General features: G+C 30.9%; 4 protein-coding genes across 9 annotated transcripts; 2 read left to right on the plus strand and 2 right to left on the minus strand.

Annotated features, from left to right (window-relative positions):
* The first annotated feature begins 13948 nt into the window (after positions 1 to 13948).
* On the plus strand, positions 13949 to 19324 carry LOC137816470 (serine carboxypeptidase 1-like). Its single transcript, XM_068619612.1, has 8 exons — positions 13949 to 14461; positions 16026 to 16133; positions 16909 to 17183; positions 17294 to 17536; positions 18310 to 18416; positions 18636 to 18722; positions 18813 to 18918; positions 19009 to 19324. Exons 1-8 carry the CDS (start codon positions 14077 to 14079, stop codon positions 19156 to 19158), a joined length of 1461 nt encoding a protein of 486 aa, XP_068475713.1. The 5' UTR covers positions 13949 to 14076; the 3' UTR covers positions 19159 to 19324.
* A 331-nt stretch (positions 19325 to 19655) lies between these two features.
* On the minus strand, positions 19656 to 24061 carry LOC137816471 (polyadenylate-binding protein RBP47C-like). Its single transcript, XM_068619613.1, has 7 exons — positions 23893 to 24061; positions 23225 to 23561; positions 21664 to 22129; positions 20886 to 20941; positions 20664 to 20794; positions 20467 to 20563; positions 19656 to 20178 (listed from the first exon to the last, which is right to left on the minus strand). Exons 2-7 carry the CDS (start codon positions 23558 to 23560, stop codon positions 20017 to 20019), a joined length of 1248 nt encoding a protein of 415 aa, XP_068475714.1. The 5' UTR covers position 23561; positions 23893 to 24061; the 3' UTR covers positions 19656 to 20016.
* Positions 24062 to 39537: 15476 nt separating this feature from the next.
* LOC137816472 (uncharacterized) lies at positions 39538 to 49606 on the plus strand. 6 transcript variants are annotated; one of them, XM_068619618.1, is made up of 16 exons: positions 39538 to 39920; positions 40944 to 41351; positions 41451 to 41676; positions 41756 to 42001; positions 42124 to 42239; positions 43222 to 43320; positions 43440 to 43527; positions 43765 to 43994; positions 45610 to 45791; positions 45998 to 46197; positions 46966 to 47298; positions 47411 to 47512; positions 47662 to 47959; positions 48378 to 48526; positions 48602 to 48886; positions 49312 to 49606. In XM_068619618.1, exons 2-16 carry the CDS (start codon positions 41053 to 41055, stop codon positions 49489 to 49491), a joined length of 3033 nt encoding a protein of 1010 aa, XP_068475719.1. In that variant the 5' UTR covers positions 39538 to 39920; positions 40944 to 41052; the 3' UTR covers positions 49492 to 49606. The 6 variants fall into 6 exon arrangements, with proteins under 6 accessions (XP_068475719.1, XP_068475720.1, XP_068475717.1 ...); XM_068619619.1 differs by having other exon boundaries at positions 39565 to 39629; XM_068619616.1 differs by having other exon boundaries at positions 39571 to 40017.
* Positions 49607 to 65921: 16315 nt separating this feature from the next.
* Positions 65922 to 69682, minus strand: LOC137816474 (probable inactive heme oxygenase 2, chloroplastic). Its single transcript, XM_068619620.1, has 5 exons — positions 69219 to 69682; positions 68545 to 68768; positions 67538 to 67645; positions 67310 to 67449; positions 65922 to 66172 (listed from the first exon to the last, which is right to left on the minus strand). Exons 1-4 carry the CDS (start codon positions 69631 to 69633, stop codon positions 67357 to 67359), a joined length of 840 nt encoding a protein of 279 aa, XP_068475721.1. The 5' UTR covers positions 69634 to 69682; the 3' UTR covers positions 65922 to 66172; positions 67310 to 67356.
* Positions 69683 to 70556: the final 874 nt, after the last annotated feature.

Raw genomic sequence — 70556 nt, forward strand, 5'->3', positions numbered from 1 at the left:
ATTTTTCACCTTTTTTTTTGGATTTAGATCTAAAATGGTGTAGAATCATAGTATCAGAGATGAACACAATAAACCACCAGCCACTGCAAAATTATACAATTTAATCCAAACTTCGGAATAATCTAATTTATCAATTATCTCTTATATTTTTATATTAAAAAGTTTTTTTTTATTTTACTTCTATCACAATTTTGTTTTTAAAAGACATTTTAGTTATTTATGAATTAAAAGACTAAGATATATTTAAACTACTCTTAATCTCAAATCCTAATAAATGATATGAGACTATATATTGAATGAAATAATTTCGATCTTCTACTACTAAAATCTAGATACATAAAAAGAAGAAAAAAAACTAAATAAATTTAAAGTTCTCTTTTTTTATCCTTTATTTCAAATTTTATATTTTTCTCTTTTTCTGCCATCTAAATCAAATGAATAAATGATGGATTGTAGGAAATATAAAATAATTTTATTTAAGATTTTAATTGTATTTAAATTAAAGTTAATAAAAATTCACCATTTTTACCCAGGAATAAAACATGTAAGGTCTTCATCTTCAAAATTGAAAGCAACTTTTTTTTCCAACCTTTTCAGTACATTCAAAAGTGAGAGGATATATCATAAAGTTTAATGATTATTTGCAAATATAGTAGAGTGAGGACAAAGAACTATAAGCACAATTAGATTCTTAAATTAAATAGTTTCTATAAATATTAGGTGCCAATTGAATTTTTCTTCTCTAATTAAGCTAATTTAATAGGCAATAATCAAGATTTTGGAAACTTCAGTGTTGTTTATTCTTTGGATAGTTTTTAGTTTGCACTTTCAAATTAAGCTAATTGAGTTAACTTCTGAAAAAATTAATTAAAATAATCAAACTTAAGTGCAGTAAAAGTTTTGTTCTCATTGTATTAAATTTGATGTTTTGCTTTTTTTTCATCATAGAAAGTTACATGCATGTTATGGTTAGATGAAATATATTTTCTATACCCAAAAATAATTAGACACTATAATGAATTAGAATATTCCAACTAGTTGCTTCTCTATGTATAGTAATTACGTGGCCAAATGATAGCACTGGGGTTATATTCTCATACTAAAAAAAGTTTATTTTAAAAAATAAATATCAATGGTTAATAAGTACATTGAAATATAAAAAAAATTATTCTCTAATTTAACCAGTTTTATATTAGACCTAAAACATATAACATAAAAATGAAAATTTACATTAGTTTCTTAAATAATTTGAAATAAATCACTACAAGAAAATCATGAAATAAAAATCAATTTTTAGACACCAAAATAATTAGTTGCAATAATAACTAAATTAGAAACCATTTTAGAAACTAAAAAAAATTGATTTCTAAATTAGTTTCTATTATTATTAAATAGTTTCTAAATTGGTATCTAATTAGCAGTTTTAACTACCAATTATTTAATTTTTAAATTTGATAGCAAAAACTTTGGTTACTAATTAAATATCAATTTAAAAACTATTTAACAATAATAGGAACTAATTTAAAAACCAAATTTTCTTTTACTTTTTAAAATTGTCTCTAATTTAGTTATTATTGTAACTAATTATTTTGGTATCTAAAAATTGATTTCTATTTCATGATTTTCTTGTTGAATTCAAAATAATCTAACCTAAATAAGGTCAAAATATTTACAAATATGAATTATATTTATGTTAGTCTGACATTAATGGATCAAATTTACATTAGTATGAGTTGTTGAATGTCACCTTAATCTCAACTTCAGATTTTAATTATCTAATTAACTTTTAAATTGATTGATTTAACTTGAGTTTAATATGTATTTGACGTGAAAAGGAAAGATGTATCCATTAGGTTAGGTCACCATTCATTGCATTTGCATAACATTTTTTATATAATTTGCATGCATTTTGTTGTTGGTTTGAGTTTATAATAAATAAATATAGTTTATGGAGACAAATGATTTATTATCTAATACTAAAAAATATTTCTTTAAAATTTCACGCAAAAAGAAATAATTAATTACCTTTTTTAGTTTTATTATTTATTTATTTTACTTAATCTGATTTCACTGTTATACGAAAATCCAATTAAATATCTCAATTTCTTAGACACAATTGACCACTTTCTATTTAATTAGCAGTAAAAACTATTTTGATGTTTAAGTTAGTATTTAATATGTGGTAATTAAAAATAATAAATATTATTTAATAATATTTTTATTTTGATTAGAATGTATATTATAAGATAGTAATGAGTTTCTGATATACTGAATTTGAATTAGAATGAATTATCAAGTTAATCTACAATAATATTTGGTATTATAATTATACCAACAATATAAGAAAATCATGGAATATGAATTATTTTTTTGAAATAAAAAATAATTAGTTGCTATAGTGACTAAATTAAAGACCATTGTATAGACTAAAAAAATTTTGGTTTCTATATTGATGTCTAATTATCAACCAAGATTTTACAAATTATTTATATTCTAAATTTGGTAGCAAAAACTTTGGTTGCTAACTAGACATCAATTTAAAAATCATTTAACAATAATAAAAACTAATTTAGAAACTAATTTTTTTTTAATCTCTAAAATGATCTCTAATTTAGTCACTATAGCAACTAATTATTTTTTATCTCTAGAAATTGATTTCTATTTGATGATTTTAGTGTAATCATATTATAAAAAGTAATGTTTATTAATATTTGACCATGGTTAGTACTACATCGTACAACTTCCAATGGATATAATAGAAAATAAAAATAATAAAAGAGAGAGATAATTGTGTATAATGGTGAAAAAGAAAAGGGTCCTAATGGTGGAGCCTCCCCAACCAAATCTTTCTCCACACTTCTTGTGTCAGATCAATTTTCCATCTCAATTTTTTCATTTGAAAATGACACAAAATAATTAACAAAGAAAATTCGTTAAAAATTAAAAAGATTATTGAAAAATGTAAATTTATCTGTAATTTTGTATCGGTCAATTAATAATTTTTTAATATATATATATATATAATATGAATGCATACTATTCATATTTTTCCACCTTTCTTCCTTGTAATACAACTATCACTTTAATTTTTTTACACTTTTTTTCCATGTAATATAAATACACACGATTCATCATTTCAAAATATTTATTTTTTCTTTGCAACTTTATATTAGTAAAGGAGTATTTAAGTAAATGTATGTTAATGGATATTGCAAGGTTATTACTTCATTTACAAATTCATAAAAGAACATTTAAATTACTTGTAAGTATTCATTTAAGATATCAATTTTTATGTGTGACATACCCACAAGTACATCAAGAATAAATTTTGTAGGCATGTGTAAATATGGATCACCAATCATTATGCTCTAAATCCAAGTGTTCATAATTATATTCGCTACATTAGGGTTGAACTCATTTTTAGAAACTGAAAAAAGAAAAAACGATTGACACCAAATTATAAAAATGGTTGAGTTCTAACAAATTTTGTTCGATTTTTCCTTTTCATTATTCAATTTGTTTTTTTTTTCACCTATATCCTTGGTATTCCTTTAAAACAAGCTCAATTTAATAAAAAAATGGTTAAATATATTTTTCATCCTGTCACTACAAGAAAATCATGAAATAGAAACCAATTTTTAGAGACTAAAATAATTAGTTGCAATAGTAACTAAATTAGAGACCATTCTAGAAACTAAAAAAAATAGTTTCTAAATTAGTTTATATCATCGTTAAATACTTTCTAAATTGGTATCTAATTAGCAACCAAAATTTTAGAAACTAAATAATTGGTAGTTAAAACCTTGGTTGCTAATTAGATACCAATTTAGAAATTATTTGACAATAATAAAAACTAATTTAGAAACCAATTTTTTATTTAGTTTCTAAAATGGTCTCTAATTTAGTTACCATTGTAACTAATTATTTTGGTCTCTAAAAATTGGTTTCTATTTCATGATGTTCTTGTAGTGTGTACTGTAATATAAAATTAGTTAGTTTTTGTCTCTGCTTCAAATTTTAGACCATCTATTGTAGTATAAAAATACAAAAATGATTGAAATAGATCTTTCTGTATGTGAAATTTGATTCAATTTGAGATTTTACTTCATCAAATCAACAAGGAATCTTAAACAAACTATCAATATATCTTTGAAAAAAAAAACTAACAATCATTTCAAAGAAAGATTCATTCTAATCATTATCGAAAGATTAAACTGGAAACGAAAACTAATTTTGTATTATAATACAAGGACGAAAAACATATTTAACCTATAAAAATATACTATATGTTTGAAATAAACTTGTTTTAAAAAAAATTGTTTAATTTTTACTGTTTACTTTTGTTTTGGAATGTTTCAATCCCTGTCCTATAATGAAACATATCATGTTAAGAATTAAAGTACAACTAGGAGTCTCAAAATGAACAGGAAGGATAATAAAATAAAACTCCTAAACTTATCATAGCTGCTTATTGATATTAAATCTCAGTAATGTATAATCTAAAGTTATGCACATTCTTGTATTGAAACATCACTGCATGTGATATCAAAATTTCTATATATTAGTTTTTCTTTCTCAAAAATTTACTTATTTGGTCCAGTTCTAGAATAAAATTTTATCCTAAAGTTTATTTAGTTCCGTATAAAAATTCCAGTAGAATGTAGCCTATGTTTCCCCTACTGAGCAGTGCTATTAACCTAGTGATATAGCTATACGTTACTATATAACAACTGTTTATCATTATTAATAAAAAATCATATTTAAATTATTTCTAAATTTTATAAATTTCATTACAAGATGAAATAAAAATCAATTTTTAGACATCAAAATAATTAATTGTAATAGTAACTAAATTAAAAACCATTTTAAAAACTATTTTTTTTTAAAATTAGTTTATATTATTGTTAAATAGTTTTTAAATTAATATCTAATTAACAATCAAGATTTTAGAGATTAAATTTAAAAATTAAATAATTGGTATTTAAAACCTTAATGACTAATTAGATATCAATTTAAAAATTATTTAATAATAATAGAAACTAATTTAATTTTTTTATTTATTTTTAAAATAGTCTTTAATTTAGTTTCTATTTTATGATTTTTTTATTTTGTTTGGATACACAAAATTAAAAAAAAAATTATTTTAACGTTATGGGAAGTAAAACAGGGACGTATGAAGGTGCAGGAAGAAGTCTGAATTTTCTTGTGTCCCGTGATCTGTGTCGGTGTCTGAAAAATTGTAAATGAATACAAAAATTAAACCGGAGCTTAGTTTCCGTACAACTTAAAACGTAAGATGTTTCCAAAATAAAACGTGAGGAGTAGTGTTTCAGTACCATTTTCATTGCCCCAACATTCGTATCTACATTCATATTATATGTTCAATGCCACTGAATAGATAAAGGAACAATTTATGTGTGTTGTAAAAAGTGAACAATTTTACCTTTTCTTTTTCTTCCAAAACTTTTTCTAGCTAGGTGGGGACTGATTTGATGACAAAGATATGAATTTAAATGGTTGAGCATTCAAAATCATTGTCCTCATCACTCACTTTCAACCATGATTTGCACCTTCTCTCTCTCTCTCTCTTTTCAATTCTATATCAGAACAGTTGAGAAACATGGAAGTAAAAACAAAGAAAAAAGATTATATAATACAAAAACTTCTAATATATGATTTGCATGTTCACTCACTGATTACATGTGCAATATGCAACTTTTTAGGTGAATATGCTAATTAACTAACAAAAGTGCTTGTTAAATAAACATCACTTCTCCATTGCATTGTACCAGTTTCAGTGAGGAATATATAGCTTCATCATCTACCTAACCCTTAACCATATGTCTCCCCTTCATGAACTCACATGGTAGGGATATATATAAATATATATATATATATATATATATATTAGCATTTGAAATGTTGTTGGTGGGATGAAGTGGTAAAGCTGAGTGAAATGATTCAAAAAAGTAAAATTTGGTTTGGAATTTGGCACCATTGAGATAAAAAGGTGAAAAGTTTGAAGAGGGGGTCCATGTGTGTTGAGAATGTGGTGAGTAGTGTTGTGCATGTTCATAGGCATGGGTTTCTGGATTCACAATTTAGATGGTTGTCTAGGTGAAATGGGGAATTCGAAGAAGAGAAGGACTCTTCTGCAACCATTCGTCCTTTTCTGTTATTAAACCTGAAAGGTAAAATGAATTTTCATTATATATATACAATGTGTTTGATTTTTTCATTTTAAAGACATCAATCATTCTTTTACATATTTTATAACTAAAACCAAAAGCATTAAATATGATGATACATGGAAAAGACATAAAATTTTCCAAAACACACCCAATAATATATAAAAGAAAAAAAAATTTAGAATTTCGGAGTAGTTACCTATTCCTAACTCATTGGGTGTATAGTTAGAGAGTGAACAACCAGCAAGCCACCCAGATAGGACATCTGCATCTTTTTTTTTACAACACATCATATAGTTGGAAGAATTGACTCTTTTGGAGATCCCACATCGATTAGAGGGTAGAGCCATTCATAGTATATAAGTAGGTGTAAACCTCATTCCGTGAGTCGGTTTTATGGGGTTGAGTTAGACTTAAAGTACACTTCATAATATGATATCAGAGTCATTTAGAGTATTACAAATCTTGATAACAAAAGTTGAATAAATTTTTAAACATTATTTAATATTCATTGGCCTTACACATGGAATGGAAAACGTACCAATTGAGATAGTTTCAAGAAAAATACTTTTGTGATTCAGTCCATCCATCCATCTTATTGACTCTTGCCTAGATATCACTTATGTGGTTCATCAAATATGGTGTTTTTCTAAGTAACAACAACATTCTTCAACTTAAATCCTTCAGCGATTTCGATTGGTCATTTGTTATCAGACTCGCAAATCTATCACATGCTACTTAATTTATCTAGGTGATTCTATTATATCATGGAAATCAAAGAACCAAGTCATTTTATCCAAAAATTCTTCCGAAGCATAATACCATGCACTTGCTACAACTACTTGTAAAATTTAGTTGATCACTTATCTTCTTGAAGGCCTTATGTTCTTTTTTTCCAAACTGATTATTCTTTATTGCGACAACCAATCAATATACAAATTTCTTCATATTCCACAAGCAAACAAAGGATATCAAAATAAATTGTCACATCGTTTGCGAGAAAATAAACATATTAGATTACTAAAACTTATTTCCATTACCTATTCTCTTCAAGTTGCATCCACTTTTACTAAAGTCCTTTATATTCAAAATTTAGTTTTCCAAACTGAAAATGAAAAATATATATTCTTAGCTTGAGGGAGCTAATAAAATTGATGTAGACGATCTTACTCTAGACTCTTTAATCAGTTTGTATAGAATACTAGACTATCTTGTTTATTTGTTTACACTAGACCGTCTAATCTGCTGACAGATTGTCTAGATCATCTTGTGTTTTAGTTTTTTTTATATATATTTTTTTGCTTATTCTTCTCTACTTTTCCTCTCTCTCTTTTCTCTTTGTGTTATTTTTTTACTCTCACAAAGAATCAACAAACCAACTCTTGAAAGGATATATTGCCTACCATATTGTTAAATATGCTGGTATTAAACCGTTTAAAGAGACTTCTGTAGTCTCAATAAACATTGCTTATAATTAAATGGGAGAAACTAACACATCATACTACACTACAAGACAGCAAAATGATACTATAGGACAGGTTACCTTTCTATTGGTGCATAAAAAAATTAAAAAGATAGAATGTGATGAGAAGAGAAAAGGGAAAAGAAAAATTATAAAAATTTTAGGTAAGAAGTTGCATCTACCTTTATGTGATGAATGGTAGTAAAGCTGTTAAGTAACAATGATAACTGTTACATGGGGGCATGCACACACACACAGAGACTGTTAAATGCGACAAAGTCACATAAAATAAAACACAAGTTTTGATAATTTTGTGGTGTGAGGTTGTATATGGGTCTACCTTGGACTTTGCCAGCTTTTGTTTTGGGACAACCAAAAAGAGGGTCCCCTTTCTCTTATGTCCCTAAAAGGTCAATACCTCAACACACACATCAAAATATTAAAATATGCAACAATCATAATCAACAAAACACATCCTTCAACACACTATTTTATTCCTCGATTCAGCCATTTGAGTTTTTCATTCACTTGTTTATTCATGTTACAAAACCTTATGCATTTGTCTTTCTGTGTGTGGATCTTGAAACAACTTTAGTTTGAAGATTTAAATTCTCACCATAGTTATTATGAAATGGACTTTAAGTCTAACTCAATCCTATAAAACCGGCTCATAAGGTTGAGGTTTGCACCCACTTATATACAATGAAAAACTCTAATCTCGAGTCGATATGGGATCTCCTACAATAGTTCCATCTCATGTGTTTATTCATTCCTAGGTAAAGAGTCCGGATATTTTGATAGCATGACACATGTTTGATATTAAAAATAAGTTGCTAGTAATTAACCAAAAAGTTTTGTTTTCATCAAATTTTAGAAATGAGTTATTAAAAACTTTGCTGAATATAAAATAATGGAACACGATTTTGTGTAGTTTTTTTTATTTGATGAGAAAAAGTACATTTTAAAATTATTTTGTAATTTAATCTTTTTAATTATTTTATTAATTAAAGGTATTGATAAAATACTAAAAATTATTAAATAAAAACCAATTTTAAAGACAGAAAATAATTCATTTTTATATTAATTAAATTAAATACTATTTTAAAGTCTAAAAAATTATTAATATATAAATTAATTTTTATTATTGATAAATAATTTTTTAAATTTTTATCTAATTAAATGTTAATTTAAAAAATATTTATCAATAATAATAAAAATTAATTTAGTTATTAATAATTTTTTTAGTCTCTAAAATAGTATAATTTAGTTAATATAACAATTAATTATTTTGTATTTTTAAAATTATTTTTTTAGGGAAGTTAAATAATATTTTGGACAAAATTTATGACTACAAGAGTTCAATTTTTTTAAATAATAAATAAAATGTTTTGTAAAGCTAGGCAGGCAATATTGACTTTGCTAATAAGTGTAAAATAATATAAAATGACAGTAATAATTACTTGTATATAACTTAAAATTTGTGAACTACATATATTTTTCAAATAATTATCGGCTTTCATCTTTTAGTTTAAATAATTTATCGTCTAAAGAATTATGATAATGATTTTTTTGAATTTTAATTTCACTTTTTAATTTTTGTATTAATGAAATGAAAAAATATATATGAATTTATATCATAATTTTGATTTTTTATATTATAAATAAATTATATTTAGTTAATGAGTGAGAGTGAAATAAAAGTTTTTATATACAATGTTAAGAGATGATTTAGTGGTTCATTTTGTCAATAAAAGGAATTCGTTAAACTCAAACAAATAAAAACCTATTTTTGGGCTAAAGAAACTGTATGATGGGCCTTACAAAGTGGAAGTAATAAAAAAAAATTATACCATCTTCCAAAGTGTTAATTCTTTCTGCACCTCCATATTCTTTTCTTGCACCCATACTTTCAAAAATATTAAAATTATTTTCATATTCAATTGACATTTTTCTATAATTCAAAAAAGTTAATATTTATGATTTTTTTTTATTGTACAATCCAAAATATAAAATTTGTATTACAATTTAAAATACAATTTTTTTTTAATACAAATATATTTTTTTAATACAAATTTTGTATTTTAGATTGTGAAATAGGAAATGCAAATTTTCTGAAAAACTAACCGAGAAGGTATAGAGACGTAGAACTTGACACTTTTAACTACAATGAAATAACTCATGGTATCTTATCACACTTAAAAATATTAATTTGTATGTTTATGGACTTAGGTTAGAAGTTTTAGGGTATTATCTCAATCAATATATAACTAATTCATTTATTATGCAATGAATTATATATATATATATTATTTAAAAATGATTTTAGAATTACAAATGAATCTAGTTATGAATATAATCGATAAATTAATTTTAAAAAATGATAAATTATTTTTTCGCAACACCACTTACAAATACAAAAGAATACGGACTTTAGTTTTGAGTTTTATCTTTTTAAATTAGAAAAAAAGAGAGAAAAACTTGAAGTAAAACATGATACCGAATTTTTCTTTTTTAGGATTAAACGTGTTTTCAAATCAAGTTTTAATTTTAGTTAGATGAAATTTTTCTGTTTTTTATTTTTGTAAATTTGAAATGGATTTTTTTATTATAAAATGTGTGAATTTTTGTTTTAATTCGTGTAAAATATTTTTTATCCCTCCTAAATTTTAAATCATGATTTTTAGTTCATGCTATTCATTTTAAAATGATTGAGAAAGTATTTATTTTATGATTCTTAAGAGATTTTAGGTGATACATGTAAATATTAGATTATAATCACCTAAAATAATCAAAAGTATTTTGTAGAAACAATATTAATTCTGAAATAAAAAAAATATAAATAGGTATTAAAAATACAAAAGTGTCATTCGGCCCAAAAGAAAGAAAGAAAAAAGTGTTTTTACAGTCCAAACTAGCTTATTTGGCAAGTTATCGTTTCAAAACTTTAAAATATGAAATTTTTAAGATTTTTGAATTTTAAATAAGACTTTAAATGATAAGATAAAAATTTATTTTAAATTCTAAAAAGTTAAAAAATACAAGTAAAAAGTTGTTAAGATATGAATAAATCTTTTACACTTAAAACAAAAGTTACAAAACCTTAAAGATGATACACGTAACATGTCATTAATAATTGAATCTTTCTTTTAAAAGACTTTGTGCTGCATCATCATCATACCCATCTCAAAAGCTCTTTCAAATATTCCACTAACAATTGCTTACCACAAATTAGCCCTTGAAAAAGACTAAAGAAATTAGTTATTCAAAAAGTTAAAATGGTTGAACATTCAACATCAATTAAAAATAAAGTTATTTTAATATTAATATATTTATAAAGTTAAATTAAATTTAAAATTTATTTTTTAATATTATAGACCTTGTTAAACCTATCATGACATTTATTATTAGATTGTTAAGTTAAATAGATAGACTCCGGCACTAGATACAAAATCATTTTATAATATATAGACAAGCGCAAACATTACCTTACAAATTAGTTTTATAAAATTAAATTAAATTTAAAGTCTCTTTCTCAATAAAAAAACTATCATAAATAATAAAATGAATTAATATAATAATTAAATATTTTTCAATCTCATTCTAAAAATAATTCATGTAATACAATTTTTTTACCACTGTTATATAAGAAAACTTAATGAAGAACCTCATCATATTTATCTTGCAGTTTATTTTGCATAAAGCACCCTCGTAAGTTAATTCAATTTTGGGTATTATATGGACTATGGGATTTTGAGCCACAAGAATAAACATATATGTAAAGGTAAAATGATTGATCATTCTAAAATTTTTTTCTTGATTCAACTGAAGGCTTGGTCTTGGATAATTTCAAAAGTCTCTTAAGCTTGTTTCTTTCTCATATTGGTGCCTTGATCCCCTCATTTGTATGTATTCAATTAGATTTGTTTTTCTTAGGTTGGTTAGTTGTTTATTATGCAGATTGTGAGGATGATCTGTCTCTGATGGTAGAATTGAGTGACAGATAATAATGATATATAAGAGTTAGATCACCCTCGAAGTGATCCATAATTATTTTTTATTTTTTTCTTATGATAAAAAATTAAAAACGAAAAATTATTTCCAATCTCATATTCTAAAAATGATTCATGTAATACAAATTTTTACCATTGTTATATAAGAAAACTTAATGAAAGATACTATCATAAATATTATTTTGTATTTGATATATTAGAACTAGAATGAAAAACTATAGAAGATAAAAAAAAATCACTAATAATAAGTCATAATCTTTTTTTGATGGGACAGAGAGTGTCCATGTACATGCATAGATGCATGAATTACTTACTCCACCACCATTTTCTATTTCAATCTTATTAGAACAAAAACAACACACAAAAATAAACACAATGGTTTCGTTAGAAACTAAACTTATGTATATATGCCTAATGTTTATGTTTTGCAAGTTTCATTTTTCATTTTGTTTGGTTTTATTTTTTGACACCAATGCACCATATGTTAGGGTAATGGCACACGGCACCTTCATCTGAATATTTAATATTAAGAACCCTAAAGTGAAAACCTAAATTTATGAGATCAGCTTCATGTCAATGTTACACTTACTTGTAGTAAATGAGTTGCTGAACTAACCCTCTTTCAAATTAATTCAACACCACATCATATCTTTCAAAATATTTACTCATCTTCGCATCATTTAAATTTTATAAATCTAATTTTATATATTTTTATCAGTAATAAAAAATAAAATAAATGGGAATGCTAATAATCCAACCCATATAAAAAAAATCTATATTTAGATATAATATATATATATATATATATATATATATATATATATTTACACTACAACAAAATCATTAAATAATAATTAAATTTAAAAATAAAAAAAAGTAGTCATTATATTAACTAAAATAATATTATCTAAGAGACTACAAAATTATTGATATCTAATGTGATTTCTATTATTAATAAAATATTATAAAATGATTTCTAAATTGGTACCTAATTTATCTATCAAAGTTTTAGCTACTAATATTTTAGATTCTAAATTAGTCTTTTAGATATTAATTTAGAACATAAATAGTTAGTAGCTAAAACCTTGGATAGCTAATAGTTAAATATCAATTTAGAAACTCCTTTATAAATTTTTATTAATAATAGAAACAATTTTAAATACCAATAAATTTTTATTTTATAAAATGGTGTCTAGTTTAATTAATATAGTAATTATTTTGAACTCTAAAATTAAATTATATTTAATAATTTTCTTGTAGTAGTGTTATCTTAATCTATTCAAAATATTCACATATCATTCTCATTTAAAATAACATAGAAAATACAATATATTTCTTGCAATTTAATATATCATTCTTATTTAAAATAACATAGAAAATACAATATATTTCTTCCAATTTAATATATATGACATACTTAATATGAATTCTCATCAATGAAACTAATCATTTGATGTTTACATACACCACTTTCATAATTTCTACATTCACAACTAACTGAAACAATTTGACATGCTTGCATTTAAATTCAATAGTGGTTATATACGCCTTCATCTTACCAAATAATAAAATATAATAACATTGTGTTCACAAAGTCAGAGCTTGAACTGCCTTCCATTAAATACTGTTCATTGTTTATTCAAGGGTTTTGTATAAGTTAAGAAAAAAAAAGTGTGAATGTTGAATATACTAGAGTTAATGCATGTAACATCACTTTATTCAATATAACTTTCTCATAACCACCTTCTTTATATGGACAACACATGCAAAAAGAGAAACAAACAAGACCCATGAATAATATACATTGATTTTTTTTTTTATACACTATAAGAAAATCATGAAATAGAAATCAATTTTTAGTGACCAAAATAATTAGTTTCAATAGTAACTAAATTAGAGACCATTTTGAAAACTAAAACAAAAATTGGTTTCTAAATTAGTTTATATTATTTTCTATTATTGTTAAATAGTTTCTAAATTGTTTCTAATTAGCAACCAAGATTTTAAAGACTAAATTTAGAAACTAAATAATTGGTAGATAAAACATTGGTTGCTAATTAGATACCAATTTAGAAACTATTTAACAATAATAGAAAATAATAGAAACTAATTTAGAAACCAATTTTTGTTTTAGTTTCTAAAATGGTCTCCAATTTAGTTACTATTGCAACTAATTATTTTAGTTTCTAAAAATTAGTTTCTATTTGATGATTTTCTTGTAATGATATAACTATATTTTCTTAATGTGGAGTATTTATCAAATGATTATTGGAATGTTATATTTTTCTATTCAAAATACTATTTATGGGTTTGCACCAAGGATTCAAAATATCATTTAAATTCATGGATTTGAGATCTTGAAAAGGTATATGTACATATATATATATAACACAACACTACTCAGAACAACACAAGGATGAGTCGAATGTTGTCCATGAAAGTTGTTGTGTGGTTCATGTTTTTGTCTTGGTGGCAGTTTGCGATGCCATGTGAGGGGAACCAACAAGGGGAATATCTGTACAAGTTAATTCGATCAAAGAGGGGTGAGAAAGTGAGGTCAGAAGAAGCTTCAATGGCGACAAAGATTGGTGATGGAGAAATTTGGAAGGTTGAGGAAGAAAGGGTGTTGATGGAAGATGACAAGGTGAAGGGTTTGCCGGGAGAACCAGAAGGGGTGGATTTTGATCAGTATGGTGGCTATGTAACTGTGGATGCCAAAGCAGGAAGAAGATTGTTCTACTACTTTGTTGAGTCACCTCACAATGCTTCCAACAAGCCCCTTGTTCTATGGCTCAATGGAGGTAACTCTTTCATACATTTTCTACCCTTACCCTTCTTTCTTTAAATATGTTAGGTATAGTTTTTTTTATCAGTAAAAAAAAAAATAGAAATATTTTAGGAATATCTCGTCATACAAGAAATTAAAATTCAATTTTCACATTAAAAGGCAACATGAGCGAATTAAATAACACTTTTTTTATCAACAAAAATTAATGATTCATTTCAGGAGTGATCTAACTCTTATACAAATAATGAAATTAAAGTTGACCTTACCTCTAGCAATCCATCCACCAAAAAAAAAGAAAAGTCAGCACCTAACAAAAGCAAACTAAACAACACACATTCTACACACAAAAATTATTAAATAGAAACTAATTTTAGAGATAAAAAATAATTAGTTGTTATATTGACTAAATTAGAGACTATTTAAAGACTAAAAAAAAATTTAATTTCTAAATTTGTTTCTATTATTTATAAATAGTTTCTAAATTGATATCTAATTAGTTACTAAGGTTTTTGCTACCAAATTTAGAATCTAAATATTTGGTAGTTAGAACATTGGTTGCTAATTAGATACTAATTTAGAAACCATTTAACAATAATAGAAACTAATTTAGAAACCAATTTTTTTTTTAAGTTTCTAAAATAAATAGTCTCTAATTTAATTATTATAGCAACTAATTATTTTTTGTCTCTAAAATTGGTTTATATTTTATGGTTTTTTAGTGAGGTTAATTATTTAATTATGAACAGACATTTATATTTGCATAATCATCAAAACATATTTATTATTTAAAATATTTGGGCCAGTGCTGAATATATTTAATTATTCGTTATATCTATATTTCTATTTCTCTTAAGGGTAAATTACATTTTCTGAAATTGGAGGATTTTGCAATAACTAAAAATTATATATAAATAGTAACTTTGTAATAATGAATAGATGTTAAATGAATATTTAAACAAAATGTGATGAACAAATAAAAATAATATAAAATGCCTTTTTCAAAGTATTCCTTTTGCCCCCAATAATCATAAAGAGACTCAATTATGTTTGGATAATATGACACCATGACCCCACCCTTTATATATTCTGTGGCAATAAATGGTAAAGGTAGCAATTAGTTTCTTTTATGTTAATATTTCTTATTCATGATTAATTGATATATAGTATGAGATAATATATTCCCAATCAATAATGACAACACAACTTATATTACTCCAATACAATTCTAACACGGAAGCCATTATTCATGTCTGCCAAAAATAAATTATTAAAAATTCTTTAACAATTTAATTATCAATAAATTATTGAGTTTAGATAGGGATGATAAATAAAACTTTCGAGGTGTGTATTATTTGAACCTGTTTTAATTTGATAAAAAAAGAATATCTTTATATTAAGAGTATGAGTATATATCTAATCATATTTCAATTAGTAAAATATTTTCAATTTATTAAGTAACTGAAAAACATATATTAATATTTTTTGTCTTTAATTTGTAACTAACTTTTAGATTATATATTAACTAATTTTTTGCCTCAATGGAAAAAAAGTATGATGACTAAATGTGTGATTTTCAGGACCTGGGTGCTCTTCCCTTGGATATGGAGCCATGCAAGAATTAGGACCTTTTAGAGTGAACAGTGATGGAAGAACACTTCGCAAAAATGAATATGCATGGAACAATGGTAAGCATTCCTTTCTACACATACTAGATACAAAAATGTCATGAAATCTTAAATATCACTACACGGTCAGAAAAAATAAATAAAACTCAATTAAAGAATGATGTACATAGAAACATACACACCCCTTACGTCGAGGCTACCAACTCGTGCGTGGAGATATATGTTATAGATGGTCCGATAACGATCCGATAGCGGGTGACCTGATAAACCCAACAAACACTCGTTAGGATAAACGATCGAAATGACTCTGATACCATGTTAAGAAGTGGGTTTTAAATCTAACTCAACCCCATAAAACTGGCTCATGGGGTAAGGGTTGCACTCACTTATATACGATGAAATGTTATAATCTCTAATCGATGTGAGATCTCTAACAATTCAGCCAACCTAAAATCATTATAAGTTTTTAATGGAGAACATACATATCAGAAGTTCTAAACACCGATTTCAGAAGGAAAACAAACTCACAGAAGGTAACTCTGATGACATACAAGATCAAACATTTAATTGTGTTAAGAAAAAAAGTTTGGAGTGGTCAATCATTCTACCCTTAAACATATAATTATTTTTATGTCTACAAATCTCATTTATCACCGAAATTCAAATATTACTCATAGTACGATTAACGGTCCATAAAAAAAATAACAGCATAAAATGTGACTCAGACGTCAATGAAGTGAAACTCCAATTGAACAATAGCATGAAAACACGAATTTGAGAAATTAGAGCAAAGTTTTGTATTAATTTCTAATGAACTTTTTTATGAGCTTTGCAGTGGCAAATGTTATTTTCCTAGAGTCTCCAGCAGGAGTTGGATTCTCATATTCAAACACTTCTTCTGACTACTCTGACAGTGGAGACAAGAGCACAGCCATGGACTCTTACACTTTTCTCATAAACTGGCTCAACAGATTTCCACACTACAAATCTCGAGACTTGTTCATCACTGGAGAAAGCTATGCTGGACATTATGTCCCTCAGCTAGCTCACACTATTCTCACTCATAATAACCTCACAAATCACACACTTCTTAACCTCAAAGGGGTTGCGGTGAGTCATCAAATTTTCTCTATACTTTCTCACAGACCAAGTTCATATTCCATAACTCATTTATCATGATGAACTTGATAACATTTTTCTTACATTTGTTGATGATGCAGATTGGAAATGGTTGGATAGATGATAATATGTGTGGAAAAGGAATGTATGAGTATTTCTGGACACATGCTATGAACTCTGATGAAACTCATGAAGGAATTGAAAGGCATTGTGACTTTGAGAGTGGGAACTTAACAAGTGAATGCAACAAATATCAAAGAAGAGGGGATGATGAGATTGGAGTGATTGACATTTATGACATATATGCTCCCCTCTGTGATCCAGCTGCTCAAACTCCACCTTCTGTAAGTTCCATGCCTCTTCCTCCTCTCTCTATTGTTCTTATTAATATATTTAATTATAGTCAAATCCAGATTTATCCTCATAACTATTTTATCACATTCTTACTTTTCATTATAAGGATGAAGTAAATTAGTTCTAAAAGATTAGTGTTTCATGTGTATTAGGGGGTTAACTTCACTTTAAAGTAACGTGTTCTCTTTTAAAGTTCATGTGTATTAAGGTTTTTTTAATTTGTTTTTGCTAAAAAAATATTATTTATAGGATTAAGAGACGTTGTTCTGTTTATCAAAATTAGTCTTGGTCTTATTCACGTTAATTTTATTTATTTTAATATTTATATTTAACTAATGCTAATTTAATCTATTTTAATATATTGTGATAAAATAATCACACTATTTTTTCTACTTTCTTTTTCTCTCGCACTTTCTAACCAACTATAAAAAACATTGACTAGGTGTTACATAAAGATTGTCAAAGATTATAATTGCATGATAGTTTGAAGAGAAATTCTTGCATAATTAAATACTATCATGCTCTGGGTATATTTTCACTAACTCAACTAAAGAGACATTATATATAATAATTAGTTAGAACCATAAATACAGAGATTGAGACTATTTAATAATTCTCATTATCTAGACTTTCTTTCCTTTTATTTAAAAAAAAAAATACTAAGAACAATGAAATTCTTTTCTGATAAAAAAAAACGATGAATGGAGTAATATAATTATGGTGAAATCTAAGCCAGAAAAGTGTTGAACATGGAATATTGTAGGACAGCAATTTCGACCCTTGTTCTGACGAATATACCAAATCCTACTTAAATCTGGCCCAAGTACAAGAGGCTCTTCATGCTAAAGTCTCAGAATGGTCTTCTTGCAGGTACTCAAAATTCTCTGATTATGTTTTCCTCCCTTTATTTTCAAAATGCATGAATTGTAATTACTCTATTTATTAAAAAGTGATATTTAAACTTAAACCTAATTTCTCATAAAACCAACTTATAAAATCAACTTCAGATCAGATTTGGATCTATATATATACTATTAAATTTCATAACTCTAACACTGTTTCCTGAATACATGTGATGCTTGTTTTCAGTCCGGTGGGATGGACAGATAGCCCAGCAACAATTCTACCCACTATAAGTGGGTTAATATCAAGTGGCATAAGAACATGGATATATAGGTGATAATTCATACACTATACAAATTGCTTTGTTACATCCAAGACAGTACTGTAATGGCTTTTATGTAACATTGTTGTTCTATAATACAGTGGTGATACAGATGGGCGTGTTCCCATAACATCGTCTAGGTATTCAGTAAATGCCTTGAAACTTCCAGTGGAGACAACATGGCGTCCATGGTATTCTGGAAATGAGGTAATCACTTAATAAGCATTTTCATTTACCTTATATAATCAATGTTCAAGCAGCATCTATGTAAGGTAATCTTCTGCATACAAAATGCAGGTCGGAGGATACTTGATTGGGTACAAAGGGCTAACCCTCATCACTGTAAGAGGAGCTGGCCACATGGTTCCAAGTTACCAACCAAAGCGAGCGTTAACCATGATCTCTTTTTTTCTTCAGGGAGAACTTCCTCCCGAATCAAACTCTTAGGTCTACTTGGTCTCAGTACCCATAAAATTGATGCCAAATTTGATTAGTTTCATAGAAATTCATCAATAAGATTTTCGCCTCTAATTAGGAAAAGAATATAGCAACATGTGATTATAAAGGTAACAAAATTCAAGGACAAGTTTATACAAGTAATAATTTACACAAATACTTATCTCTATTTGAATATTAATATTCTAGCAGCAAAATATGAAACTTTTGTCTCCTTTGAAACCTTTTCACGCCAGAGTTCAACTGTTTAAGCTCAAGCAACTCGATTGCAAAGTTTTCACTGCCTTCTTCCTTCCGCTCTCATTCCAAATATGAGACGGAAATAAAGATTTCAAACTAAACCAAAGAATACATACGCACATTCAGAAACTCGAGCAAAGTAAGCTCATATTTCCGATCCATCGATTACAATAAAATGGACAGGATCTCTTACATAAGATGAACTCGAATTCTATAATCGCTTCTGAATAGCAGACATGCAAGTAAAATTTGGCAAAGAAGAAACAAAATGACCCTTAAAAGCTAACAAAGCAAAGCTTTAATGTCAAAAACAAATAAAATGAAAGCAAGCACACACGCTGTCATACATAAGACAATTATTCCTATAATAAGTTTAAGCTCCTCTTTAGTCATTACTCCTACAAGGCCTAAACAAATGACTAATTGAATCCCTACAGCGCTACCTCAGGCTATCAAAATTCATTTCCGCTCCACAATTAGGAGGGATTCTTAAAAATTCAATTCAACAGATCAGGCAAGTTACAAAGGGAGAGAAGTTAATTTGCACATTCAAGGGTGATTCTGTGTAACTTGTTGTGAAAGCTACTTCTCCATTGCACTGCACTGCATTTAGCTTACTTGTTGTTGGTGGGCACCATAAAGAGGGTAAGCTCCATAAGCAGCAGCATATATGCTGGGATCATGACGAGGAGGCAATGCGTAACCATAACCATCATAAATAGGGGCCCCATAATATGCCCCAGTCCAGGGGTTGCCGAAATCCATTCTAAACTGCAATCCAAAGAAATATCAATTGAGAATGAATCATCACAAATGTAATTTAATGATGGGCAGCATGAAGTCAATACAGTACTCTAGCACTACCAACATATTTTATTGAAAAATAGAATTCACAAAACTGAGTTTTAATCCGTTGATCTTAAAATAAAATATAATATAGTTCGTTTACATTTTAAATGATTATAAGAGGCCGAATAGAAGCCAAATTCTTTGAACAGTACTTGTTTTGGGTTAATAGACAAATGACAATGTGGGATTCTATCTGATTGAGGGTTTTACCTGCTTATTTGCTGGATTACGGCCCCAAGAAAGTCGGACTGTCTGCTTTCCAATTGTTGTCCCGTTTAGCTTCTGCAATGCCTCTTCAGCATTATTTCTGAAAAAGTTTATCAGAATATGTTGTTGCGAGTACACCAAAAAGAGATTAAAATTATGTTATCTGTCAATATGAAAAGTTAAAATATCAGAACATGTACCTGTTTGCGAACTGGACAAAACCACACCCTTTTCCAACAGGTATCTTAACAGAGACTATCTCACCGTACTGGGAGAATGGCTGTCTGAGGTCCTCATCTGAAACATTAGGGTCCAGTCCTCCAACAAAAATCTATAACGAGTAATTGGTTACATATATGAAAGTAGTAGTAGTAGTAAATCACTAGATTGCAACTCTTTATCCAAAAAACTGGAAAACTCACTGTTGTGTTGGTAGAATCTGCTTCAGATTGGCTGGATGTGCCATTTGACTGACCTCCTAAACAAGGAAACTTATAGATTCAATACAAAGCTGTCAAAATAGCAAGAAATGGAAAAAACAAAGCAAACAACCAAGATTTTTCTCACTGGTGGGATAACCAATAACCTAACTTTACTCACTTAGGTGAGGATCTAAACACAATCAAAGACAAATTTGGAGGAAAATAGAGTGAGATGTATTAAAAAAAAGAAATGAAGGGGTCTAAATCAATAAAAGGGGGAAATTAACGGCCAAGCATATGTTTAGAATAGTTTATTTTGAAGCTTAAAAAATCAATTAATATCATGCCACTCCATAGTCGACCAAATTGACAGTTCACATAATCAGAACCTATGAATGGGATCATTTTTTAACTACCCCAACTCCTATTAATGAAACCACCATCAAACATATACATTAGTAAACAAACGTAGTAATTGTCTTTTTTCTTTCTTTTAAAGTGAAAACTAAAAAGGCATATCTTACATGTATTTCAAGGAATTTACACCAATTTAGAAAGACATTGAAATCGTCATCTAAAGCACAAAACTTTGATTTCTGTTTATATTAGTAAGAAATGTAGTTCTCAAATTGAAGAACAGCTGAAAATTGAGAATGAAATATGTGGCTGGAAGCATTTTATTGGTACGAAATGCATTATGTACTTATCTTTTCCTTTACCCTCCCAAATGAAAAGAGATATATCAGAAATCAGAAGCGAGCAATGTGATTTGGCATACCCTGTTGATGGCCAGATGATTTTCTTGGAGTTGCAGCACCAATACGCATAGGCCTGCTGGAACAGTAAACACCATTCATCTGAGTCATGGCCTGGGATCTCTCATTGTCATCGCCAAACCTGACGAAACCATAGCCCTTTGAACGGCCAGTATTGGCATCGAAAACAACTTTTGCAGCTTTAACAGAAGGAAACACACTAGCAAAAGTTTCATGCAACAAACTATCCGTAACATCTGCAGCTAAATCTCCTACAAAAATAGAAAGGTCAGGAACATTATCTGAACCCTTGTCTCCTGTGCTAAATGATGCCCAGTTTAGACGGAATGCTTGCTCTGTATTGGGCATCAAAATTCCAGCATAGTTTTGCAGAACTTTCTCAGCTGTAGCATGTGAATAGAACTCCACAAATCCATAACCCTCTGATAGGCCAGTTTGCTTATTGCGAATAACCTTGATGGAGGAAATCTGTAAAATTATACAACACTCAGAAGCTTGGATATGAGAAGCACAGTCCACATCTTTGTTAACAAATTAAGTCTCCAAAATGCAGAATTTTTTTTATGTAATTGACTGGCTTTTCATCTAATTAAAATGAGAGTTCATTAATGTGCACACAAGTACGAAAATAAATGACATCCACATTTCTATTTCCACTATTCAACCATTAAACAAGTACGAATCTATTTTCATCAATTATGTGTAGGACCATTTTATTTTATTCCTGCAAAGGAAAAAATTTCATTCATTCCACTAAAAACAATTTTGGATAGCACCTACAGAGTTAACTGAAATCAAAATATCATATATCTAGTAAACGCATATATAAAATTTCCAAATTAAAGTTATTGGTCAGACTCTCTATGCAAAAAAGAACTTTTCCTCATAGAACTTTTCCTTTTCAATATATCAATGAAGTTGACATTTCAAACATGCATGCGTTGATGCGTTGACACCTTGTATATTACCGGTAACACAGAAATTAAACCCCACACAAAAAAAAAACATGTAAGAACCCAAGCCTCCGAAATAAACCACACAGCAAAATCCAACCAATAAAAAAATGAAAAATCTTAAATGCAACTCCCTAGATTTTTTTTTCACTGACACAATCTCTATAACACAAAAATCGAGATAAACTCTAATTTAATTTTAAAAAACCTAAAAAATACTAAAAAAAACAAAATTATGTTAAAAACGGAGTTTTTACAACGTTCTCGAAATCAGCTGATAATGAAAAATGCAAAAAGAAAAAAACACTCGTATCAAGCATTGTCAACTACAGCTCTTCTACATACGTTATAAATATAAACAGAAATTAAATCCGAACCCATTATCATACATATATAATATATACACACACATCCTCATACATATATATCTTGTAACAAAAACACCTTTAACAGTTCCCATTGTAGAGAAATTAAACAGCATTATATCAAAATTAAACAACAAAGAATTACAATTATTTTCATCAATTTGATGCATACGATAACAGTTCCCATTGATTCATTCTCTGTGTGTTTATGTATGTATACGTATATCGAGTGTGTATATGTATACCTCGCCGGTGGAGGCGAAACAGCGATGGAGATAATTCTCGTCCATCCAGTGATGCAAATCCCCGATCCAGACGGTTTTGTTCTCGCCGCTGGATCCGTTCTGGTGCTGGTGCGGGACGTGCGGCGGCGCGTACTGGTGGTGGTGGAAAGGCACGTACGGCGGCGCGTAGTGCTGCGGAGGCAGCATGTGGTGCGGCATTACCATGGCCGTCGGATACTGCATCGGAAGCCACTGCTGCGGCCGCGCCACCGCCGGAGACGCTGCCGGCTGCCGCGGAACGTTCTGCTCAGCGGACTGCGACTGCAACGAGGAATCGGAGCCGTTCGATTGTTGCATCCTAAATCAATGAATCAAAAAACCAATCAATCGATAAAATCAATAAACCGTGACCGAACAACACTTCCTCTTCCTCTCTCTCGCTCGCGCTTTCTCTCTCTCTCACACTCACTCTCTCTGTCTATTTTTTCTATAAATGGATGTGAGTGAAGTGTCGAAGGCCAAATAAGGAAAAAGCTAAAAACGGAAAAAGTAGAAGAAGCGCGAGCGAAGGTGGTTTCTAGAGAGAGAAAGAACGAATCTGGAATTGCGAAGAGAGAGAGAAGAGAAGAGAGAAGTGGGCGCGGCATGGAAGGGTATAAGAGGATGAAGATTTCTTATTCCTGGGTTACCTTCGTAAACGCGGTTCTCCTTTTCGCCGTTCGATCACTTTGCTGCCTTCGATTCCAGCCGTTGGATCTCATTACGAGGGATTTGGATTGCAACACTATTATGCTTTCTCTTCTATCTCATTCCGTGCCGCCGCCACCTTTCCTTTCTTTCCCTAATTAACTCTTCTCTTGGATTTTTTTTTATTCAAACTTATATATCTTTAAATCAATATAAAAATATATATCTTTTTATGCTACATTGCAATTTTGCATGCTTTTAATTTTTTTTATCTGATATTTTTGGTAAAATAGCAAGAAAATCAAAATAATATTATAGAAAATAATTTTAGTCTAAAAAATTTAAATTCTTATTTTATTATCATATTTTAATTTACTAAATTATCCTAATATATATTTTAAATAATTGTGTAGGTTTAGAATTATTACAACTATTAAATTACTACAAAAATATTAATTTTAGAAATTAAAATAATTAATTATTATTTAATTAAATTAAATTATAAATTAAGAAATCTACCGGACACGCAGTTTTATTAATAAAATTTTATAAAATATTTTTTATATTAATATTTAATTATTAACTATCAATTTTAATTATTTATTATTTTATATTATAATTTATTTTTTATTAATTTTTTATAAACTAATTTAAAATCTAAAATATTAATATTTTTTTATTCTAACTGAAGAAAATTGCATCTAAATTTGTTTTATTGTTGTTTTTTTTATTATCTTGCAGTACTGGATTTGGTGTCAGTGTTCTTAACATTCAGACATTCACCTCACGTCAATATTTTCTTTTTCACTTGTGACGCTTGAAATTCATTCTGGATAAAAACGACGTCGTTTATAGCATACAAGTCAAAATAACTTATAACTGCTTAAGATTCTAACTAGTTACATTTTTAAAAGATATGGACGATAATTTTTTTACACTATTTTGCCTTTGATTATAATTTATTAAAAATCACATAATTATATAAATTTTATTCCTTATTTATCATATTTTATAGTTTCAATAAATTTTAACTAAAATGTTTTTTAGGGGACAAACCTAATATTTTATCACATGATAAATGATAATGTTATTTATTATTTATTTTATTATGTTTTCTTATTAAATTTAACATGGTTTGATAAGTTCTTTCCCCTCCCTATACATATAATATTTACACATAAATATATACTGTAATTATATTATTTACTGTAATTTAAATTAAATTTTGATTATTTAAATAACTTTTAATATATTAATTATATTTATAAAATCTTAAATTTATGTGTATTTGATTGTAATAATTATATTTAGCATAATAAGAGGAAGTAAACAATTTTTCCGATAAGAATAAAATTTATTGTATTAAAAATACATGTATTTCTTAAACATATACATTAATAAATACATAAATTGTATTAAATATATATGTATTTTTAAATATATATTAAATAAAAAAAAATTGTAGATGATATTAATTAATAAATATATTAAATAACATTACTTATTAATTAAATTTATGTGCGTATGATTTTGTAGTAATTAAAATTATTTAATAGTAGTAGTTTTTAATTTAGAAGTCAATAATAAAAAGTCCTATTGAATAATCATTCATTAATATTTTGAAACAAGTTATATTTATTAAACACTATATTTAATAATATTAATTATTTTTATTAAATATTACATTTAATAAAAAAAAAATTTATTATTTATATAAAATATTACATTAATAACACTAATTATATACCTTTATTATTATCCTATTATAAATTAAAGTTATCATTCTTAAAAAAATAGAATAATTGAAATATTTTTGGTCATTATGCTTCTTATAATAGACTAGGAGTAATAGAGTAAATAAAGTAATAGAGTAAATGAAGAGTTTGGGCATTCACACAAAATATAAATATTAGTTAAACTAACAAAATATCTATACATGTATGCTTCATCTACTAAATAAATAACATTATAGTTTTACTCTTAAGCCCTTTTACATGCACTTCTAAATTTTTTATCTCAATGTATTTATACACTCAATATATTCATAGCAAGTTATTACATATATAACAACAACACAAAGGAAATTTATTAAGAATAAACATAAAAACATTAAAATTTTATGTCATTGCATCCACAATGAATTTCATAACCCATTTCTAATCACCATCTTCTCATTAGACTTATACACATATGTGTTCGCCTATCAAGAATATTCCACAAGGAATATTTATCAATATTTTAAAGGATATTTTTTATAAAATATCTATCGATATTTTATGAAAGATTCATATTAAACAATTCCTACTTGAAACTAACATTATTCCCATATAAGCATTACAAAGTTCATTTTCATGAGTATAAGATAAGTTTAAAGCATCCGAAATTCGAGATCCATAGTGTGTCAGATGTGCAATAAATTTATCTCAAAGTTCTCACCACTTGGTGTAACTTAAACCATTAGTAATGTTAAAGATCTTTTGTAGATTCTCATACTTAATACATAATCTCACACTACAACTCATGAATTGTCCCAAATTTAAAACATATTATTCATATTTTATTTCCATATATGTATGTTCTTTCTTTCTCTCTCTCTACATATATATATATATGGTTGTATGTATTTATATGTATGTATACATCACAATTCACCTAAATTAAATAAACTAAATTAGTTAAGCACACAACTCAGTAATTTTTACATATAAGCATAAGAAACCTACTAAAATATGAGAATTAGATGACATCTTTGCTTGAGCAAATAGAATTCACTTACACAATGGTATCAAATGAAGTCCTCACTACAGTGATTTAGATGATACATTCACTAAACACATATGCTTTCATTCATTTAACAAAAGTATCAAACAAAACGATCACTATAGTGACTCAAATAATACATTCACTTAAGCATGTTTACTTAAATAATATATCATTTATTGTACATATCATTTTCAACATCTCATTCATATAGTATATTACTAATTAGTAATGTCTACAAGGAACATTAACTATATTGCAAAGTATTATTAAAAATATTTCAAAATTCATCATCACGTATACTATTCATATCAAAATTCAAAACACTTTAAATATTCTCAAACAAAATACAATCTATGCACAAAACTCAATATTATGACAAAGTTTTACTTTTAAAACTTGCTTAAACCTTAAGTTTTCAACTTCACTACTCTTACCAGAAGACTAAACTTGTATATAAGATACTCTGATCAACAATCTAAACATATCATCAAGTTCCTACATTAATAGAGATTCATTTTTGTTCTAGAAATATCACAAAGTCTTACTCATACATGCATTCCTTCCATAAAACCAACTCAAGAATAAAAGGACAAAGAAAAATTTACTAAACAACTTCTAATTAGAGAGAAGTGGTCTACTATCCATTAGGATCTTTAAGATGGACTCAAATTTATGAAAAGACAAATAAATCACTTCAAAATTCTAAAGAGAAAACAAAAACAAAATATTTTTAAAAGATGATGATTTTTGTGAAAAGATGTTTAAATAATTAATATTTTTATTTATATAATTTTTAACTTAAATAATACAATATTCATATAACATATCACTTAAACCACTTTCATCCGTTAAGCAAATTAAGTTATGACTTGGTAAACCAACTTATTATATTACAAATGCTTGCTAAACTAATAAACTATTTCGTAAATATAAAATGACATAAAATAATATAACTACATAAACTTTATTATATAAATGGAATTTGTGTTCATGAGTAGTAATGGAAGAAAAATAAATAAGCTACAAATTGTAAGTTAATAGAAATAGCTTGTAGTTTATAGTCAAGAGATAAACTAGTTTCTTATATGTAATGAAAATTAAATTACAGCAGCAGTGTTCATTTTACAAAATAAAATGAAAAATATTTTTTATTATGTATTGCACTAGGACACTTTTCATTCCATTTTATGGTATAGGATAGAAACTAAAATCCCATTCTATATTTTGAAACTGTTAAATGTTTAAAAAATTGGGATTATGAAATGTAAAAAGGGGTGCAAATAGGAAAACCCTTCGGGTCGAGTCTCATTATACGATATAAATCAATTAGGGAATATCTCCCTTCACCTCCATATTTTTTCCCCGTTCCACCATATTATTAAAAAATAAATTTTAGATTATTAAAAAATTAATTAAAATATAAATATTACAGAAGTTAGTAGTTTTAATAAACTCATAGTATTATATTATGTTTCTCTGGACCTGCACCTCATTATGGAGTTGTATTGGGCTTTCTCTAGTTAATTGATGGAAAATTCTTCCTGCACCCTATGGTTTCCTCCTGCACCTCCATGGGGTGATGAAAAGACAATTTTACTTTTAATAAAAAAAATCATATTTAGTACTTTGCGATTCATTTTTGTGTTGGAGACCATGCACCTCTTTTTTCTTCCTATAATCCTAACAGTGACATTATATTTGTTTTTGTGTCTTTTATTTATTATTATTTTATGTTTAATTGAAATGCAATATTCATACTAAAAAAACTAAAAATAATACCGTTTATATACAATTAAATGTATATAAATAATTTGAAATTATAAATATCTACCAACAGAGATATTTCACTGCTCCTGTCTTGTTAATAAACAATTTATTTTGATCTGAACTTTTTCACTTTACGATACTTCATGTGTTGAAACTATTACCCACATGTATATTCAAGTACTTTTAAATAAGCATCTTTGTAAAAGTTCAACTCTTGTGCCAGGAACTGCACCAAGAAGTGGGAACAGAATATTAAACCAACACTAATTATTTTTCATCACAAATCTTTACATAAATATTCCTCTGACAAATCAAAGTCAGAACTATATATGTAGCAGCAACACCATAATCTACAAAATACACACACAAAGCACATTTAAACTACATGTTCTGTGACATGACTAATTAATCAGCCACATTGATATTAATTAACATTAATGCATGAAGCATATAACTATATCTATATGTATATATATAGATATATCCATTTTATATATCTGCAAGAGAATAATGGTGTATATGTCTAGGGCTTTGGGGCACCATTATTAGTAGCTGCTTCCTTTGGTGTAGGGGAAGAATGTCCAGCACCAGGGCTGTGACCAGGATCCGTTGGTCGGAAATCATTGATCCATTTGTCTTCATTATTCGGAGAATCTAACGTTGTTGTTGTTTTTGCGGCGTTTTCCATTATGCTGCGCCGCCAGAGGAGATTAATGTTGTCTTCCACTGCACCCATTTCGTAGGTTCTCATCACATGCTCCTCTTTCAGTGCCCTTGCCTTAGCTGAAACAATTCCATTGAGAAAAAGCAAGCACAGAAGAACAGAAGTGATGGTGAACACGAGTTTCAAATTGGTCATGTGAAAAGTGATGAGAGAGATTGTGTTGTAGAGTTATAGATTCGAATTGGTTGCAGAATGTTGTGTGTGGAGGTAGCTATTTATAGGCCACGGGGTTTAACTTTTAATGTAAACTTAGGACAAAATATATATAGTTATAATATTAATTAGTGATATAATTTTTAATGTAAACTTAGGAAAATATATAGTGAGAATATTATAATGGTGAATGAAAACTTGTACATCATTATCATTATTATGCTTCCTAAAGATTCTCTTTCTCTTTTTCAATGGCGAATCTTCTAACTCTGGGACCACAGGTACCCCACTTTTTTTGCTAACATATGTTCATTTATTAAATTTTGAAATTTGTTTGAAGTGGAAATTTTGAATATTAATTTCATGTTCATGAAATTTTCAAATACTAATACCATTAGAAAATTACTAAATAAAAATATTAAATAGAAACTAATTTTAAAAATAAAAATAATTAATTAATATATTAAATAAATTATATATTAAAAAATTATTAATATTTATTATTAATAAAAATTTATAAATTAATATTTAATTAACTATTAAGTTTACTTACTATCTATAAAGAGTATAAAGTTATTGGTAACTGAGAATTTTGTAGTTAATTTAATATTGATTTATAAATTTTTATTAATAATATATAAACTATTTTTAAATATTAATACTTTTTAGTCTATAAAATAATATTTAATTTGATTAATATAATAATTAATTATTTTTTATCATTAAAATTAGTTTTATTTAATAATTTTTTTAAAACCTTCAAATGAATAAAGAAATATAATTTAAGCCTACTACATAATAATTAGGAGTGTGAGGAAAATATACTTTAACTGACTACAAAAGTCTTTAGGTACTTTTCTTTTGGTGCTTTTATTAGAGTATCTTCCAGTACAACTCTTCCTATTCTTGAATATTTCTTTTGCATGACGTGGTCTAATATTTTAAGTGTGTTGTGCAATTAAGTGGAGTTTGATTTTATGATCTAGCTTTTACAATGAAGTTTAAATTAAATATATTTTTAATCTTAGAATTTTATTTACAATAAAAACAAGTAATTTTATTTTGATTCTATTTTATGTAATACTCTATTTTTTATCTTTCTCAATTTAAATTACAACTTTCTTTTATCTGTACCACTTATTTTAAGGTGGAAAAAATATTTATTTTAGAAACTAAAAAGTTAAAGTATTTTCAAAGATCACTTAAGATAATATCATAATTTCTTTTCCATTTTTACATATAAACCAATAACAGTCATACATTAAGAGATAAAAAAAAATGAATATTTTTAATAAGAAAAATATTAAAAGTACCTTATTTTATATTATAGTTAATACAAGTATATTTAAGGTAATTAAAGTACCATCTAAACATTTATAATATAATATTTTCTAAAAACAACATGTTAAATTATATTATTTCTCAATCATTTAAATAATTTAAATTGTAGTGAAAACTCAATAGCACATAAGATATTGGCTTGATTTTTTTCCGAATTACATTCAATCATTCCAAACAATTTGACTTTGTGTTTTTTTACTACAATTTTGAAATATCCAATAAACACTTATTTAACTAGATTATGATAAAAGTAAATAAAAAATATACAACTAATATACTATATCAGTCATATTTATTATTATTATAATTATTATTATTGTTATTATTATTATAGTTATTGTTATGATTATGATTGTTATTTTTATTATTATTAATAATAATAAAAATAAAAATAAAAAATTTGAATTTTGAATTTTGACTTTAGAATAAATTTTGATTAGAATTTCGATTTGTAAATCAATAAAAGCTTGTGATTTAGATACGAGAACATGTAAAAAAAAATGAGAAATAACATAAAAATATATCGTATATTTAAATTTCAAAAGCATCATTTTTTATTTACTTTTTATTATTTTAATTTTATCATTATATTAATTAAATATGCTTTAAATTATCAACAATTTCATAAATATGGACCAAAATAACCATGTCTTAATAATTATTGCTTATATTAAAGAAAATTTGTAATTAAATATTGTTTAAAATATCATCAATTAAATGTCCATTTTTATTATTTTAGGTCATATTTTTTTAATTTGGTTTATTTTTATAAAGATCATTGTCACAAAAATGTGGTTTAAACATTCATGACTCAAAAAGTGTGTGATTTATAGTGATTCATAAGTTACATTTAATAAAATGTTACTTTTTCACTTTTTAGGTCACATTTATATACCTATACTCACTTTTATACCACATTTTTATTGTTTAGTCCATACATTCTTAAAACAACACTTAAAAAATATGGTATAAATAATCAAATGGTTTTATAAATGTGTTATTTTGTCATCCTTAAACCACACTTGTAATGTGCGACCTAGTTCAATGTTGTTCAAAGTAAAAAACGGTATAGTGAGATAATATTTTTTTCATGTGATGGCAAATGATTGTTGTTACTTAAAGTGCCAGCCTAACTGAGATATCAAGTAGCATAGTGATGTCTAACATGAAAGCTTTTTATATAAAAAAAAGTAAAAAAATGGTATAGTGAGATAATATAAACACACAATTACCTACTTCACACCAAACACAGGTGCACAAATTTTAAATTCAAAGTACAAGAAAAAAATACAAAAAGATATCACATATGGTGTGACAAATTAAATAACAAATCAACTTGATCAACATGATGAACCTTTCAATATTTCTTTCAAAAAAAAAATATTTATAAATATTCTTCCAAAGATTTATAAATCACAATAAAGATCACTTGATTTGAAAAGTATGAAAATTGTTTTCTTGAAAATCTTTCTTTTCAAAGAAGTTTTATCGTTTGTGTTAACATATGGGTTTTGGTCTAGTCCCCCATATTTTTGTTTTTTTATTTTTTTTATTTTTTTAATAATATTTTTTCATGTGATGGCAGATGATTGTTGTTACTTGAGGTGTCAGCTTAGCTGAGATGTTAAGTTGCATAGTGATGCCTAACACGAAAACTTTATAAAAAAAAATATAATAATTGATTATTATTAAAAATAATTGATTAATTTGTTCGTTCATCAATATGAAAAACACTTCTTCAAGATAATATATATAAGTTGTTCTTTAATATTTTGAAAACCCTAATTTAAAACACTTAATGACAATTTTGATTGATTATATTTTCATAAACTTTTATCTTATTTATATATATATATATATATATTTCTTTTGTCATGATTAATCAGAAAACAATTATCTCTTAAAAATTTAATTATATTAATAATTTGATTATACTAATGTGTTTTAAAAAAAGAATACCTTACAATTAAAAATCTAAAATGTAGATTAAAAAGTCCATTAATAGAATTCAATCAAATATTAATTCTTACATCAACAAAGATCTGCACATAACTAAGATGTTAAGTTGCATAGTAATATCTATCATGAAAGCTTTAAAAAAAACAAAGATAAAATATGAAAATTATAAGCACAAAATCGCTGCATATTCTAATTTTTATCATCTACTTGGAAAAATGAAGTGTGTAAAATTTGAAAATGAATTTAGGTATGTAAAACAAAACAAGAAAGTATAATGTGAAAATTGTAATATATATATTAATTGTTACATTAAGAAAGAATAGGAAAAGTTGATTGAGCATGAATAGTGTGGGCATTACTAGACACACCCCACTATGGTATGTTGTGATGAGACGTTTCTGGTGAGAATCCAACTTGACATTCCAAATTGTTGGCAGCCATAGCAAGATTGGGAACACTGAAAAGAGAGAATCAAGTTGTGATTGGAAGCAACTATGTCATTCATCACACTTCACGTGTTATTGCCACCCAAGTGAAGAAGAAGTGTAGAAATCGAGAAGTGTTAGTGTCCTACACACTTTGAATTCAACAAGTTTTTTTATTAGTTCAACCCCCATTTCCATTTTCCTACATGCTAATCTCACAACTCTCTCAATTATGGAACCTAATATGGAACACGTTTCTCTTCTCCCACTCACTCCACTACCAAATCCCATCTCAAGAAAAAAACACAGCATCTACAACAAGCAACCAATGCAAAACCAGAAATTTTCTAGTGAAATCACCATGAATCGTGTTCCTAGTCTTCTCATTGTTGGAACATGCGTTCACGTACGTTTAATGTTGATTTGTGATTTCAGTTCGTTTGTCTTGTTACAAGATATTTAAAGAGAAGAAGAATCACAGTTTTAAAAAGGAAATTTCCCACAAAGAGTTAGAACCAACGTGGGAATTCCTGTGCCAATCTTTTCATCCACATTGGTGGATTTCACATGTTTGAAACACAACAATGAGCTCCACTTTTACTTAATTGCTTTTTTCCACGTCAAATAATTTCACGTACCACTATAAAAAAATATTAAATAAAATTTGATTTTATTATTACCGGTCGGTACCTGACAAGTTTGTCTCGGTTTCGATGACCGACCACCCGAGTCAAAAAACATTTCAAGACATGTAATTAATGACAATAACGACAATTGCAACAACACTTAATGAATCACATTCATGTCCCAAAATATACGGGAAATATCCCTGACAAATCATCAACTGGAAGACTATACAAATATTTTTCAAATATTCCAACGTACCTATATACCAATATACCTCCCTATGCACAAAGTACTTACTTGATCGTCAGAGTACCTATTTCAGGTCTCCTCCGACTGAGCATCAGCATTTGAAGAAGTAGACTCGAATGAAGGAATCAGAGGATCACCGACATATCAACAATTATACGTCCAACTCACTGTCTAGGCCCTCTTTGTGTATAGAGGTACAATAACCATTAGCTACTTACTACTTTATGTTCTAAATTAGTCTCTAATAGTCTTTTACAGACCAATTTAAAATCTCAAAATATTAGTCGTTAAACTTAGGTAGTTAATTTAGATACAAATTTATAAACTATTTTATAAATTTTTATTAATAATAAAAACCATTTTAGATATGAATAATTTTTTAGTCTCTAAATTTGTACCTAATTTAGTTAATATAGTAAATAATTATTATTTTCTCTAAATTTAGTTATTATTTAATTTTTTTTAGTGTCCGTTAAAAATTCGGTTAAATAATAATATATATTATAAACTATCAATTCATTAGGAATTATATTAGGAATGTTTTCAAGATAACTATTAGCCTCAGATATATGGATAGTAAAATAACTAATAATGCGAAAGAAGGGTGTAATATTTAACAAACTTTGCTTAATAAATATATATAAAAAGACTTAAAAAGTGTTTCATTAGCATCTTCCTTTCTCTTTAGAGTATATGCACACATCTTATATTCTTTTAGAATTTGACGATGTACGTTTACTTAATTTAACTATTATTAATATGCATTTGTTTGTGCTAGTGGGATTTGGAATCATAAATTATTAATATATATCATGGTTTTTAATTAATTATGATGACATAAACACACTTCTCTAATTGACTGTTAAATACGCATTATGAGGAGAATCTAAGTAAAGATTTGTGGGGAACCAATTTGACCAAAGCATCTTCTTCTGAGGCTTGAGAGCTTATGTAGAGGAAGTTATTTAATTCCTTTTAAATTCCTCATTCTGGTTTCTATTCATTTTCACTATTTCAAATTTTAGAATGTTCGATTTTATAAATACTTATTTCTCTTAATTATATAGATGTTTTACTCGTGAATAAAGGGTTTTGTTAAAAGGATCATAGACATTGGATTTTATAAGCCCCGTTGATTAGAAAACGTTGATTTCACAAAATTTAAAATCCAGAATTACAAAAGTAAATTTATTTGTTTTGAAAATATATATTTCTATTAGCAATTCATTATAACAAGAGTTAAATATATTTTTCTTATTATATTATAACTCAAAATTAATTATTGTTTTTGTCAAACTTAAACTATTAAAATTAATTATTATCAGTTTTTTTTACTTAACAATCGAGTTTTTAGAATGAGCTGTATTATAACATTCAATCAATTATGAGTCAAAAATATATTTTAACATTTTAATTCACTAAAAATCTGTTGGTCACTTAAAAAAATCATAATAATAATGCATTCTAATAATTTTTTATTACAAATACAAAAGAAGTCTAAATAATAAACTAAGAACGAAAATCAATTTCAAATAACTCATGAAAAAAAACATATTTAATCTTTATAATAAAAATTGTAAAAAGATATTAAAAATTAAATAACATAATAAAATTCAAAAAAGAATTTGAGATCATACATGATAATATCCTCTCTTACAATTAGGTGTATTTTTCAAAATAATTATTGTAAAAATAAAGTCTTACCTTACATTATAAAATCATGATAAGATGAGTATAAAAAATTTACCAAACTGTTAATACATTTTGAATTATCTTAAATAAAGAGACATGACATTACATAACCTAGAATATGCTTTCCCCAAACCCCTAGTGTGAAAATGTGTTATAAAAGTGTAAGCAATCTTTACCAAATTGCGCACAAAAGCCTAAAACCAAAACCAAATGGTAGCAAAAGGAAGAAGGCACTAGGATCCTGTGGGGTTGAGAATGAACGTATGATGATTTTCTATGAGAAACCAAAATTATCATACATAGTCAAATGAATATGATGATTTGAGTTTACTTTGAAGGTGCTTTTTTCTCTCTCCATTAAAGGACACATGAAACGTTCATGGAGACTTGGGGTTTCTTCCTCAAGCTGGGGAACTTTGTTTACCACCCAATAGAGAGAGAGTGGACACCAAAGACCACTATTTCATCTTTGTGGTGTCAAATCATTTTACAATAACAAAATGTGTTTTAATATTATACCTTTTGGACTCATGGTAGGTTAGACAATTTTTTTTTATGAGTAATAAATAAATAAAATAAAATTAGGAGTGTCTCAATCCTTATACAGACATTTCAGGGTATCTTAACCCTTATACATACATTTCAGGGTATCTTAATCCTTATACAAATATTTTAAGAATGTCTCAATCCTTATACATAAAATGACTAAAGTTAACGTGCTGAGCACCTGATCAATATATATTCTTCCAGCTCTACATACCTTCAAACCAAACCTCATATGAAATGAATGTGAAACAACACCAAAATAAAACCGCTACTACCTAAGATTTGAGAGCACTGGTGAGAATGATTCATAAGAAAACTTTTATGATTAAATATCAATATTTTCATGCATATTTTTAGTTGTCCTGAAGTTCTACTTAACATTCTCACCGTGATCTTAAGTTATCTTCACTTATTTCTTTGTATATATTTGTTCTCGAGTGAAATTAGAATTGTTAGTGTTTTGATATTATCTATCTATGACTAATTGTTCAATTACCTTTTCATCAATTGAAGTTCTTTTTTATAGATCTTTTATATAAGTGATAGTGTATATCAAGACCTCACGTTGAAATAAATTACTTACCTTCTCTTTTTCTTTCTTTGATTTTCTAAAATCAAATTCATACTTTTTATTTAAGTTTTTACTATCAATAAATAAACTACTACAATACAAAAATACAAGTAAAACATTTTTTAAAATATAAAAAATAATTTTAAAAAAAGAATGAAATAATAGAACTAGAAAATTAATTAATGTTTAAAAGAATATGAAAATAAATACAAAAAATAAAATTAATAATATATACACGTGAACACTATTAAAGAAATTATTAAATAGTAACTAGTTTTAGAAAAAAATAATAATTAATTACTATATTGACTAAGTTATATATTTATTTTATAAACTAAAAAGGTATTATATCTAAAATAATTTTTATTATTAATAAAAAATTAAAAATTAATTTCTAAATTGATATTTAACATTAGTTTAGTGGTGACAAGATTTTAGTTACTAATTATTTTATATTTTAAACTAATTAATATAGAGATTAATTTATAATCTAAAATAATTAATAACTAGAACGTTGATAACTAATATTAGATACCAATTTAAAAATTAGTTTATAAATTTTTATTAATAATAAAAATAATTTTAAATACCAATAGTTTGTTAATTTATAAAATAGTATCTAATTTAGTCGTAATTAATAATTTTTTTTGTAAAATTAATTGTTATTTAGTGATTTTTTTTTATATATAAATATAAGTTTTATGTAATTTCAAATTATTTGAAATTTATTATATAACTTAATTTTAATATTTAACTCCTTGGGAAACGAGTTGTACCTTCAAATAATAATAATATATTTTGGAAAACATTGTTTCCTGAAAATATTATATTTTTTAAAGTAAAAATATGGGAAGAAATATTTTTGCAACTTCATATTATCAAGAAATAAATTTCCTTATAAATTAAAAATTCAATAATATTTTGTATTACTGAACTTTATTTGTTACCTTTGTATTCTGTTCAGTATATTTCGCAATGTCATGTTAAATGAATTGAAATATATAAATGACATTATAAGACCCAGTAAGAAAACGCACTATACAAGTTGAGTTCATAACTTATTTTTTATATAATCACGTGTTGCAATATTCATACAATTTAATTTAAATAATTTATCTATTGTAGTAAATAGTTTCTATAAAAAAAATACGTTTTTATGTTATTAATTAGTTCATTAATTTATTGGTAATAACCATATTTATTATTTTTTAAAAACATTGTAATTTAAAATATTTTATATTTTAAGCTATGTTACTTTTGTTAATTGAACCTCCATCAGTTTTTTGTTTGTTTCTGAAGCTATCTACCCATCTGGGCTTGGGATTGGGCCTGGACGAGATCAAGGGTGAATTTGACAAGGCAAATTCTTCCTGCACCATATCAGGTTTAACCTCCACCATATCAATTTTATAAATTTCCAAAACTACCCTCCTGCACCATATCAATTTTATAAATTTCCAAAACTACCCTCCTGCACCATATCAATTTTAACCTCCACCACCATATCAATTTTTTAAATTTCCAAAACTACCCTTATTCCAAATTAAAAAATCCAAAATAATAATTATAATTGAGAAATAAAAAAATACATGCTGGAAAAAAAATTCTGAACACAACTAAACTGGATAAAAAATTCAGAATTCAAAAATATGTTTCGAAAATTAAAATCCAAAATATTTCAGATAAAAGTTTCAAAAATAATTTTTCCCATTTTTGTGTAAGGTTATTTTCATCATTTAGGAGAGGTATTTTTGTCATCTTCTAGAGCTGATTAGGTGCATGCTGAAATTCATATGGTGGAGGGAGAAATTGCCACAACTCTTTAGTATTTATTTTTGCAGAATGTATTATTATCTATTCTGGATTTTGATTTCTGGAATAAAGGGTATTTTCGAAATTTTAAAATTGTATTGGGTGCAGGTTCAAAAATGTTGGGTGTAGGAAGAATTTGCCATTTGACAAAGCACGGGCTCTTTTTGGGGATTCTATTTGCATTTTTTTTTATTAACTGTTATTTCTTTTTACATGAGTTAACTTTTTTGTTTTTATTTTTATATTTTATTCTATATTTGTTGTTTAGTCATGTGAAAAACTGTCACAAAATGAAGAAATAAAGTCTAAGACGTAAGAAAAATCCTTATAGAATGATTAAAAAGTATTTTCATTACATTAATGCTGCGTATTATACTCTTAGGTATAAGAACTAGTTTTCCAAAAACAAAAATTTTGGATTTTTGGTTTGGGCCTTGGGCCCAAGTAAAAAATGTTAACCGTCCTACAACGATTGCTTCTTCCTGCACCCCATACCTTCTTGTGTCACCCCATATTAAATGTGAAAATACTTTTTTATCCTTTTTGTACCACCCCATATATAATTTGGAAGATGTTTTTGGATCAATAAATGTTCTTTAAATTTATAAAATCTAGAAGTCTTTTTTTGGATTTGAGATAAGTCTATGGATTATGTAATCCGGATATATTCTGAATTACATAATCTCATATCCAGAAAAACTTTCAGATTATGTAATCCAGATATATTTTAGATGAAGCTAATCTCATATTCAGAAAAGACTTTCGGATTATGTAATCCAGAAACTAACAACGCATTTGAAAAAAAAAATCAAATTACATAATCCAAAACCTAATCTCGTATCTAAAATAACTTATGAATTATGTAATCCGAAAATTTATCAAGAAAAGAAATTTATAAATTACTTAATCCAAAAGTTAATGTTCTATGTCAAAAAACTTTTAAATAATATAATAAAAAAACTAATAATATAAGACTTTCAACTTGCATAAAAGTTTGCAGTTTCAGCGAGTCAATAATAGGACGGTGATGATTGGGGAAAGAAAACGAAATACGCATGTTGGGACTTTGCGAGAGGGACGCGGAACAAAGCGGCAGAAACTTTGAACGAGGTTTGAATGGAAAGTGTTTGGGGAAAACCAAGCCAAACAATGCCTTATATTGGACCTCCATCTTATCCGCAATTGAAAAAAACTGAAAAATACAAATAATCGCGGTTGGCGTGTTTAATGTGTAAAATTAAAAAGTAGGTTGGTTTCGCGGCGCGTTTGGGGTCAATGTGCAATTAACGGTTTTTAATAGAATATGCCGTTGCGATGTTCCTTGCAGACATTCTCAGATGCCAAGTGGGTCTGAGTGAGAAACCGAGAGAGATAGAGATAGATAGAAAGATAGACGCACCTGTTAAGTTTTCTTCTCTTTCGGTTCTTTCTATTGCACGTTCTTCTCCTCTGATTTTTCTTCTTCTTCTTTCCATTTCGCTCTCTTTCGCCGTTCAAGGTACCTCTTCTCTCTCTCTCTCTCTCTCTCTCTCGTAATTTCCGTCGTTTAAACATTGGAAACGTCGCTTGCAATTGATTATCTCTGCAACTTCTCCTGTAACGATTTCGTTCATTGTTGTTTTTTCCTCGATTAGCTTTTGCTTCGCGTCTTGTTTGTGGCTTGAATATTCTGTTTCCTGTTGCGTTGCTTTATTTGGTTGCTTTGCCGCGATCTTGTACGATAAGGAAAGCGATAACGGAAAAAAAAAACAAGAAATGAAAAAGAAAAAGAAAAAGAAAAAGAGAGAGAGGGATTGAGATTAGGGCTTCGTTCTCTCTTACCTAGTTTGATTGATTCAACTGTATATAACTATTCGGAGAAGTTCAGTTAACTGCTTGATAGGGTTGATTTCGTAGTTTTCGTAACTCTTAGTTCGCGTTTTGACGGTTCGTGTTGTTGATTTGATATTAATGACTTCGGTTAGGGCTTTTGGTTTCGTTCTTCGCATGTGCTCAGATCATATGAGAAGCGTGAAGTTCATGCGCGCGCATGTGCTCAGATCATATGAGAAGCGTGACGTTCATGCACGTGTGAGAATGTTTGAATATGGAAGTGCGATGGAATTCAAATGAATTATCATCGGGAAAAAATGAAGGAAGGGTAAAGAAGAAGGATGGGTAAAGAAGACGTGAGGCCGAATTTGTCGTGGTGGTGAAGGAGAATTGATTTTGTTGTTGAAACAGGAAAACGACAATTCTTTTGTTTTTTCATCGAGTTTTTATTGCTTTTGTTCAGCGTTCATGCTTGGTCGTTATGCTATTACTTGAATGAACATTTAACTGCTTATTGAATGGTTTTATCGTCCCTCTTGTTGTCGATGATGTGGGGTTACCTTTTTGCAACAATTACTGATATTACTGCCTTTTTTAAAACATTTGGTGCAGGATTTCTCTGGTGCTGCTTTCTATGGTTTCCGGGAGCTCATAAAGTGAACTTCATTGCTAGAAATTTGATACATAATATTAGATTTTTTTAAAAAAAAAGTGGATCGGAATGGGCTCCAGTAAGCAGTCTGCTCGTATTCTTGATACGTTGAAAATGGAGAGGGTTAGAACTATTCTAACCCACACTTATCCATACCCTCACGAGCATTCCCGTCATGCTGTAATTGCTGTTGTTGTGGGTTGCCTCTTTTTCATCTCATCTGACAATATACATACTCTTGTAGAAAAATTAGACAACAATGTTAAATGGTGGTCTATGTATGCCTGCTTGTTTGGGTTCTTTTATTTCTTTTCATCACCATTTATAGGCAAGACTTTCAAACCGAGCTATTCAAATTTCAGTCGATGGTGAGTTTCTTTGGCGAATGTGTTGCCATTTATATGCTATTGTGTATCTTTCTGAAACATTTTATAAAACTAGAAATAATTAGGCATCCATTTGTGCAGGTACATAGCTTGGATTTTAGTGGCAGCTGTGTATCATCTTCCTAGTTTTCAGTCAATGGGAGTCGATATGAGGATGAACCTATCTTTGTTTTTGACCATATATCTCTCTTCCATCTTGTTTCTTCTTGTCTTCCACATTATATTTCTTGGCCTTTGGTATATTGGTTTTGTTTCTCGTGTAGCGGGAAAGAGACCAGAGATCTTGACCATTCTTCAAAACTGTGCAGTAAGTTTTTGGAGATTATTATTAGTGTCCCTTGAAGTTGCAATATTGTTCTGATGCTGTTTCTTTTAATGAATAATAGGTACTTAGTGTGGCATGCTGTGTATTTTATAGTCATTGTGGTAACCGTGCCATGTTAAGAGAGAGACCACTTGATCGAAGAAATTCTAACTGGTTTTCTTTCTGGACGAAAGAGGATAGGAACACATGGCTTGCAAAGTTTCTTCGGATGAATGAATTGAAAGACCAGGTTTGCTCATCTTGGTTTGCTCCAGTTGGTTCTGCAAGTGATTATCCTCTCTTGTCAAAGTGGGTTATTTACGGCGAGGTAATTAATATAATAATATAATTATTTGATTATAAAGTCTGCAGCCTTAATTTGTTTATAAATATATATGTATGTATGTATTCACACAAAAGTTATGATGCCAAAATTATTTTATGTATTAGATAGCTTGCAATGGATCGTGTCATGGTTCATCAGATGAAATTTCTCCCATTTACTCACTTTGGGCTACATTCATTGGACTTTACATTGCAAATTATGTGGTGGAGAGGTCAACAGGGTGAGTTGATTTTATGATGTGCTAAACTTTCTTATCTTCCTGCTTGTAGTACGTTTGATTGTTTTAAGTTGTTCAAAGTATAAATTTTTTCTGACATTAAGTTTTAATGGAAATTACTGACATGAAAAAAAAAATTATTTGAATACTCAGATCAATAAATTATGTCAGTTTTTATTCATGGCAGACGACTGCTGTTCAACTTTTTTGAAATTTTGCATCTGTTTCTTGTAAGTTTTTTCACTTGAGAAAACGTTATTTCTTCTTATATTCATTGGACTTTACATTGCAAATTATGTGGTGGAGAGGTCAACAGGGTGAGTTGATTTTATGATGTGCTAAACTTTCTTATCTTCCTGCTTGTAGTACGTTTGATTGTTTTAAGTTGTTCAAAGTATAAATTTTTTCTGACATTAAGTTTTAATGGAAATTACTGACATGAAAAAAAAAATTATTTGAATACTCAGATCAATAAATTATGTCAGTTTTTATTCATGGCAGACGACTGCTGTTCAACTTTTTTGAAATTTTGCATCTGTTTCTTGTAAGTTTTTTCACTTGAGAAAACGTTATTTCTTCTTATATTCAGCCAACCAAACAGATTTTTCAGAAAAAAAAAAACTTTTTAAATTTTTTTTATCTGTGTCTTGTAAGTTTTTTCACTTGAACAACGTTCTTTTTTCTTATATTCAGCCATCCAAACAGATTTTTCAGAAAAAAAAAACTTAAGTTTTCTTATGTATTAGTCTGTTTTGGTAATTTTAGTTATTTTATTTTTGTAATGCTGTTATTCTGGATCATATTTATATTTCCCTGCAAAAATAAATGTGTAAAGGGGCCATGAGACTTGTGCAACAGTGCTTATTGACTGATAAAAATTATTGTGGTTGGTATCACATTTTCAAATTACATTTATTGAGTGTCAACGTTTTTTCCCTCATTGTTTTCCTTTATTTCTTCATTTATATGTCCGAAAAATCAACAGGTGGGCTCTCACTCACCCATTATCTGTTAAAGAATTTGAGAAGTTGAAGAAGAAGCAAATGAAGCCTGATTTTTTAGACATGGTTCCTTGGTACTCTGGGTATGTACGTATTCGTAAAATATCTCCGTTCCAGTTATTTTTTTTTTTAATTTTATTGCTTGCAAAGGGGATATTGAAGGTTGTCTTGAATGTGTGGTTACACTTGCTAAATGATGCAGAACATCTGCTGATTTATTCAAGACTGTTTTTGACCTCCTGGTATCAGTGACTGTCTTTGTTGGGCGTTTTGACATGCGTATGATGCAGGTAACAATTTTATTGGCAAAACTTAGTAAATAGTAATCACTAACTTCCTAGCATTAGACCCAAATTAATCAACTATCATCCTAACACTAATTACACAGCAAGAAAAATGGGACTGTTACTGATTTTTTATAGCTCTATGATGTGAAGAAGTTTGCTTTATGTTCATCCTTAGTCTTGTTGCTGGAATTTCATTTGCTTGTATGTCAGTATTAATAACGAGTCTATTTTCATTTACAGGCAGCAATGAGTAGGGTTAGTGATGGAAATCAACAAGGTGACCTTCTATATGACCATTTTAGTGAGAAGGAAGACTTTTGGTTTGACTTTATGGCTGATACCGGTGATGGTGGGAACTCATCTTATGCTGTTGCCCGACTACTTGCCAAGCCTTTCATTCGAACACTGAAGGATGATGCTGAGGTTACCTTACCGCGGGGAGACTTGCTACTTATTGGGGGTGATCTTGCGTAAGTTGGCTGCACTCATTATTGTAAATTGCGGCTATTATCACATGATTTGGTCAATTTTGATTTGTTAGTTTCTTTAGAATAATAAGTTGACACCATTTAATGCCATGGTTCTTGATTGAGAATTTTGGATACCAAGCTCTAAAGTTAAATTGTGAAAATAGAAATTACAAGTTTTCTGTACTTCATTTTCTACATTTTTGCTGAGGGCTACCAACCAGATGCCACATCATATGCAACATATATTTTTAAGTAATGATGTACAGATTGAAGGCAAACTGTATGTTGATTATGGGTTTTGCTTTTATAAATGTTTCCATTGAATGTGTTACATGCGATCAAACATGTGAATATCATCTTAAGCTTATGGACCATGCTTTTGCAATTATCCCATAACTGCCTTCTTCCTTTTGAAAGACTCTAGCTTGGTACTACTAATTTTGGGCCTTAGCATGCTTTGATATTGATTGCTGCTATTTCCTCTTCATCCCTTCTTAATGGATTGGTTAGTCACTGATGTAAACGAATTCTTTTGAACCAAATATTTTGAGTTTGAGCTTATCCTGTGAAAAGAGAGACAAAGAGGGATTGTTCAAGTCTGACTAATTTCTTCAAATGAGCCAAATTTTAAAATTGAGCTTGACTTAGATCACTTCATTTTTTTTACCTTTTATATGAAATAGATGTTTATCAAACTTTAGTATTTAGTAGGCACCTTTACACTAGGTGAAGTAAACATAGAAATAAAATATAATAGGTTTAAATGTGTTTTTAACCTCTATAATGAATAGATTTTGATTTTAGAAGCTGTAAATTTTTTCTGATTTTTAGTCCATCTATAATTATAAATCAATATTTTTTTATCCCTAGTATTTTGTGACGCTTGTTTACTCCTTATGTGTTGCGTAAAAGTTTAAGTAATCATCCTAGGTGACCCTTCTAAAATTATTTCAACATCCCTAAAATAAATGTTACTTATCTATAAAGCTTAAAATGAATGTTGGAGACCAAAATAGTGATTTCAAATTTTAGAATAATAAAAATGAAATAAAAGTACTTTACATTGACTAAAACCAACATTTACTCATTTATAAGAACCAAAAATAACTATTTCAAATTTTTTAGAGGGATAAAAAAAGATGACTTGAGACTGGAAATTAAAATTTTAATTATAACTTTTCTAGTTTATGGAAATCCATTTAAAATATGAAACTTGATGATAATGATATGTATAAGACATTAATATATATATATTTTTTTAGTAAATAAAAATTAACTAACATCACAATCATGGGCTGTTAATGTCAATCATGGAAAAATAATTGAACACAAGTTTAAGCTTGGGCTTGTTTGTTTTATATTGTTAAATGAGTTTGATTGTGCATTTAAAAAGGCAGAATCGAATAATTCATGCTTAATTTAACTCATTTATATCCCGTAGTACTTTTGGGGCTTAAATAATATTAGAAAGATTTCCTAAATTTGTTTGAAAGGTCAGCTGATATAAAACTGCATTTTTTCTTTGTAGTGTCGTTTAAAGTTGTAACTAGCTGTCTCAATGTTCTATATCTATATTTATTTCCTTGAATGACTTATTTTTTTTGTTCTGTTGTAGGTATCCAAATCCATCAGCATTCACATATGAAAGGCGTCTTTTTGTTCCTTTTGAGTATGCTCTTCAACCTCCTCCTTGGTATAAAGCAGAGCAGATAGCTGTGAACAAGCCGGAGGTACCCTTAGGAGCTCCATTGAAACATTACAATGGACCTCAGTGTTTTGTTATTCCTGGAAACCATGGTTAGTTTTAGCTCCTGGATTGAGCCTTACCAAATTACATGTGTTATTTTTCAATGAGATCATTTAATGGCCATAGTTTCCCCCATTTTTGTATCTTTCTTGCTTCTTATTTTTCTTATATTATATTTGTTTTAGTTATTTTACCTCATCTTACTTTTGCCTAATGCCAATACGGTTGATAAAGAATAAAATTGTGTTCTCATCAGACTGGTTTGATGGACTCCAGACCTTCATGAGGTATATATGTCATAGAAGTTGGTTAGGTGGATGGCTCATGCCCCAGAAGAAGAGTTATTTTGCTTTGCAACTCCCTAAACGGTGGTGGGTTTTTGGGCTCGATCTAGCTCTTCATGGTGATATTGATGTGTACCAATTCAAGTTCTTTTCAGAACTGATAACGGAGAAAGTAAATATCCTGCCTGTTTTATCTTTTTCTCTTCATTTCTATGAAATTGTGAAGTTGCATCACAAATGCTCTGTGCATCACAAACCGTGTTTTATTTAAGGAACTGTGCACTAATTTTTTTATTGTTGGATGGAATCATTAGGATGTGATTATATAATTATAGATAAATAATTAGGATGTACTTGCTGATAAAGTGTTGTTCTTGACTAAATGCATATTTACTAACTTAGGAATCTGGAGAAATAATCTTATTTATCAAAAGCTCTCAAGAAATTTTTTAAAGTAGTCGGATTTCTTCAAAATAGGTTGAACCCAACACACTAAACTCTTGACTGTTCCACTCATTTCATTGAACTGTATTTTCTGAAATCTTGATATATTTTAGGAGTGTCTGAGTGTTTTTCTTGGTCACGTGTTTTTGTTTTTTTAACGTACTGTTTGTATTTGGACTATTAAAGTTAATGTCAGCTATCAATCCGATTGACCACAACATCTATTTTGATAATCTTTTTCATCAAGGTTCAAGAGGATGATGACTCTGCAATCATTATTAACTCATGAACCTAATTGGATTACTAACTGGTATTGGAATGGTGTTACTGGAAAGAATATTTCACATCTAATTGGATCATTATAACTGTGTCTTTGACTGTTGTTCACGGTCACCGTGTTTTTGTTCTTTTGATTTTTTTTCTTTGGACTATTAAAGTAATTGTCAGCAATCAATCTGATTGACCAAAATATCTACTGTGACTGTTTTTTGTCTAGGTTAAAGAGGATGACTCTGTGATCATTATAACTCATGAACCCAATTGGATCACTGACTGGTATTGGAATGATGTTACTGGAAAGAATATTTCACATCTGATTTGCGATTATTTAAAAGGAAGATGTAAGCTTCGAATGGCTGGGGACTTGCATCATTACATGCGTCATTCTCATGTAAAGTCAGATCGTCCTGTGCATGTTCATCATCTTCTTGTTAATGGTTGTGGTGGAGCATTTCTACATCCTACCCATGTTTTCAGTAAATTTAACAAACTTCATGATGTCTCCTATGAGTGCAAATCTGCATATCCTTCCTTTGAAGATTCGAGCAGGGTATGTAGAATGTTAATAACTAACTTGTAGTCATATCCTTGTTTTATATATATATATATATGTTTGTATTTGTATTTTACTAGCACATTATATATTTTTATATTTGATGCAGATTGCATTGGGAAATATTCTAAAATTTCGAAAGAAGAACTGGCAATTTGATTTTATTGGTGGCATTATATATTTTGTTCTTGTCTTTTCAATGTTTCCACAAGTGAGTTCCTCCATATCTTTATGTTTTTTAGTTTTTTTATGCTTTCAGTTCAATGAGTAATTGGAGATGAGTATTTTGTTTATCATTTAAGGTACAAACATCTGTTACTATTTGCTAAAGACACGATTGTTTTTGTACTTATTTTCTAGTGTGAGCTGAATCACATCCTCCAAAGTGATACATTTTCTGGCCACATAAGGAGTTTCCTTGGTACTGTGTGGAATGGATTTATTTATATTCTGCAGCACTCTTGTGTGTCACTAGTGGGAGCTATACTGTTGCTATTTGTGGCATACTGTTTTGTTCCACCCAAACTGTCACGGAAGAAACGAGCAATAATCGGAGTTCTTCATGTTTCAGCTCACCTTGCTGCGGCACTAATTCTTATGTTGCTTCTTGAAATAGGCATTGAAATATGCATCCAGCATGACTTGCTGGCAACTTCAGGTTTGGTTTTTCTATATGATGAATGATTTGTATTGATATAAACTTTGGTAACTTGTTCCACTCAAGTTGATAAATAATATATTTTAGCTTAATTACTGTGGATTCTTTTAGTATCACAAAATTTCATTTTTGTAATTCACACCATATTGGCATATCCATAAGGGCAAGTTTCATTGCTTATATTTCAATTGTTGTAGCTTTATTTGAATGCTGGAAGCTAGATTCGATAGGCTTATAAGTAACGGCTGGACCAATAGATCTAGTTATATTGATAAAACTCTTTATTTAGTGAATTTTGGTCCAAGATCCTGTGACTATACAAATATTATAGAAAAAGATTTCAGTACTTTGTAAATTGTGTGATGATAATATTTGGGTTATAATGTCTGAGTTATTTTTTTTTTTGCGTGTAATCCAGGGTATCACACTTTATATCAGTGGTATAGATCAGTGGAAAGTGAGCACTTCCCCGATCCAACTGGACTCAGAGCTCGGATTGAACAATGGACATTTGGACTTTATCCGGCATGTATAAAGTATTTAATGTCTGCTTTCGATGTCCCAGAGGTCAGAAAATGCTCTGGATTATTTCATTTTTTACTTTTCTTGAAACGGACCCTGTCACATAGATTGTTTTCTCAGGTCATGGCAGTCTCTCGGAGCAATATTTGCAAGAACGGATTAGAATCTCTTTCCCGGGGGGGTGCTGTAATATATTATGCTTCCGTCTTCCTTTATTTTTGGGTCTTTTCGACCCCTGTTGTTTCCTTGGTGTTTGGGAGTTACTTATACATTTGCATCAACTGGCTTCACTTACACTTTGATGAAGCCTTTTCGTCTCTTCGAATAGCTAATTACAAATCATTCACTCGATTTCACATCAATTATGATGGTGATCTTGAAGTTTATACTATGGCTGTTGATAAGGTAGGAAGTCATCACTCATTCAACTATTCTTCGGTAACTCTTTTCTTTCTCTTCTAAGAGTGTGTTACTTTTAGCTCAATCATTTAAACCCCTTCTCTTCTGCGAGAGAAAGTCTGAATATTATTATTAATAGATGAAGAAAATTGAGTATGCATTTGTTAAATAACTTCCTTTATGTAGTGAAAAGTTGTGCATATTTCTAGTCAAAAGAGACATGCATAACAACTGTTCTTTGCAATTAATGAAAGCTTCAGGTGCCCAGCTACTCAATGATTTGCTTAGAGATGACTGCAACTATCTTGGGGAATTTTGAGAAGAAAGAAATTGAATTTCATAACTATCATGTTTGGTTGCTATGGTGCTGAGATTTGATCAGTTTTTTTTTTTTCTGTTTCTTAATCAGTGTTAACATTTTCAATGTGTAGGTTCCAAAGGAGTGGAAGCTTGATCCGGATTGGGACGGAGAGGCGAAACATCCACAAGAGTTGAGTCATTTTAGAAGGTTTCCCAGCAAATGGAGGGCAGTCACCGCCCATCAGGATCCAGTACATACGGTCAAAATTGTTGACCATTTCGTTATTTCACGGACAGAAAACAATGAGTAATACTGCATCTAATGGGCCAGTTCAATGATTTGTTGATTTGGTTATATCCTATTTGTAACATTATTTAGGAAGCAATTTGAAGTAGTGGAAGAAAGAAAAAAGATTGGTGTCTGCATATTTGTTTCACTTATCATCATCTATTACTGCTAAGTGAGATCAACCCATGCTCAAGTGCTGATTCGATTGCTCGGTCTTTAATGCCAGTCCCTGACGAGGGTGCCATTGGTAATCAATTCAATCTTGATCCGTCTAAATGTAGAAAAACTAAAATCAGTAAATTTAGATAAATTGAATTAATGTTAAAATAACAAGTGTCTGATTTTGTAGATTCAAGTTTCTCAAGTGTTGGAGTCATCAAAATTCAATTCACATGCAAAGGCTTTCACTCTGTCACCTACGTCAACATTTTTCTTGCATAAAATATCTACTTCAGACACACCAAGCTAATTTGAAACTTCAACATACTTTAGATTAAAGTTTCCAAGAAGTGGCTCTAGGTAGCTAGTCAAAGAATCTTTCAAAGTAATCCTATTGTGTATTGCTGTCAAAATCAGCTATCATGGCCAACTATATTTGATTAGTCTGGGAAGAGAAAAGTCCCAAACCATCCACTCCCTGATCTTTGCATCAATTGCAAGCACATTCATCCACCAATCACTCTATAGCTAAATAATCAAACCCACATCACAAATATTTGAGGCAAATTGAAAACTTGTTCTTCCTCAAAGTATATTTATATATATACTAAATCTTCAGATAAGTGCACGAAATTATATATGTCAAATTAGTTATATTTGGTACGAAAAATATCACACCAAATAATGTATTGACCGTGACTTCGGTCATAAAGCTTAATCTTATTTCTTCTTTAATTTTGAATAACCAACAAAAATATGATAATTTAAACTTTTAAATTCAAAATAAAACATTTTAGTTATATATATCAAGAGGAGTTATCACACATTCAACTCATAATAATTAACCACTTGTGAAATTTCTAATAACATTTAGATAAAAAAAAATCAAAACCAGTTTTTTTAAACACTAAAAATATAAACAACTTCAAGTCATTAGAAACATTTAAGTAAATTTCCCTGTAATGGAACACGAACAAAGTCAAAGAAAACAACAGATGTTAACATGTAAACGCGCAAATCTTTTTAAACCAAGGCTATCTTCTATCGAAACTTATGAAATTTCGACCTAATTTTTGCAATTTCATTCTGCACTGTATGGCGCTGAAAAAAATTCACACAAGCACTTTCGTATGTTGTTTGCACTCAAGCAAGGAGGCACGTCCATAAATGAATCACAAAAAGAAGATACGGGGAAGAAAAACCAGGACGTTTTATTTTCGGAAAACCGGTTTTGTTCACTCTTGGTCTGGGACTTACTACGCCTTACTCCTTGGGTATTTTGATATGAAATTTTTACCAGACATTCGTCATTGTGTCTATTGAGTTTTGGCTGAGGTTTGAGCCCCAGATTCGTCCCACAAGATTGACAATAAATTTTTTTATTCGTCACTGCTAAGACTGAAAGGAAGGTTCGTTTGTGTGTGAAACTGTTTGATTTTTTTCGTGGGTGAATACTCATCCGTTTGACCTGAAATTTTTGCATTTCGTCCCAAATTTAGTGGAGATTCTTGGGTGGAATTTCAGGAAAAATCAATTCCGGGATAATTTTTCAGAAATTTTGTGCAAACCAAGGCTATCCTCTACCGAAACTTGTGAAATTCTGGCCTAATTTCTGCAATTTCATTCTGGGTCCGTATTGCGCTGAAAAAAAATTAACACAAACACTTTAGTATGTTGTTTGCACCCAGGCAAGGAGCCACGTCCATAAACGAATCACAAAAAGATGATACGAGGAAGAAAAGCCAGGACGTTTTGTTTTCGGAAAACCGGTTTTGTTCACTCTCGGTCTGGGACTTACTACGCCTTACTCCTTGGGTATTTTGGTATGAAATTTTTACCAGACATTCGTCACTGTGTCTATTGAGTTTTGGCTGAGGTTTGAGACCCGGATTCGTCGCACAAGATTGACAATAAATTTTTTATTCGTACTGCCAGGGCTGAAAAGAAGGTTCGTTTGTCTGTGAAATTGTTTGATTTTTTTCTTGGGTGAATACTCATCCGTTTGACCTGAAATTTGTCGCGTTTTGTCCAAAATTCAGTGGAGATTCTTGGGTGGAATTTCAGGAAAAAACTTATTCTGGGAGAATTTTTCAGAAATTGTGCACACCAAGGCTATCGTCTACCGAAACTTGTGAAATTCCGGCCTAATTTCAGCAATTTCATTCTGGGTCCGTCTTGCGGTGAAAAAAATTCACAGAAGCACATTCGTATGTTGTTTGCACCCAGGCAAGGAGGCACGTCCATAAACGAATCACAAAAAGAAGATACGACGTTTTGTTTTTGGAAAACCGATTTTGTTCACTCTTGGTCTGGGACTTACTACGCCTTACTCCTTGGGTATTCTGGTCTGAATTTTTACCAGACATTCGTCACCGTGTCTATTGAGTTTTGGCTGAGGTTTGAGCCCCATATTCGTCCCACAAGATTGACAATAAATGTTTTATTCGTCACTGTCAGGGTTGAAAGGAAGGTTCGTTTGTGTGTGAAACTGTTTGATTTTTTTCGTGGGTGAATACTCATCCGTTTGACCTGAAATTTGTCGCGTTTTGTCCCAAATTCAGTGGAGAGTCTTGGGTGGAATTTCAGGAAAAAACTATTCCGGGAGAGTTTTTCATAAATTTTGTGCAAACCAAGGCTATCATCTACCGAAACTTGTGAAATGCCGGCATAATTTATGCAATTTCATTCTGGGTCCGTATTGTGCTGAAAAAAATTCACACAAGCACTTTCGTATGTTGTTTGCATGCAGGCAAGGAGGCACGTCCATAAACGAATCACAAAAAGAAGATACGGGGAAGAAAAGCCATGACGTTTTTTTCGGACAACCTGTTTTGTTCACTCTCGGTCTAGGACTTACTACGCCTTACTCCTTGGGTATTTTGGTCTGAAATTTTTACCAGATATTCGTCACTGTGTCTATTGAGATTTGGCTGAGGTTTGAGCCCCAGATTCGTCCCACAAGATTGGCAATAAATTTTTTATTCGTCACTGCCAGGGCAGACAGGAAGGTGCGTTTGTGTGTGAAACTGTTTGATTCTTTTCGTGAGTGAATACTCATCAATTTGACGTGAAATTTGTCGCGTTTTGTCCCAAATTCAGTGGAGATTCTTGGGTGGAATTTCAGGAAAAAACTATTCCGGGAGAATTTTTCAGAAATTCTGTGCAAACCAAGGCTATCCTCTACCGAAACATGTTAAATTCCGGCCTAATTTCATTCTGGGTCCGTATTGCGCTGAAAAGAAACTCACACAAGCACTTTCGTATGTTGTTTGCACGCAGGCAAGGAGGCACGTTCATAAACAAATCACAAAAAGAAGATACGGGGAAGAAAGGCAGGACGTTTTTTTCGGACAACCTGTTTTGTTCACTCTCGGTCTAGGACTTACAACACCTTACTCCTTGGGTATTTTGGTTTGAAATTTTTACCAGACATTCGTTACTGTGTCTATTGAGATTTGACTGAGATTTGAGCCCCAGATTCATCCCACGAGATTGGGAATAAAATTTTTATTCGTCACTGTCAGGGCTGAAAAGAAGTTCGTTTTTGTGTGAAACTGTATTATTTTTTTCGTGAGTGAATACTCATCCGTTTGATCTAAAATTTGTCGCGTTTTGTCCCAAATTTAATGGAGAGTTTTGGGTGGAATTTTAGGAAAAAACTATTCCGGGAGAGTTTTTTCAGAAATTTTGTGCAAACCAAGGCTACCCTCTACCGAAACTTGTGAAATTCCGGCCTAATTTCTGCCATTTCATTCTGGGTCCGTATTGCGCTGAAAAAAATTCGCACAAGCACTTTCGTATGTTGTTTGCACCCAGGCAAGGAGGCACGTCCATAAACGAATCACAAAAAGAAGATACGACGTTTTGTTTCTGGAAAACCGGTTTTGTTCACTCTCGGTTCGGGACTTACTACGCCTTACTCCTTGGGTATTTTGGTATGAAATTTTTACCAGACATTCGTCACTGTGTCTATTGAGTTTTGGCTGAATTTTGAGCCCCAAATTCGTCCCACAAGATTGGCAATAAATTTTTTATTCGTCATTGCCAGGGCTGAAAGGAAGGTTCGTTTGTGTGTGCAACTGTTTGATTTTATTCCTGGGTGAATACTCATCTCTTTGACCTCAAATTTGTCATGTTTTGTCCCAAATTCAGTGGAGATTCTTGGGTGGCATTTCAGGAAAAACCTATTTCGGGAGAATTTTTCAGAAATTTTGTGCAAACCAAGGCTATCCTCTACCGAAACTTGTGAAATTCCGGCCTAATTTCTGCAATTTAATTCTGGGTCCGTATTGCGCTGAAAAAAATTCACACAAGCACTTTCGTATGTTGTTTGCACCCAGGCAAGGAGGCACGTCCAAAAACGAATCAGAAAAAGAAGATACGGGGAAGAAAAGCCAGGACGTTTTGTTTTCGAAAAACCGATTTTGTTCACTCTCGGTATGAGACTTTCTACGCCTTACTTCTTGGGTATTTTGGTCTGACATTTTTCACTTTGCCTATTGAGTTTTGGTTGAGGTTTGAGCCCCAAATTCGTCCCACAAGATTGGCAATAAATTATTTATTCGTCTTTGCCAGGGCTGACAGGAAGGTTCTTTTGTGTGTTAAACTGTTTGATTCTTTTCGTGGGTGAATACTCATTCATTTGACGTGAAATTTGTAGCGTTTTGTCCCAAATTCAGTGGAGATTCTTAGGTGGAATTTCAGGAAAAAACTATTCCGGGAGAATTTTTCATAAATTTTGTGCAAACCAAGGCTATCCTCTACCGAAACTTGTTAAATTCCGGCCTAATTTCAGCATTTTCATTCTGGGTCTGTATTGCGCTGAAACAAAACTCACATAAGCACTTTCGTATGTTGTTTGCACGCAGGCAAGGAGGCACGTCCATAAACGAATCACAAAAAGAAGATACGGGGAAGAAAAGGCAGGAAGTTTTTTCCGGACAACCTGTTTTGTTCACTCTCGGTCTAGGACTTACTACGCCTTACTCCTTGGGTATTTTGGTCTAAAATTTTTACCAGACATTCGTCACTGTGTCTATTGAGATTTGGCTGAGATTTGAGCCCCAGATTCGTTCCACGAGATTGGCAATAAAATTTTTATTCGTCACTGTGAGGGCTGAAAGGAAGGTTTGTGTGTGTGTGAAACTGTTTGATTTTTTTCGTGAGTGAATACTCATCCGTTTGATCTGAAATTTGTCGCGTTTTGTCCCAAATTCAATGGAGACTCTTGGGTGGAATTTCAGGAAAAAATTATTTCGGGAGAATTTTTCAGAAATTTTGTGCAAACCAAGGCTATCCTCTACTGAAACTTGTGAAATTCCGGCCTAATTTCTGCCATTTCATTATGGATCCGTATTGCGCTGAAAAAAATTCACACAAGCACTTTTGTATGTTGTTTGCACCCAGGCAAGGAGGCACGTCCATAAACGAATCACAAAAAGAAGATACGACGTTTTGTTTTTGGAAAACCGGTTTTGTTCACTCTCGGTTCGGGACTTACTACGCCTTACTCCTTGGGTATTTTGGTATGAAATTTTTACCAGACATTCGTCACTGTGTCTATTGAGTTTTGGCTGAAGTTTGAGCCCCAGATTCGTCCCACAAGATTGGCAATAAATTTTTTATTCGTCACTGCCAGGGCTAAAAGGAAGGTTCGTTTGTTTGTGGAACTGTTTGATTTTATTCCTGAGTGAATACTCATCTCTTTGACTTGAAATTTGTCATGTTTTATCCCAAATTCAGTAGAGATTCTTGGGTGGCATTTCAGGAAAAACCTATTTCGGGAGAGTTTTTCAGAAATTTTGTGCAAACCAAGGCTATCCTCAATCGAAACTTGTGAAATTCCGGCCTAATTTCTGCCATATCATTCTAGATCCGTATAGCGCTGAAAAAAATTCACACAAGCACTTTCGTATATTGTTTGCACCCAGGCAAGGAGGCACGTCCATAAACGAATCACAAAACGAAGATACGGGGAAGAAAAGCCAGGACGTTTTGTTTTCGGAAAACCGATTTTTTTCACTCTCGGTCAGGGACTTACTACACCTTACTCCTTGGGTATTTTGGTCTGAAATTTTTACCAGACATTCCTCACTGTGTCTATTGAGTTTTGGCTGAGGTTTGAGCCCCATATTCGTCCCACAAGATTGACAATAAATTTTTTATTCGTCACTGTCAGTGCTGAAAGGAATGTTCGTTTGTGTGTGAAACTGTTTGATTTTTTTCGTGGGTAAATACTCATCCGTTTGACCTGAAAATTGTCGGGTTTTGTCGCAAATTCACTGGAGATTCTTGGGTGGAATTTCAGGAAAAAATTATTCCGGGAGAATTTTTCAAAAATTTTGTGCAAACCAACAAAAAGTTGTGAAATTCCGGCCTAATTTCAGCAATTTCATTCTGGGTCCGTATTGCGCTGAAAAAAATTCATACAAGCACTTTCGTATGTTGTTTGCACCCAGGCATGGAGGCACGTCCTTAAACGAATCACAAAAAGAAGATACGGGGAAGAAAAGCCAGGACATTTTGTTTTCGGAAAACCGGTTTTGTTCATTCTCGGACTGGGACTTACTACGCCTTACTTCTTGGGTATTTTGGTCTGAAATTTTTGCCAGACATTCCTCACTGTATCTATTGATTTTTGGCTGAGGTTTGAGCCCCAATTTCGTCCCACAAGATTGGCAATAAATTTTTTATTCGTCACTGTCATGGTTGAAAGGAAGGTTCGTTTGTGTGTGAAACTGTTTGATTTTTTTCATTGGTGAATACTCATCCGTTTGACCTGAAATATGTCGCGTTTTGTCCCAAAAATCAGTGGAGAGTCATGGGTGGAATTTCAGGAAAAAACTATTCCGGGAGAGTTTTTCAGAAATTTTGTGCAAACCAAGGCTATCCTCTACCGAAACTTGTGAAATTCCGGACTAATTTTTGCAATTTAATTCTGGGTCCGTATTGCGCTGAAAAAAATTCACACAAGCACTTTCGTATGTTGTTTGCACGCAGGCAAGGAGGCACGTCCATAAACGAATTACAAAAAGAAGATATGACGTTTTGTTTTCAGAAATTCGGTTTTGTTCACTCTTGGTCTGGGACATACTACGCCTTACTCCTTGGGTATTTTGGTCTGAAATTTTTACCAGACATTCGTCACTGTGTCTATTGAGTTTTGGCTGAGGTTTGAGACCCGGATTCGTCGCACAAGATTGACAATAAATTTTTTATTCGTACTGCCAGGGCTGAAAAGAAGGTTCGTTTGTCTGTGAAATTGTTTGATTTTTTTCTTGGGTGAATACTCATCCGTTTGACCTGAAATTTGTCGCGTTTTGTCCAAAATTCAGTGGAGATTCTTGGGTGGAATTTCAGGAAAAAACTTATTCTGGGAGAATTTTTCAGAAATTGTGCACACCAAGGCTATCCTCTACCGAAACTTGTGAAATTCCGGCCTAATTTCTGCAATTTCATTATGGGTCCGTATTACGCTGAAAAAAAATTCAGACAAGCACTTTCGTATGTTGTTTGCACCCAAGCAAGGGGGCACGTCCATAAACGAATCACAAAAAGAAGATACGACATTTTGTTTTCGAAAAACCGGTTTTGTTCACTCTCGGTCTGGGAATTACTACGCCTTACTCCTTCGGTATTTTGGTATGAAATTTTTAGCAGACATTCGTCACTGTGTCTATCGAGTTTTGGCTATGGTTTGAGCCCCAGATTCGTCCCACAAGATTCGCAATAAATTTTATATTCGTCACTGCCAGGGCTGAAAGGAAGGTTAGTTTGTGTGTGAAACTGTTTGATTTTTTTAGTAGGTGAATTCTTATCCGTTTGACCTGAAATTGGTCGCATTATGTCCCAAATTCAGTGGAGATTTTTAGGTGGAATTTCAGGAAAAAACTATTCCGGGAGAATTTTTCAGAAATTCTGTGCAAACCAAGGCTATCCTCTACCGAAACTTGTGAAATTCCGGCTTAATTTCTGCAATTTAATTCCGTGTCTGTATTGCGCTGAAAAAAATTCACACAAACACTTTCGTATGTTGTTTGCACCTAGACAAGAAGGCACGTCCATAAACGAATCACAAAATGAAGATACGACGTTTTGTTTTCGGAAAACCGGTTTTGTTCACTCTCTGTCTAAGACTTACTACGCCTTACTCCTTTGGTATTTTGGTCTGAAATTTTTACCGGACATTCGTCACTGTGTCTATTGAGTTTTGGCTGAGGTTTGAGCCCCAGATTCATCCCACAAGATTCGCAATAACCTTTTTGTTCGTCACTGCCAGAGCTGAAAGGAAGGTTCGTTTGTGTGTGAAACTGTTTGATTATTTTAATGGGTGAATACTCATCCGTTTGACCTGAAATATGTCGCGTTTTGTCCTAAATTCAGTGGATATTTTTGGGTGGAATTTCAGGAAAAAACTATTTCGGGATAATTTTTCAGAAATTTTGTGCAATTCAAGGTTGTCCTCTACCGAAACTTGTGAAATTCTGGCCTAATTTATGCAATTTCATTATGGGTCCGTATTGCACTGTAAAAAAATTCACACAAACACTTTCGTATGTTGTTTGCACCCAGGCAAGGAGGCACGTCCATAAACGAATCACAAAAACAAGATACGACGTTTTGTTTTCGGAAAACCGGTTTTGTTCACTCTTGGTCTGGGACTTACTACGCCTTACTTCTTGGGTATTTTGGTCTGAAATTTTTACCAGACATTCGTTACTGTGTATATTGAATTTTTACAAGATGGGCAATAAATTTTTTATTCGTCATTGCCAGGGCTGAAACGAAGGTTTATTTGTGTGTGAAACTGTTTGATTTTTTTCATGGGTGAATACTCATCCGTTTGACCTGAAATTTGTCGCGTTTTGTCCCAAATTAAATGGAGATTCTTTGGTAGAATTTCAAGAAAAATCTATTCCGGAAGAATTTTTCAGAAATTTTGTGCAAACCAAGGCTATATCCTCTACCGAAACTTGTGAAATTCCGGCCTAATTTTTGCAAATTATTCTGGGTCCGTATTGCGCTGAAAAAATTCACACAAGCACTTTCGTATGTTGTTTGCACAAGGCAAGGAGACACTTCCATAAACGAATCACAAAAAGAAGATACAACGTTTTGTTTTTGGAAAACCTGTTTTGTTCACTCTTGGTCTGGGACTTAGTACGCCTTACTCCTTGGGTATTTTGGTCTGAAATTTTTACTAACATTCGTCACTGTGTCTATTGAGTTTTGCTGAGGTTTGACCCTAGATTCGTCACATAAGATTGGCAATACATTTTTTATTCGTCACTGCGAGAACTGAAAGGAAGGTTGTTTGTGTGTGAAACTGTTTGATTCTTTCGTGCGTGAATACTCATCCGTTTGACCTGAAACTTGTCGCGTTTTGTCCCAAATTCAGTGGTAATTCTTGGGTGGAATTTCAGGAAAAAACTATTATGGGAGAATTTTTCAGAAATTTTTTGCAAACCAAGGCTATCCTCTACCGAAACTTGTGAAATTCCTGCCTAATTTCTGCAATTTCATTTGGGTCCGTATTGCGCTGGAAAAAATTCACACAAGCACTTTCGTATGTTGTTTGCACAAAGGCAAGGAGGCACTTCCATAAACGAATCACAAAAAGAAAATACGACGTTTTGTTTTGGAAAACCAGTTTTGTTCACTCTGGTCTGGGACTTAGTACGCCTTACTCCTTGGGTATTTTGGTCTGAAATTTTTACTAACATTCGTCACTGTGTCTATTGAGTTTTGCTGAGGTTTGACCCTAGATTCGTCACATAAGATTGGCAATAAATTTTTTATTCGTCACTGCGAGAACTGAAAGGAAGTTCGTTTGTGTGTGAAACTGTTTGATTCTTTCGTGCGTGAATACTCATCCGTTTGACCTGAAACTTGTCGCGTTTTGTCCCAAATTCAGTGGTGATTCTTGGGTGGACTTTCAGGAAAAAACTATTATGGGAGAATTTTTCAGAAATTTTTGCAAACCAAGGCTATCCTCTACCGAAACTTGTGAAATTCCGGCCTAATTTATGCAATTTCATTCTGGGTCCGTATTGCGCTGAAAAAAATTCAGACAAGCACTTTCGTATGTTGTTTGCACCCAGGCAAGGAGGCATGTCCATAAACGAATCACAAAAAGAAGATACGGCGTTTTGTTTTCAGAAAACCGGTTTTGTTCACTCTGGTCTGGGACTTACTACGCCTTACTCCTTGGGTTTTTGGTCTGAAATTTTTACCAGACATTCGTCACTGTGTCTATTGAGTTTTGGCTGAGGTTTGAGCCCCATATTCGTCCCACAAGATTGGCAATAAATTTTTTATTCCTCACTGCCAGGGCTGAAAGGAAGGTTTATTGATGTGAAACTGTTTGATTTTTTCGTGGGTGAATACTCATCCGTTTGACCCAAATTTGTCGCGTTTTGTCCCAAATTAATGGAGATTCTTGGGTGGAATTTCAGGAAAAAACTATTCCGGGAGAATTTTTCAGAAATTTTGTGCAAACCAAGGATATCCTCTACCGAAACTTGTGAAATTCTGGCTTAATTTCTGAATTTCATTGTGGTCCGTATTGCGCTGAAAAAAATTCACACAAGCACTTTCGTATGTTGTTTGCACCCAGGCAAGGAGGCACGTCCATAAAGAATCACAAAAAGAAGATACGGCGTTTTTTTTTCGGAAAACCGGTTTTGTTCACTCTCGGTCTGGGACTTATTACGCTTTACTTCTTGGGTATTTTAGTCTGAAATTTTACCAGACATACGTCATTGGTATCCCACAAATTGGCAATAATTTTTTATTCGTCACTGCAGGCTGAAAGGAAGGTTCGTTTGTGTGTGAAACTGTTCGATTTTTTCTGGGTGAATACTCATCCGTTTGACCTGAAATTTTCACGTTTTGTCCCAATTCAGTGGAGATTTTGGGTGGAATTTCAGGAAAAAACTATTCCGGGAGAATTTTTCAGGAATTTTGTACAAACCAAGGCTATCCTCTACCGAAACTTGTAAATTTCGGCCTAATTCTGCAATTTATTCTGGTCCGTATTGCGCTGAAAAAAATTCACACAAGCACTTTCGTATGTTGTTTGCACCTAGGCAAGGAGGCACGTCCATAAACGAATCACAAAAAGAAGATACGGGGAAGAAAAGCCAGGACGTTTTGTTTTCGGAAAACCGGTTTTGTTCACTCTCGGTCTGGGACTTACTACGCCTTACTCCTTGGGTATTTTGGTATGAAATTTTTACCAGACATTCGTCACTGTGTCTATTGAGTTTTGGCTGAGTTTGACCCAGATTCGTCCACAAGATTGGCAATAAATTTTTTATTCGTCACTGCAGGCTGAAAGGAAGGTTCGTTTGTATGTGAAACTGTTTGATTTTTTTCGTGGGTGAATACTCATCCGTTTGACCTGAAATTGTCGCGTTTTGTCCCAAATTCAGTGGAGATTCTTGGGTGGAATTTCAGGAAAAAATATTATGGGAGAATTTTTAGAAATTTTGTGCAAACCAAGGCTATCCTCTACCGAAACTTGTAAATTCCGGCCTAATTCTGCAATTTATTCTGGGTCCGTATTGTCTGAAAAAACACAAGCACTTTCGTATGTTGTTTGCACCCAGGCAAGGAGGCACGTCCATAAACGAATCAAAAAAGAAGATACGACGTTTTGTTTTGGAAAACCGGTTTTGTTCACTCTCGGTCTGGGACTTACTACGCCTTACTCCTTGGGTATTTTGGTCTAAATTTTTACCAGACATTCTTCACTTGTCTATTGAGTTTTGGCTGAGGTTTGAGCCCCAGATTCGTCCCACAAGATTGGCAATAAATTTTTTATTCGTCACTGCCAGGGCTGAAAGGAAGGTTTTTGTGTGTGAAACTGTTTGATTTTTTCGTGGGTGAATACTCATCCGTTTGACCTAAATTTGTCGCGTTTTGTCCCAAATTCAGTGGAGATTCTTGGGTGGAATTTCAGAAAAAACTATTCTGGGAGAATTTTTCAGAAATTTTGTGCAAACCAAGGTATCCTCTACCGAAACTTGTGAAATTCCGGCCTAATTTCTGAATTTCATTTGGGTCCGTATTGCGCTGAAAAAAATTCACACAAGCACTTTCGTATGTTGTTTGCACCCAGGCAAGGAGGCACGTCCATAAACGAATCACAAAAAGAAGATACAGGCGTTTTTTTTCGGAAAACCGGTTTTGTTCATCTCGGTCTGGGACTTACTACGCCTTACTCTTGGGATTTTGGTCTGAAATTTTACAGACATTCGTCACTGTGTCTATTAGTTTTGGCTGAGGTTTGAGCCCCAGATTCGTCCCACAAGATTGGCAATAATTTTTTATTCGTCACTGTCAGGGCTGAAAGGAAGGTTCTTTGTGTGTGAAACTGTTTGATTTTTTTCGTGGGTGAATACTCATCCGTTTGACCTGAAATTTGTCGCGTTTTGTCCCAAATTCAGTGGAGATTCTTGGGTGGAATTTCAGGAAAAAATATTCCGGGAGAATTTTTCAGAAATTTTGTGCAAACCAAGGCTATCCTCTACCGAACTTGTGAAATTCCGGCCTAATTTCTGCAATTTCATTCTGGGTCCGTATTGCGCTGAAAAAAATTCACACAACACTTTCGTATGTTGTTTGCACCCAGGCAAGGAGGCACGTCCATAAACGAATCACAAAAAGAAGATACGGGAAGAAAAGCAGGACGTTTTGTTTTCGGAAAACCGGTTTTGTTCACTCTCGGTCTGGGACTTACTACGCCTTATCCTTGGGTATTTTGGTCTGAAATTTTTACCAGACATTCGTCTTGTCTATTAGTTTTGGCTGAGGTTTGATCCCAGATTCGTCCCACAAGATTGGCAATAAATTTTTATTGTCACTGCAGAGTAAAGGAAGTTCGTTTGTGTGTGAAACTGTTTGATTTTTTCTTGGTGAATACTCATCCGTTTGACCTAAATTTGTCAGTTTTGTCCCAAATTCAGTGGAGATTCTTGGGTGGAATTTCAGGAAAAAACTATTCCGGAGAATTTTTCAGAAATTTTGTGCAAACCAAGGATATCCTCACCGAAACTTGTGAAATTCCGGCCTAATTTCTGCAATTTCATTTGGGTCCGTATTGGCTGAAAAAAATTCACACAAGCACTTTCGTATGTTGTTTGCACCCAGGCAAGGAGGCACGTCCATAAACGAATCACAAAAAGAAGATACGGGGAAGAAAAGCCAGGACGTTTTGTTTTCGGAAAACGGTTTTGTTCACTCTCGGTCTGGACTTACTACGCCTTACTCCTTGGGTATTTTGGTCTGAAATTTTTACCAGACATTCGTCACTGTGTCTATTGAGTTTTGGTGAGGTTTGAGCCCAGATTCGTCCACAAGATTGGCAATAAATTTTTTATTCGTCACTGCCAGGGCTGAAAGGAAGTTCGTTGTGTGTGAAACTGTTTGATTTTTTTCGTGGGTGAATACTCATCCTTTGACCTGAAATTTGTCGCATTTTGTCCAAATTCAGTGGAGATTCTTGGGTGGAATTTCAGGAAAAAACTATTCGGGAGAATTTTTCAGAAATTTTGTGCAAACCAAGGCTATCCTCTACCGAAACTTGTGAAATTCCGGCCTAATTTCTGCAATTTCATTCTGGTCCGTATTGCGCTGAAAAAAATTCACACAAGCATTTCGTATGTTGTTTGCACCAGGCAAGGAGGCACGTCCATAAACGAATCACAAAAAGAAGATACGGGAAGAAAAGCAGGACGTTTTGTTTTCGGAAAACCGGTTTGTTCACTCTCGGTCTGGGACTTACTACGCCTTACTCCTTAGGTATTTTGGTCTGAAATTTTTACCAGACATTCGTCACTGTGTCTATTGAGTTTTGGCTGAGGTTTGAGCCCCAGATTCGTCCCACAAGATTGGCAATAAATTTTTTATTCGTCACTGCCAGGGCTGAAAGGAAGGTTCGTTTGTGTGTGAAACTGTTTGATTTTTTTCGTGGGTGAATACTCATCCGTTTGACCTGAAATTTGTCGCGTTTTGTCCCAAATTCAGTGGAGATTCTTGGGTGGAATTTCAGGAAAAAACTATTCCGGGAGAATTTTTCAGAAATTTTGTGCAAACCAAGGTATCCTCTACCGAAACTTGTGAAATTCCGGCCTAATTTCTGCAATTTCATTCTGGGTCCGTATTGCGCTGAAAAAAATTCACACAAGCACTTTCGTATGTTGTTTGCACCCAGGCAAGGAGGCACGTCCATAAACGAATCACAAAAAGAAGATACGGGGAAGAAAAGCCAGACGTTTTGTTTTCGGAAAACCGATTTTGTTCACTCTCGGTCTGGGACTTACTACGCCTTACTCCTTGGTATTTTGGTTGAAATTTTTACCAGACATTCGTCACTGTGTCTATTGAGTTTTGGCTGAGGTTTGAGCCCAGATTCTCCCACAGATTGGCAATAAATTTTTTATTCGTCACTGCCAGGGCTGAAAGGAAGGTTCGTTTGTGTGTGAAACTGTTTGATTTTTTTCGTGGGTGAATACTCATCCGTTTGACCTAAATTTGTCGCGTTTTGTCCCAAATTCAGTGGAGATTCTTGGGTGGAATTTCAGGAAAAAACTATTCGGGAGAATTTTTCAGAAATTTTGTGCAAACCAAGGTATCCTCTACCGAAACTTGTGAAATTCCGGCCTAATTTCTGCAATTTCATTTGGGTCCGTATTGCGCTGAAAAAAATTCACACAAGCACTTTCGTATGTTGTTTGCACCCAGGCAAGGAGGCACGTCCATAAACGAATCACAAAAAGAAGATACGGGGAAGAAAAGCAGGACGTTTTGTTTTCGGAAAACGGTTTTGTTCACTCTCGGTCTGGGACTTACTACGCCTTACTCCTTGGGTATTTTGGTCTGAAATTTTTACCAGAATTCGTCACTGTGTCTATTGAGTTTTGGCTGAGGTTTGAGCCCAATTCGTCCCACAAGATTGGCAATAAATTTTTTATTCGTCACTGCAGGCTGAAGGAAGGTTCGTTTGTGTGTGAAACTGTTTGATTTTTTTCGGGGTGAATACTCATCCGTTTGACCTGAATTTGTCGCTTTTGTCCCAAATTCAGTGGAGATTCTTGGGTGGAATTTCAGGAAAAAACTATTCGGAGAATTTTTCAGAAATTTTGTGCAAACCAACGCTATCATCTACCGAAACTTGTGAAATTCCATCCTAATTTCTGCAATTTCATTCTTGGTCCGTATTGCGCTGAAAAAAATTCACACAAGCACTTTCGTATGTTTTTTGCACCTAGGCAAGGAGGCACGTCCATAAACGAATCTAAAAAGAAGATACGGGGAAGAAAAGTCAGGACGTTTTGTTTTCGGAAAACCGATTTTGTGCACTCTTGGTCTGAGACTTACTACGCCTTACTCCTTGGGTATTTTGGTCTGAGATTTTTACCAGACATTGGACACTGTGTCTATTGAGTTTTGGCTTAGGTTTGAGCCTCAGATTCGTCCCACAAGATTGGCAATAAATTTTTTATTCGTCACTGTCAGGGCTGAAAGGAAGGTTCGTCTGTGTGTGAAACTTTTTGATTTTTTTCGCAGGTGAATACTCATCCGTTTGACCTAAAATTTGTCGCGTTTTGTACCAAATTCAGTAGAGATTCTTGGGTGGAATTTCAGGAAAAAACTATTCAAGGAGAATTTTTTAAAAATTTTGTGCAAACCAAGTCTATCCTTTTAAGAAACTTGTAAAATTTCGGCCTAATTTCTGCAATTTCATTATGTGTCCGTATTGCGCTGAAAAAAATTCATACAAGCACGTTTGTATGTTGTTTGTACCCAGGAAAGGAGGCACGTCCATAAACGAATAAAAAAAAAATATACGGGAAAGAAAAGCTAGGACGTTTTGTTTTCGAAAAACTGGTTTTGTTCATTCTCGGTCTAGGACTTACTACACCTTACTCCTTGAGTATTTTGGTCTTAAATTTTTACCAGACATTCGTCACTTTGTCTATTGAGTTTTGGCTGAGGTTTGAGCTCCAGATTCATCTCACAAGAATGGTAATAAATTTTTTATTCGTCACTGTCATGGCTGAAAGAAATGTTCGTTTGTGTGTGAAACTGTTTGATTTTTTTCGTGGGTGAATACTCATCTGTTTAACCTGAAATTTGTCGCGTTTTGTCCCAAATTTAGTGGAGATTCTTGGGTGGAATTTCAAGAAAAAACTATTTCGGAAGAATTTTTCAAAAATTTTGTTTAAACCAAGGTTATCATTTGTTTGATGTTGACGATGAATTAGAGAGCGACTTTTGGCGATAAACAAGTAAAAGAAAAAAATGCACCTTGCCAATTTTACACGGTACAAAATCTACAGAGGAAATTATGGATACAATGAGGGAAGAGGAAATTATGGATACAATGAGGGAAAGCATTAGTATTAAGACCAAGATTCATAATCATGAATGAGGCTGAGGTAGTTCCTACCATGCTACATCTCTAATTGAAAAAAGTCTCTCTCCCTTCTGCAATGTGCCCTTTAAAAATCCTTATAAAAAAGACAGCAGATCCATCCCAGCTGTATGAGACATGATAATAGTTATAGTTAGACAAAACCATCAAACAGTCCCTAGACTCATAATCACCAGTCATTTTCGTTTAAAAATTTATGAAAAAAAGTAGTCCTTCAATTTAACAATTATCAATCATTTTAGCCCCCAATATTAAGGATCGATAACAGTGATAACTATTCGTTTTGGTTCCTTACATAGTGTGCAAAAAGAAGCACTTTTTGAGAACAGTTTGGTTCACACTTTCATACGATGGTTTGGTTCGAACACATTCAGCTCATTAAAAAAATCGAATCATGCATGAATATGGAATAGATAACTACACCAAATCAAACAAAAAAATTGAACTGGACCATTCACAATTCGGACTGATTTATGAAGTGATTCAATTTTAACCACACCGTTTTGTAATGCGGTTCCGGTTTGGTTATTTATTTTGAAAAAAAAAAACTTTTTTGCACAGTTTGAAAGCAAGGAATCATTTAAAAGAAAACAATTTAAAGCAAAAGGTATGCCATAATATGATATACCAGAGTATAAGAACACAACCCTACAAATTAGTCCGTAACCCTAGAGACCGAATAGACTTCTAGTTGTCAAATTTAGGGACCACACTCATAATAATGATTGTATATTAAAGAACTAAATTGTTGATTTAGTAATATTAGGAGCAAAATGATTGATGGTGTTAATTTCAAAGACAAAATTGAATAATAATTATAAATGCGAGTCTCTAAAATTTGCTCATTTATATATCAGGAACTAAATTGATCGTTACTTATAATCAAGGACTTATTTAGTGTATATTAGAAATATTTGCTGCATAGGAAAACAATTGATGGTTTCCACGCTACAGTTCACTTAGAGCCCTCACATTTACTGGGCTTAATCAATAGTCCAATTATACACCACAAATTATGCATGCAATGCAATTTAAAAAGTGAGATACTTTCTTTTTTCTGAGACAGATGTGAGATTACTTGAGAGCATTAAAAGTGTAGAAAACACATATTTCTATCTTAAAATGGATTACTTGAGAGCATTAAAAGTGTAGCAAACATAGTTAGGGTAGCCCCTCCTCCATCAATTAAAAGCCACGAGCCTCAGAAGTTAAAAGGAAGAAAAGGAAATATTCGAAAACTTACCATCAAAGAAGGCAGAGCAGTTCAGAAAAGAAGAACAGAATGTCTATTTATGAGACAAGAAGAAGAATAATCTGTCCCATAAACCGGAATGCCTTTGGAGTTTCTTTTAAACATCTATTCTTTTCATTTCGAGACCAATGCTGCATGAACCACAATCTCACATCAATAATAAGAATGACATAGCATCTAAATACAATACTAAAGCTAGTAGGATTCTTAGTAATCAACCTCGGAAAGCTGGTTAAGCTTATCGCGGACATCTTTCAACAATTCAGGTACATCTCCTTCCCATTTGTAAAACTCCAACTCCTTACCTTCCAAGAGCTTCTCAGAAACCTAAAAGCAACTATAATAGAATGACAAGCAACCCATGATGATTTTCACAATAAGTACGTAATGGAATTCTTTGGATAAGGAATTCCTCAGTTCTGATTCTATGTTGACTACAGAACTTCAACACCATAAAGTAAAAATACATATTCATTTTTACAAGGTTGCGTGAGTTTGTAGAGGGCCTATGAGCATATTTTTATGGATCAAATTAAACTCCAAGCTATCATTCAGTATGTCAATTCTATTATTTTACAGTTAGATTTTTCCTATAAAAGGCTTGACCCTTGTGTGAGACCTCTCTATCAATTTGTGTACCAAAATGTAGGACATGAATAGTAAGCCAGTTAGAATGCTGGGTACCAAAACCACATTGTATCTTGTTAGTGCTGGGCATTTGAGTTGGTGAGAGAGATCGGAAGGTACCTGTACTACTTCATGTGTAGTTTTTATCAGTAAATAAAAATGTTATTTCAAATTTCTCCTGAACCCCACTGTCATGAATTCAACATCTAAAATTTGATTTATTCTTTGATAACAATCTACTTGGCAGTAGATCTCTCTTATTGGGGGCATGTTATGTCATCAACTTTCAAAATACTCCTTTCACTTTTAGCAAAAGAAAATAGAATTAAATGATTAAATTATCCACTGATTACATTCATCACTCACTCATGAGGTCTCCTTCCTGACCTATCTCTTTTATTTATCCCTAGTATTTCTGATTGAAAATGATAGCTGAGAAAAAAAAAACATTTTTCTTTTAAACGACAATGTATCTTGCTGAGCAATTTCATTTTTCAATTTGATAGACAGAGAAAGGAACTACACCAAAAGGGGCCAAGTGATAGTATTCCTTCATAAACAACATTTAAGACAGGGGAAAGGGAAGTGAATACACACACCTTCTTTCCAATCACCTGACCAGCAGCTATATGAGAAAAATATATATTGTAGAAATGGGAGAGAAACAAGGGTGCGCTTGTCTCTGCAAGTTCCTCCAAATATTTGGCATATGCAATCCCCGGAGAACTAGGATTTGGAATCACATTTCCTTGTTCCTCCAACCATTGCAGATCCTTCAAAAGCCCTTCTGATCTTTCCAACCCAGTTTTCCTCATGTATGCATCTGCAAATTCATGAAATTCTCATCATAACAAATTCAAATCAATTTTTTTTTCTCCACGGAAAACTAGAAAAACAAAGCAAATCACTGATCCTTCTATTTTTCACCTTTCATCTGTCTACCTGAAAAGAAATAATTTGTTCCCTGCCTTTAAAAGTTCAATATAACATCAATTACCATCTTTTTAATTAAGAACAAATGTTTTTTACATTAATTTCAATAGGCTCCCCCTGGATTACTACCTCTGATTTTTAACGTCAACCTTTGTTATACATCATGAATTTTGATAATTAAACTTCATTTGATTAAATAACAATATCATGAATTTTGATAATTAAAAAAAACAGTAACTAAATAGTATTAATTACATTTGAAGACAATAATCTGAAAAAGAAGGTGCAATGCAATGCAATGCAATGAGTGGAATGTAACTGGAACTGATATTGAACTCACAAGAAACGTTGTCGGATTCGTCGACGATGCGCTGGAGAGTGGCGAAGATGAGGTGAGTGTCAACGAGGTAAGAGATGAAGCCTTCCATGGAGGCGTGCCAGGCGTCGAAATTTGATTGGTCATGGGAAACGGCGGGGTTGTGGAGTCTCATGGCGACGAATCTCATCTCTTCAGTGATGCCGGTGGACTCTCCGGGGTGCAGCTTCCGATACCTCTTTCTCTTCTTGAGCGTGGACTTAGGATTGGGCTTAGGAGTTGGAATTGCAGAGTGAGAGTGAGAGTGAGAGTGAGAGTGAGTGAGAGTGGAAGTTGTTGCTGTTATGGAAACCCTGAAAATGCAATTGCCCTTATTTGGGAGTGAGATTGGGAGTGGGAAGCGTAGCTGTGCCATGGGTTTCACTGTTGAACCCATCATCTTCTTCCTTCAAACTTCATTATCCCCATTCTCTTTTATTTAAACCCTTATATTCATTTTTCACACACATTTATGTTTAATTCCGTGTTTTGATTCCACAGTCATTAAAAATGAAAATATTTTATTTTATATAAATAAGTATAAATTTTATTTTTTAAGTTATTTTATAAGATTGAATTAAATTTAAAATTTACTTTATAATAATTTATATACATAGTTATTTTAGAGATTATATACTATACTTATTATTATTTTTCGTTACTTTTAAATAATAATCATTTTCTTAATCTATCATAAATTAAAATATTTAAATTTCAACTTTACTCTTACCATCACGGTATATGAGGAATATTTCTTAACTTAGAAATATTTAATTTCGATTACAAAACCAATATAAATGTTTAATATTAAAAAAGGAATATAAATGTGTTGAATAGTCTTACACACCTTGAGACTAAGATCAAACATAATTTACATATATATATATATATATATATTTTAATTATTATAAGACCTCAATTCTGAAATCCATCTAATAAAACTACTATGGAATAAAAATATTGATGTCCCTATGATGACTTAAATCAATTTTGTTTTTATGAAATTGAGCAATTATAAATATTAAATAGCAACTGCTCAATATGATAAAAAAAAGTTATTGATTACATCTTTTTGAATATTATAATTCATTTGCTTTTTTTAAAAAAAATATTAAATATTACATCATAAAATTATGTTTCATGAGTTGCTAATAGCACTCATCATATAAGAAGAATAAAGATACAATCTTTGATTATCATAAGTTTTTTATTATGTTGTTCATGCAAGCAAAATATATTGATTTATTATATTTTGATAACTAACTTCAAATCCGAAGCATAGTAAAAATTATTACATTTTGCATTAAGAAAAGCACAATCAAA

The sequence above is a fragment of the Phaseolus vulgaris genome, chromosome 1 (genome assembly GCF_000499845.2).
Source record: "Phaseolus vulgaris cultivar G19833 chromosome 1, P. vulgaris v2.0, whole genome shotgun sequence".
Lineage (NCBI taxonomy): Eukaryota > Viridiplantae > Streptophyta > Magnoliopsida > Fabales > Fabaceae > Phaseolus > Phaseolus vulgaris.

Excerpts from the sequence above, each read along its gene's own strand:
- LOC137816472 (XM_068619615.1), top strand. The coding sequence starts at position 41,053 with ATGGGCTCCAGTAAGCAGTCTGCTCGTATTCTTGATACGTTGAAAATG. Across the intron at positions 41,677-41,755 it reads CCATTCTTCAAAACTGTGCA|GTACTTAGTGTGGCATGCTG; the intron begins GTAAGTTTTTGG and ends AATGAATAATAG. Across the intron at positions 43,995-45,609 it reads CTTATTGGGGGTGATCTTGC|GTATCCAAATCCATCAGCAT; the intron begins GTAAGTTGGCTG and ends GTTCTGTTGTAG.
- LOC137816471 (XM_068619613.1), bottom strand. The coding sequence starts at position 23,560 with ATGCAACAATCGAACGGCTCCGATTCCTCGTTGCAGTCGCAGTCCGCT. Across the intron at positions 22,130-23,224 it reads GTTTCGCCTCCACCGGCGAG|ATTTCCTCCATCAAGGTTAT; the intron begins GTATACATATAC and ends ATAATTTTACAG. Across the intron at positions 20,795-20,885 it reads CAGATTCTACCAACACAACA|ATTTTTGTTGGAGGACTGGA; the intron begins GTGAGTTTTCCA and ends TACTCGTTATAG.
- LOC137816474 (XM_068619620.1), bottom strand. The coding sequence starts at position 69,633 with ATGATGGGTTCAACAGTGAAACCCATGGCACAGCTACGCTTCCCACTC. Across the intron at positions 67,646-68,544 it reads GTCAGGTGATTGGAAAGAAG|GTTTCTGAGAAGCTCTTGGA; the intron begins GTGTGTGTATTC and ends AGTTGCTTTTAG. Across the intron at positions 67,450-67,537 it reads AGCTTAACCAGCTTTCCGAG|CATTGGTCTCGAAATGAAAA; the intron begins GTTGATTACTAA and ends TGGTTCATGCAG.
- LOC137816470 (XM_068619612.1), top strand. The coding sequence starts at position 14,077 with ATGAGTCGAATGTTGTCCATGAAAGTTGTTGTGTGGTTCATGTTTTTG. Across the intron at positions 14,462-16,025 it reads TGTTCTATGGCTCAATGGAG|GACCTGGGTGCTCTTCCCTT; the intron begins GTAACTCTTTCA and ends TGTGATTTTCAG. Across the intron at positions 18,417-18,635 it reads TCAGAATGGTCTTCTTGCAG|TCCGGTGGGATGGACAGATA; the intron begins GTACTCAAAATT and ends GCTTGTTTTCAG.